General features: G+C 47.4%; 1 protein-coding gene across 1 annotated transcript; it reads left to right on the top strand.

The window, feature by feature from the left end:
• The first annotated feature begins 18,627 nt into the window (after positions 1–18,627).
• On the top strand, positions 18,628–44,354 carry LOC147737078 (uncharacterized). Its single transcript, XM_086963533.1, has 3 exons — positions 18,628–18,711; positions 23,450–23,644; positions 41,365–44,354. The coding sequence occupies exon 3, from the start codon at positions 42,720–42,722 to the stop codon at positions 44,352–44,354; it is 1,635 nt and encodes a 544-aa protein (XP_086819659.1). The 5' UTR covers positions 18,628–18,711; positions 23,450–23,644; positions 41,365–42,719.
• The last annotated feature ends 27,735 nt before the right edge of the window (positions 44,355–72,089 follow it).

Here is a 72,089-nt window from a genome sequence, read left to right as displayed (position 1 = left end):
AGAGATCTCAGTCAAAGACCGGCACCACCTGGACGGTCAGATCGGAAAGAAAGGAAAAAACGTTTTGGATGCCAAGACTCTGGTCTTTTCTGGCATGCGATCGCGTCCGCGGCGAGATTCCAATCCTTCGTCACAACCACTCCTTTGGGCATCCGAGTCGCCGATGAGCCCCACGTGTCGGGCGCCAATTGTCATAAGCAAGCCTCAGCAAGGCCTGCTAGTACAAGGGGTTCGCCCTTCTCTGCACAAGGTCCTCAGACCATAGGAAGAAGTTGGCACAGAAACTGGAAAATACAAAAGCAAAGTTTATTAAACCTTTAAAGGTGGTACTACAATCCACACAACACCCTTCAGTATTGTATTGAGTAGCACACCGAACTAAAGCACATGGCACCTTTTATACACAAACAGAGGGGTTCAAAAGAAGGCGGTACAAAAATGGAGCATGAAGTTGTTACCTTTCAGAGCACAATCTATACATGGGTGGAGTTATCAGTTCTTGAGACCCCCAAAAGCATATTCCTATCGCGCACTAATTACAAACAGATGTTGACTCTACTGGGCATTTCTGGACATGCTGAAAACAGCGAATGCAGTTAACAAAGAGGTAGGACAAACCTCGTGGCGAGCACATGGCCAAGATGGCCGTTCATTAATACAAAATGGAGTCGGCTCAATCGCTAAGATAACGGCTAATGTAACATGTCTTCCGCTAATGCTCAACCTAATCGGCGTTAATTTACAATACTTTTGGCCTTTGCTTTGCGCCCCGAGTGTTCACCAAAGTCTTGGCACCGGTAGCAGCACATCTTGGTCAAGCTAGTGTCCAAATATTTCCCTACCTCGACAACTGCCTTATAAAGGCGCAGTCGTTTGCAGTCGCAACCAGACACACTCAATCATACCTGTCTCTGTTCCAGTCTCTGGGTTTTTCCAGCAATCTAGAAAAGTCTCAGTTCACCCCCGCTCAAGTGAGGACCTTCTTGGGGGCCATCATAGACACACAGCAAACAAGGGCTTTTTTCTCAAACGAAAGACAACAGTGGATTTCCAAACTGACAACTCTCCTGCGCACAAAAAAGTCAGTTTCTGTTCAACAGTTCATATCGCTTCTGGGGATGCTGTCTTTCTTTATTCCCCTAATTCCTAACTTTTGCCTCAAAATGAGACCCTTAGAGGAGGCACTAGACAACCAGTGGCAACAAGTCTCATGGTCCTTCGACGATGTCATCAACATCACGTCTAGCATTGCTATAGTGGACTCGCATACCAAACATTTCTTACTTTTGATACTTTTAGATCGATCAGCGGCGTTCTATACTGTCAGCCATACCCTGCTCCTGGACAGACTGGCCATTTTTGGGATTAGGGATACGGCCTACCAGTGGCTTCAATCCTTCCTGTCGGGAAGGACACCGAGGATTCAGCTGGGGACAGTACTTCGGAGGTGGGCAGTCTGATGTGCGGAGTCCCGCAGGGCTCCGCACTATCCCCACTACTGTTCAACCTTTATTTACAACCGTTGATCAACTCCTTAGCAAACATGGGTTGCTGAATGTTTAATTACGCCGATGACACCCAGCTGCTACTCAGCATTGACAATACGGTTTCAGCGCAGAACCATGTACAGAATATTCTTAGATATACAGTCAGCTGGATGCCTACAAATCTGCTGAAAATTAATCCTGAAAAAACCGAGGTTTTAGTGGTCTCGACCGTTAGCTCACCCTGGAGTGATCTGTATTGACCCCAGGAACTAGGTCCTACTCCGAAGCCTTGCGACAAGGTAAAAAGTCTTGGCATTAATATTGACTGTGAACTGTCAATGGCCAGCCAGATTTCCTCCGGTGTGGGGACATGTACCGGTCTAATGAGACAGTTGCGCAAGTTAGTCCCTCTTCTCTCCCCGTCCATGCTTCGCACGGTAGTTTCTGCTACAATCATCTCGAGGCTGGATTATGGGAACGCTCTCTATTTAGGTTTGCCGAAATTCTTGACCAATAGACTGCAGGTTGTCCTGAATGACGCTGCACGATTAATTTTCAGGCTTCTGAGAAGATCCCATGCCTCCCCTTTGCTACATAGGCTACACTGGCTGCCCATAAGGCAAAGGGCAGAGTTTAAAAGCTTATGCACGGCCCATAAGGCAATTTATGGGCAAGCACCTGCTTACATTAAAGAACGTCTGGAGGTCTATAAACCTGAAAGAAGGCTGAGGTATTCTGATGCCCAGTTGCTGACCTGCCCCTGCTATAATTTAGCAACAAAGGTGGGAGATCCTTTTCTGTTCTGGTTCCACAAATCTGGAACAGACTACCTGAGTCTCTTCGCAAAGAAGCAAATCTTCTGCGCTTTAGTAAATCGTTAAAAACGTTTTTGTTCAGGGAGGCTTTGGGTCCTACTTAATTTGCACTGTGATACTGGCCTTTCCATCTGTTAATAGTTGTTGTGTCCTTCGGTCATGAGCGCCTTGAGACCTGCCAGTGAGTTGGCGCTATATAAACCGAAGTTAACAATAACAATTTCAGCCGGTTGTTCATTGGTAGTGGACGCTCCAAGTTGCATCCTCACGACAGACACCTCCCTCGAAGGGTGGATAGTGCATCTTCAAGCCATCACAGTCAAGGGGAATTGGGACCCCTACCAACGAACTTGGTACATAAACCTTTTGAAGTTACTGGCGATATTCCTGGCTTTTAAGTCCTTCCGCACCCTCATTCAAGGAGCTTAAGTGTTGAGCCTAACGGACAACACAACAAGCATGCATTATGTGAACAAACAAGGGGGCACGAGATCCACTTTGCTATCCCTAAACGCTCAGCAAATTTGGGATTGGGCGATTCAACATCATATCAAATGGTATAATATTGACTGTGGTTTGTGTCTTTATCGCTAGTGAGCGACGACGCATTCGCGCTCTGTTGGAGTTGTGATGTTTCGCATTTGCCCTTTGTTTCTCGTTTCCCCAGCCGTCTTTTTGTTATGTGTCTCCTGAATGCCATCAATCGTAGAATGGCGCGACGGTGGACCCTTTACCTCCCCCACCGCGATAAACTAAGGCAAAAGGCTTTGGACAGAGCCTTTTCAAGTAGGATTTGCTTCAAATGTCTTTCTCATGTGCTAGTTGTAGTCGAACTCCACCAGGACAAAAACTAGCAGGATTATACCAAATGCTCCAGCTGGACTAGTACCCAGCACACGCTATGGTAGAATTTAATTGGTGGCAGCCACCGTCCTGGCAAATAAGACTGGTCCCAACCTGCCTCTAAACACCCTCTTCTTCAATCTCCCTACAAGCATCAGACTTTTTCGATGCCAGAGGGCCCAGTGGTGACTGGAATCCGCCGGTGGGAAGCCCCCATTACCCAGCTGGAACCCCAGCACATCTTTGCCAGCCGTTGGGAGGCATGTGACTTGCACTGGGGCATTCTCACCATATGTGCTTGTACTACAATGGCAAAGTTTTCAAATGAATGTATCGTGTTGACCAATAACAACCGGGCGCAGGTGTGTATTGTCAATTTAAATAAATGTGGAAAAATACTAGCTGTAGCTTCGTCTTTTGCTTGTGGCAAAAATAAATGTGGATAAATACAGAAAAAATGCCCAAATAATAAATATGGATAAATACAGACGGAAATGGCAAAAAAATAGATACCATAAAACCGGGAGCCCTAATTATAATGCACTTAAGAGTATATGGTATGGCAATATCATAGAACAGCTATAAGGACATGGTTCCGAAAGCTGAAGACAAGCTCAGCTCATGCTAGAGCACCATCTCACACATAACCAAGCACTCTGCCTTCAGGATGGATTGTTAAGGCCTGCCATAGGAGTGACTTATAGGTTACTATGTGTCTATATATATAGGTGTAGGAATACTACACCTAAGCAAGGGGTGATTACACGACCTTGCCCCAGCTGAATGATCAGCCAGTTGTGTCTGTTTGAGTGGCCAGCCAGGGGTGGCAAAATACATGCTGCAGCCCCTGGTAGGCCTTGGTTACACCTATGCCCTGAGCACCTAGGGTACACTTATTACAGGGGCTAACAAGGTGAACCAATTCCCATTTGTGGTTGTACCTAGGGTACATGTTAAATTTAGAGAGAGTGCATCTGGGCTGTGGGTCTGATTAGCAGGCCCACAGCCACATCTAAGTCGAAAACCAGTCAAGCAAAAGCAAAAAGTGGGGGTGACCATAGGAAGCAGACTCTACTCTCCTACAAGCCACCACAATAATTCTTGATAACTGTCGGGGTTTATCGGCATCTGGAACTGCCTGCAAAGTATTAGACACTTGAAAGTTTACCGCATCCCCCTTGACATTAGCAAGTACATGATCGGAAACGACGTCAAAACTGCTGCATAGCCGCATACCCAATTCAACCGCTGCCTCAGGTCCGTGTTCATCTTGAACGGTGGTGATTGGTCTGCCCTGCGTTTTGGCTGGAAGGGGGTTGTGTTGGACTTGGCCCTTCTGGCAGGTTCACCCCTGACCTTTTTGCTTATTAAGGTGAGTTGGTGGTAGTGATTTTTGGTTTCTGCATTCTTTACCACTGTGTCCCAGGGTAAAGTGCGTGCGTGTAGTGAGGTTGGCCTGCCCTCCCATAGGAATGCATGGGGAGTGTATGTGTCCATGTTAGTTCCTTATGCATGGGGAGTGCAGGTGCAAGTTTGGTATGTGCGGACTCGTGTGATCAAATGCTGCGCAATGATGTATGCGGCGTGATTGTGTCTAGTGTGGAAGTGCCACTTCTAGAAGTTGGCATGTTTGTGTAATTTGTGTCTGGCGTGTGATTGGCTGGAGCTGGCTGGTGAGCCTGGCTCCAGGAGTCAGGATGGGTCTGCCCTGGTGGTGAGTGTTGAGATTAGCATGCTGATGTGAGGGAGGGGTGCACCTGGGACCTGAATAGGGCGGGGCTTTCCCCACACAATGCTGGCTCCGCCCCCTGTGGTGCGACTGATGACCCTAGCCTGGCCAGTGAATAGGAAGGGTGGCTGAGTAAATCACAGTGCTCCAAAACCAGCTGCGACTGGTTTTTCCCCCACCCTGCACACAGACAAAGAGATTTTACTGTATAAAAAGGGTCTGTGTCCCCTTACAAAATGTTCTCTTCCTAGATCCTTTCTGGAGGGGGGCCGCTGCTGCTTGGCGCCAGGAGGACCGCCACTGGGACTGCCTCCCTGCCTGGAGGGCCCTGTGAGCTGGCCCCTGGGCCCAGCCTTGCCCCCCTACCTGCCTAAACACTTTCCTGGACTTTTTGATTCCTGCCTACCAGCCCCTCGGAAGCGCTGGCCTCCCCCTGCCGAAAATAGCACATTTGCGCCGCTGGAGCGGTGTTGCCTGGCCTAAGGGATCCCCCAGCGTGTGGGGGATTCCCTCTCTGGTTGCTGATTTACGGCGCGTGTGCCCACCCCGCTTATCTGGCGTTTTTGTGCCCCCTAGCGCTTAGGAGCGTTTTCTTTTAAATTGGGCTTAGCCCCGTTTTAGCCCCGTTTTATTACTTAAAATACGGGTGCTCACCCCGTTCTGATCCCTCATCTACTGGGTGCCTACCCCGGATTGCTGCCAGAATCCACTTTTCTCCCTCCGGGCCGCTGCGCTGCCTGCGACGACCTGGAAGTAGTGGGCAGAGAAACCGGAAGCGGACAGGAGCCTACCCCGCGATCCGGTGCAGAGAAGTGAGGCAGGGAGCGAGCAGGTGAAGTCCGCGGGGCTCCCGTGTTATGGTAGAGCCCCGCCTGCGGCCTTGAGGAGAAGGTGAAGGACCCGAGAAGCCGCTGAGGAGATCGAGGAACCACTCCTGAGGAACAGCACCGGCAGAGGAGACTGCGGGTGGCTGTGGCTCAGCCTATGGTCTATGAGTGGCGCTGTTTTCTTTTTAGTTCTAATGGCTGACTTCTGTTCAGTGATTCGTGTCTTTATTTCCCTGGATGTTTCGCCACAGTCATAAAATAGAGAATCTCAAATGGTGTGGTATTGAAGTAATTCAACACAGCATCAGAGGTGGAAATGCGCATCTAAAAAGGAAAAAGAGAGAGCAATTTTATATGTCTCTCTTCAATACTTACAGAACAGGTTTAAATAACAAAGAGGAATGGGAAAGACTCATTATTTGACCATATTTAGATATGTGAGGGATACCATTATATACAAGGGTGGTTTATCCAGTAAGGTACATATAGTGAACCAAAGACTGTGATGAATGATTACGTACAAATAAACTGATTGTTTTTTTAGACTAATGATTCCGTACAAGAATTTTATTGTTTTTTACACAAAGGATTGTGCACCATGGGACAATGTAGAAAGATCGTGTTTGAAATCCAGGCAGATATAGCAAAATAAAGGTAGTCACGATTTACACAAATTATTTTGTGCAAGCTTCATATTGCCTTTTTCCAAATAGGACCTTGTATTATGGGAAAATGTAGAAAGATCATGTTTGAAATACAAACCTGTATGTGAAAAATCTGTAATTTATATGTATATGACTATGCACTATACTGGAAATGAATACAATGATTAGGTGACCATAAACGGAAAGCTCATCAAAGATGAAATTTTAATGTTTGTGACAACTGATTAATTCAGTCTATAAAAGCATGGGTGTTGGACAGGCCACATGAAGGGCTTGCTCCCTCCCCGCATGCCAGGGCCCAAGCCCCGGCCCTCCAGGTGTTACCCACAGAAGCAACCCGCACCCCGTCTCCTACGGGACTCCTGCCCCCGGACATCTCTGTATCATGGGGCCGAACCACTACCGACTCCCTCGGCCGGCCCGGCCGCCATCTTGGACACTGCACCACGAGGCCGCGTGGCCTCAGCTCAACCCTAACCCTGGGCCTGGCCAGGCCCCGACATCCCGGCACCACCATCCACCCAGGAGGTGAACGGACCACTTGGCAGGTCAATGGGAGAAAGAAGTGTCGATGGCTCTCCCCCGCCAGGTGCCGATCGCCCCCAGCCTCCCCGGGCGCTGGCTCCACCCACCTGCTGGGTGTCTGGACTCCCTCATCCCGGACCTCCCGACCTCCAAGTGCGAGGGCCCGGACATCAAAGGGCGCCAGACCTATAACTGGGGCAGCTCCAGAGCAGGAAGGCAGTTGTATCCTGGAGTCGAGAGACACCGTGAAGAACTCATCCTTGACGGACTACTGGCGCTGCCGTAGCCCTGCCTTGTGAACTATCGTCCTGCCTGCTGGCGCTGCCGCAACCTTCTGCATCCTTCATCCTCGTCGGGACCTGCTGGCGCTGCCGCGGACCGTTGTAACTACCACCTTCACCGGGACCTGCTGGCGCCGCCGCGGACCGTCGCTACCTACAATCATCCCGGGACCTGCTGGCGCTGCCGCAGTCCGTCCACCTAGAACGCCGAGCTCGAGGATTGTGAGCTATCCATCATATCATCGCACCTACCAGATTGGTAACAAGACTGTCCCGCTACCCCCTTTCCCAGCCAAGAGACTAGAATCGAGGGGACCCCTGAGTCCTGACCTCCTTGTACCATTCTATCGTACCTAAAGATTGCTTATAAAGAACGTTAAACCTTATCTTTGTGTGGTGTACATCTGTGGGGGGGAAGTTACTCGTCTGTACGATCGCTGGAGACGGCTCTCCCCGGAGACCTCTCCCCTTGTCCTCGGCCGACCCTCCCGGTCCGTCTAACATTGGTGGCCAGCGGCGCGATCCGAATCAACGCATAATCGTACAGAGAGTAGCTCACCCCACGACGAAACCACAATGACAACCAAAGAGAGCGGATCCACCGAGAAATTCCAGATGGAGAAATTGGAAGAGTACAGCCATCGTGAGTTGAAACAATTCTGCATTGAACTAGGCATTGCTACCACCGGTCTGAGCACTAAAGACGATTTCAAGCACGCCATTGAGTCATGGGCAGAAACCGGGGCCGCCAGACCCCCGGACCAAAACATTGCAGCATCAGAGAGGAACACCACGGCTCCCGAGGAGCGAAGAACGGGTCTCTCGCAGGAAGAGATCCAAGAGAGAGAAAAAAGCAGACTGCATGAGTTAGAAATGGCACGGCTCAAAATGGACGGTGAACTAAAATTAGCCGAACAAAAACTGAACCTAGAACACCTGCGGCTCCGAGAAGAACGGGAAGAAAAACAGAGGCAGAGAGAGCTCGAAGAAAAGAGATTAGCGTACGAACACGAGCGCAAACTGGCAGAAATAGACCTACGGAAGCAAAACAAAGAACTGTGGGTGCCCGAGCAACCGCGCACCCCGGGAGCGACAGAAAAAAAGGTCCACATCCCCAAGGATGTCGTCCGAGAGTATTTCCGAGATGACGACATACAACAGTGGTTCAAGGCCTACGAGATCGCCATGACCTCCCACCGGATCGACCGAAGTGACTGGGGAGCCGGTCTATGGGGGAGGTTCGTTAATGAAGGCCGCAATGCCCTGTTACAGCTCCCAGACCATCTGATGACATCCTATGACCACATGAAGGCTGCCCTCCTCACCCGATATGGGCTCACACCCGAAATGTACCGCCAGAGGTTCTGAGACTGCACCCGGATCCCGGGTACAACTTGGGTGGAATATGTAAACTATTTCAGCCGAGCCTTCGAGGGTTGGATCAAGGGAAGCCACGTAACGACCTACGAGCAACTTTTTAATCTCATGGTGTGGGAGCACCTCTCTAACAACTGCTTCGCCGAGCTCAGGCAGCACCTCCTCGACAGTAAATTGACTGACCCACGGCAGCTCGCCGCCGAGGCTGACCGGTGGGAGAGCACCCGAGTAGGCCGGAGTGGGCCGCACGAACAGAACCGGAACAACCAAGGTCAGCACCGTCCCCGAGGACGAGGAAGAGACACCGTCCCGGCCGCTCCCGCTGCCAGCACCCCGGCCCCGGCCAGCCGGGGCAACCCCCCGATGCGCCCGGGGTTCCGAGCCAATGTCACGTGTCACCGATGCCAGCGAGTCGGCCACTACGCCAATGACCCGAACTGTCCACAGAACCAAACTCCGAGGCCCCGCCAGGTAGCTGCCGCCGCCCTGGGGGGAGAACAAATCTCCGAAGAACAGGAAGAATGCGAACAAGAACAACAAGAGTGGGAACCTGCCGCCATGGTTCTAGCGTGCCTAGGGGGAAGAGACATGGTCCCGCGGGCTCCCCTACCCGCCAACACCAGAAAATATAGTCAGTGGGTGAACATTAATGGGCGCAAGGCCGAAGCACTACGTGACACGGGGGCCAGTGTGACGGCCGTCCGCTGTCACCTGGTGACCCCAGAACAGATCCTGCCGAACATTCTCTGCCCCGTCCGTTCAGCCGACAATTCGGAGAGTCTGTGTCGGATGGCCTGCGTCCCCTTCGAATGGGGAGGAGTCTCCGGCATGTTGAAGGTGACGGTCCGAGATGATGCCCCCGTGGACTGTCTCCTGGGGAATGATCTTGAGAGTTCCCCGTGGGCCGCCGTAGAAAGAAGAGAGCACCTGGGGATGTTGGGCCTCCCGGACTGGGCGTGCGTAACCACCCGGTCCAGGGCCGCCCGTGCCATCCCCCGACCAGAAGAACCAGAATGGCCAGCACCTCCTCCACCGATCGCTCCAGTAGAGGACACCGACCATACCGACCCCCCAGAGCAAACCCCCGAAGGGCTCGCTCAGCCCCAGGACCTTCCCGACCTGGCTCAGTGGCGTCAAGAAGGGGGGCACACCCAGGAACAGTTCCGTCAAGAGCAGAAGACCTGTCCCTCCCTCGAGGGACTCCGCCAGCAAGCCCTCGCCCAGAGCGCAGGGGACACCACCGGAGCCCATTGGATCTATTGGGAAAACGACCTGTTGTATAGTGAACAGAGAATTAATTAAATAATTAATTGTTGTGTCTTGTAAAGCGCACTGCTACCCGGAGGCCTCGTAGCGCTATAGACCGCTGGGGAACCCGTCCTGGCTTTCCCTGTGAGATAGTCCCTCCTGGGTGTCTCCAAGGTGAAACCAGGCATCCCCGGCGTTTGTGTGGGGCCGTTGTGGAGATGAGGCAAGCTAATGCCCAGAGTTGCCGAGTGTGATCCCTGGTCGGAGTAGGCACCGATGCGAGAATTATCAGTCCGCTGATCCTGGTCCAAGACCCTGCCGCGTCGGGAATCGAACCCTGGTCCCGGGCCGTTCTCTGCACTCGGGTCTGCCGCCTCTAACCAGTGAGCCACACCTCTCCGCGGAGTTAGGGGCCAGTCGAGTGTTGGTGGTGCCCCTCCGTTTTAGAGACTTCTTGTTAAATTTGGCCCACGATGTCCCTCTGGCTGGACACCTGGGTCAGGACAAAACCTACAGTCGCCCGGTGACCCACTTTTTCTGGCCAAAGATGAGAAACGACGTCCTCAACCACTGCCGGTCCTGCCCCACGTGCCAGGCCAGCGGGAAGAGCGGCCGCAAACTTAAAGCACCTCTGCAACCCTTCCCAGTTGTCACCACCCCGTTCGAGAGAGTGGGAATAGACATTCTGGGGCCCCTGGACCCCCAAACAGCACAAGGACATCGGTTCATCCTGGTACTGGTGGACCACGCCACCCGCTACCCCGAGGCTGTTCCCCTGCGAACTGTAACAGCCCCGGTGGTCGGCTGGGCCTTAATGGGGATCTTCTCACGGGTGGGCTTCCCCCGAGAAGTCGTCAGCGACAGAGGCACAAACTTTATTTCAAAATATATGAAATCCCTCTGGCAACAGTGCGGGGTCACCTACCGATTCACGACCCCCTATCACCCTCAAGGAAACAGACTAGTCGAGCGGTTCAACCGCACGCTCAAGGGAATGATCGGGGGGTTGGAAGAGCCCCTCCGTCGCCAGTGGGATGTGCTACTTCCGTGCCTCCTCTTCGCATATCGAGAAGTCCCCCAGAAGTCCCTCGGCTTCAGCCCTTTCGAACTCCTGTACGGACACCCTGTGCGAGGGCCCCTCAGCCTAGTCAAAGAAGGTTGGGAGATGGCCCCCCTGAAGACCCCTCCAGACGTCTTCAAGTACCTCCTGACCCTACGCAATCAGACCAGACGATTCAGAGAAATGGCAAAAGCGAATCTTGAGGCCAGTCAGGAGGACATGAAAAAATGGTACGATCAAAATGCCTCCTCCATCGAATTCGAACCTGGCCAACAAGTGTGGGTGATGTCCCCCACCGAACCGTGTGCCCTGCAGGACAAGTGGACAGGGCCCTTCAAAGTGGTCGAGAGCAAGAGCCCCGTCACCTATCTCATCGATATGGAATCTCCCCGGAACCCCCTCCGGGTCCTCCACGCCAACAGACTCAAACCCCACTTTGTGCGCTCGGAGCTCAGCCTCCTGATGGCTACAGACAGTGGAGCGGAAGAAGACTCCGAGCCTCTCCCTGATCTCCTAAAGACCCGTGAGAAAGATGGTTCCGTAGACGGGGTCCGACTCTCAGATGCCCTCACCCCGGAACAGCGCCAAGGCTGCCGGGACCTCCTGCTGCAGTTTGCGACCCTGTTTTCCCTCACCCCAGGGGTCACCCCCTGGTGCTTGCACGACGTGGACACTGGGGACAGTCCCCCTATCAGACATCGGGCGTACCGCGTACCAGATCGGGTATGGGCCTGCATCCAAGAAGAAGTGTCAAAGATGCTCACGCTCGTGGTCATCGAGCCCTCGGACAGCCCCTGGGCCAGCCCGGTCGTGCTGGTCCCCAAAGCTGCTGCCCCCGGCACCACTCCTGAGCTCCGATTCTGCGTCGACTATCGGGGCCTGAACGCTGTCACCAGAACCGACGCTCATCCCATCCCCCGAGCAGACGAACTGATCGACTGCATGGGGGCTGCCCGCTACCTCAGCATCTTCGACCTGACAGCGGGCTATTGGCAGATCGGTCTCACACCCCGGGCTCAAGAACGATCCGCCTTTTCCACCCCCGATGGCCACTACCACTTCAAGGTCATGCCATTCGGCATGAAGAACGCTCCAGCTACTTTTCAGCGACTGGTGAACCAGGTATTGGCGGGACTCGAGGAGTTCAGTGCCGCCTACCTGGACGATATCGCTGTGTACAGCCGCCACTGGTCCGACCACCTCCACCACCTCCGAGAGGTCCTGCAGGCCCTCCAACGGGCCGGCCTCACAATCAAGGCCAGCAAGTGCCAAATTGGTCAGGGGTCCGTGACCTATCTCGGACACCAAGTGGGAAGCGGTCTGGTGGCCCCTCTTCAACTCAAGATCGCTGCCATCCAGTCCTGGCAGCCTCCAGTCACACAGACCGAGGTCCGAGCCTTCTTGGGGCTCACCGGCTACTACCGGCAGTTCGTGAGGGACTATGGCAGCATTGTGGGGCCCCTCACGGAACTCACATCCAAAAACCACCCGAAGAAGGTCAACTGGACCCCAGACTGTCAAGCGGCCTTCGAGAAACTGAAGGCCGCCATGTGCACTGCCCCTGTGCTCCAGGCCCCCGACTACAGCCGGGAATTCATCGTACAAACGGATGCCTCCGACCATGGCATCGGGGCGGTCCTCTCCCAGTTGAACCCCGAAGGACTTGACCAACCAGTGGCCTTCATCAGCAGACGCCTCCTGGCCCGAGAACAGCGCTGGAGCACCATCGAGAGGGAGGCCTTCGCAGTGGTGTGGGCCCTCAAGAAGCTCCGGCCCTATCTCTTCGGTACCCACTTCCGGGTGCAAACAGATCATCGGCCCCTGCAGTGGCTAATGCAGATGCGGGGGGAAAATCCCAAACTATTGCGTTGGTCCATCTCCCTGCAGGGGATGGACTTCACTGTGGAACACCGACCTGGCCAAGACCACGCCAACGCGGATGGCCTGTCACGCTTTTTCCGCCTCGACGAGGAGAGTCCCCAAGAGGATGGGTGACTCTCCCCGCCTTCAGCTGGGGGGGACGCATGTTGGACAGGCCACATGAAGGGCTTGCTCCCTCCCCGCATGCCAGGGCCCAAGCCCCGGACCTCCAGGTGTTACCCACAGAAGCAATCCGCACCCCGTCTCCTACGGGACTCCTGCCCCCGGACATCTCTGTATCATGGGGCCGAACCACTACCGACTCCCTCGGCCGGCCCGGCCGCCATCTTGGACACTGCACCACGAGGCCGCGTGGCCTCAGCTCGACCCTAACCCTGGGCCTGGCCAGGCCCCGACATCCCGGCACCACCATCCACCCAGGAGGTGAACGGACCACTTGGCAGGTCAATGGGAGAAAGAAGTGTCGATGGCTCTCCCCCGCCAGGTGCTGATCGCCCCCAGCCTCCCCGGGCGCTGGCTCCACCCCCCTGCTGGGTGTCTGGACTCCCTCATCCCGGACCTCCCGACCTCCAAGTGCGAGGGCCCGGACATCAAAGGGCGCCAGACCTATAACTGGGGCAGCTCCAGAGCAGGAAGGCAGTTGTATCCTGGAGTCGAGAGACACCGTGAAGAACTCATCCTTGACGGACTACTGGCGCTGCCGTAGCCCTGCCTTGTGAACTATCGTCCTGCCTGCTGGCGCTGCCGCAACCTTCTGCATCCTTCATCCTCGTCGGGACCTGCTGGCGCTGCCGCAGACCGTTGTAACTACCACCTTCACCGGGACCTGCTGGCGCCGCCGCGGACCGTCGCTACCTACGATCATCCCGGGACCTGCCGGCGCTGCCGCAGTCCGTCCACCTAGAACGCCGAGCTCGAGGATTGTGAGCTATCCATCATATCATCGCACCTACCAGATTGGTAACAAGACTGTCCCGCTACCCCCTTTCCCAGCCAAGAGACAAGAATCGAGGGGACCCCTGAGTCCTGACCTCCTTGTACCATTCTATTGTACCTAAAGATTGCTTATAAAGAACGTTAAACCTTATCTTTGTGTGGTGTATGTAATGTTGAAGGTTGGGGGCCCTAGGGCCGCATGTTAGGCGCAGCAATGATCGACACAGACACCAGGATTGGGTAGTAGCAAAGGTCCCGAGCACGTGCGCTCGGCCTCTTTTATTGGCAGCGTCATGTGACACCATGACGTCTGTGGTGGGTGGGTGTAAAGTATGTTACATCACACCTGAACACTAGAGCGTGTCCATGCTAAGACACTACACCACTCCCCTTTTTTACCCATTGCAAAGACTCAACTTCAGAATTCACAGTAGGGGAAAATAACATGTCTCAGGATGCAGTGAAGTGTTCAGCTTCCGCCATGCCTTTCTATCCGCCGCTGCTTGGAATTGGCAGATGGAGTTCAATCTGTTTCGGGGAACCTTAGTCCGCATTGGCACCGGTAGGTGGTGCTCGATGGAAACAGTCTGTAGACGACTGGGTAGCCCCTTTGTCCTCACAGTCTTTCTGTTGTTGACTTCCGTGGCAACGGGTGCGGTTGGAGTTCCTGTTGTTCGCCGTGGAATGATGGTTATGTGCCAGTCTCGGCCTTGGATTCACTGTGGGGACATGCTTCGCACTGACTTCTCTTTCCACTCTTAACTGTGGCAACGGCCACGTGGATATACTTCCTTCCATTCTTAACTGTGGCAACGGCCACGTGGATATACTTCCTTCCATTCTTAACTGTGGCAACGGGCCACGTGGATATACTTCCTTCCCTTCTTGACTGTGGCACGGGCCACGTGGGTATACTTCCTTCTCTTTCTCGCAGTGGCAGACGTGCCACTCTGGTCTCTCCTTTTCTTCCTTTCATTTCACGGTGGCAGACGTGCCACTCATCTCTCTCCTTTTCTTCCTTTCTTTTCACAGTGGCAAACGTGCCACGCAGATCTCTCCTTTTCTTCATTTCCTTTTCACGGTGGTAAACGTGCCACGCAGATCTCTCCTTTTCTTCCTTTCTTTTCACAGTGGCAGAGGTGCCACACAGATCTCTCCTTTTCTTCCTCTCTTTTCACAGTGGCAAACGTGCCACGCAGATCTCTCCTTTTCTTCCTTTCTTTTCACGGTGGCAGAGGTGCCACACAGATCTCTCTTTTTCTTCCTTTCTTGTCACGGTGGCAGACGTGCCACTCAGATCTCTCCTCTTCTTCCTTTCTTTTCACAGTGGCATACGTGCCACTCGGATCCCTCCTTTTCTTCCTTACTGTTTCGCGGTGGCAGACGTGCCACTCGGATCTCTCCTTTTCTTCCTTCCTGTTTCGCGACATCACTTGGTCCGTTCTTGCATCTTCTCTCCTGACCTGGCTCCCCCATGCAGGGCGCGCCCGCTGCATGTGTACTCCTGGTTTTGTCCCCGACAGGGACACTTCCTCCTTCTTCCTCAGCTGCCAGAGTTGGTGTCGCGAACCCTCTTCTCTAGATTCTTGTTGGTGACGTTCGTGGGATGGTGTTCATAGACCTTGTCTAGGTTGAACGTCCTGGACCGTTTGGCGGTCCACTCCTGCCGAAGCTTGGCAGGTTTCTTCGGTCGTCCTGTCGGACTTGGTGCGTTAGCACTTTCCTTGTGTTTGGGGACCCGTCGCGGGTCAGACTTGGTACGCGATCATTCTGTGGATCGGCTTCTGGGAGGCGCCACGCTTAGTGGTCGTCCCCGGTAACTGTTCTGCACTGTGGCGTTACCTTTTGCCCTTCTTTCATCTTGTGGTGGCTGTGCGTTGCCACGTGGCGCGTTATCTGCGCACGTACTTTTCAGGGCTCTCGGACACTTGTTGCGTGTCGTTGGGTACTTGCAGCTTTGGCTGACGTCGATTACTTGCTGCTTTGGCTGACGTCCGGTACTTTGCTGCTTTGGACCGTTGGGTACTTGCTGCTTGAGCTGGCGTCAGGTACTTGCTGCTTCGGACCGTTGGCGGGAGTAGTTGATGCTGCGGTGAACACCTGTGGCCACTAGGAGTCACTGCTCTCTCCGTCTCCTTATCGCGGCAGTCTTTTCCTTGATCGTTCCTCCAGTGCTTGGCAGTCGTTTTCTCCAGACGTATTGTCGGTGCTAGGATGCTTGGTGAGGCGTTAGTGCCTCTTCCCACGTCACTCTGGAAGTGGCGTCTGCCGACTCCTTGCTGGTGCGTGTGGATGTTTTGTGCGTGATTGCACACTTACTTGCTGCGTGAGATTCGATTCTCCTTGAGGGCTTTACTCAGTCCGTTACCCCTTGCTCCTGCTGCATTGCCTGGTATTGTGCGATGCTTGTTTATTTCTTTTTGATGCAGGTGCGCTTTTCCTTCTTTGGCCACCAGATGGCGGTAGACTCCGGTTTGGCAGGTGCGTGCCTGGTGGCTCTTGTCTTCCTCGTGTTGTGTACTCTACTGTCTGTCTCTCTCAGTGCACAGGGGGCAGGGACTGCTGCCGGTAGCTGGTGAGTCTCTTGTGTTCATTATACTATTTGGGGGCAGACAAGTACAGGCGCCCCATGCAGTGTGTTGGACGAATGCTGCACAGTTCATTTGTGTCAGTGTTTGGGGCATTGCTGTGTTTGCTTCACAGGGCACATGTTCTGATTCTTACCGGGTGCACCTGCACTATCATTTGATGTCCGGGGGGGCACTTCCATTTATATTCAGTGTCCCGGTGGGGCTCCTTTGAACTTTTGCTTTTGGCGGTGCTGGCCGCATGCAGGCACTTTGTTCCTGCCCACGAGGTGGGGGCACCTTAGATCGCGGCCGCACTGGCCGCATGCAGGCGCTTCCTCATTCTCCCGCTTTCCCCTCCCAGCCCGCGGCAGCCTCGGCAGTCCTCACGCGGGCGGGGGGTTGTTGATGCTTTCCTCAGGCGGGGGAGAGAGTCGCTCCGGTCACTCCTCCCTGGGCGGGGGGCGCTCGAGGCAGGCCGCGGTTGGGCTCCGCCGGCTCTGCCTACTTGGCTGATGATTGTTCTCCGGCACGGCAGGCTTCACTTTTTTCCCGGTCTCCCGCCGCAGCAGCTTCACCTTGCCCACTCTGCGCGACGGAGACCTGCCATGCTTCTCACAGGCCGCGGGTAGGCTCCGCTGGCTCTGCAGTGTCTTTACACGCTGCGGTGCCGTCGGCAGGCCGCGGGTGGGCTCCGCTGGTGCTGCTGTACTTTTCTCGCTGGGGCGCTACCGGCGGGCCGCGGGTGGGCTCCGCTGGCGCTGCTGAGTCTTTTCTTCGCTGGGGCGCTACCGGCGGGCCGCGGGATGGACTCCGCTTGCTCGGACCACGTTGCGAGGGGGGTCGGGAGGCGGTTAGCTACTCCGCTCCCTCCCCCTCGTTGTTTCTGGTAGTTGCGGGTCCGGCCGCACTCTCCCTTGCGCCGTCGCTCGTCTCTGGGCCCCACCGCTTCCAGTAACACACGCGGTAGGGGCAGGGGATGACTCAGGCAGGCCGCGGGTAGGCTCCGCTGGTCCTGCTTATACTTGGGCATTAGGGTAATGTCTTTAGCGGGTAAGCTCCGCTTCGGGGCACCGTCTTCCGGGGGAGTCACCTCCCGCTCCCGGCTCACCTTCGGCCGTCGGGCCAGATCCTGGGCTGCGGTCTTCGCGGTTGTGCTCCGCTTGGCCAGTGCGCCTCTCGGGTGGGGATCTCTGCTTCGCGGCCGTCTCAGGTGGGCACTGGGCAGTCCGCTCTTTCCTGGTGGCGCTGAATGGTGGCGGCCGACGCGGGTGGCTCCGGTCGGCTCGACTTGCCAGGCTGGTGCGGTGGGCTTCGCAGTTGCTGCCTGCTGGGGAACTCGGACGTGCCCTCCGGTTCCTCGGTGATTGCGCCTAGCTGCAGGGGATGCCCTTCAGGCGGGCAGCTCTCTCCCCCTTTTCCTCAGTGTAGGGTAGCGGCACGCATGGGTTGCACTACCGACCTCGTCGCCATTGTAATGTTGAAGGTTGGGTGCCCTAGGTCCGCATGTTAGGCGCAGCAATGATCGACACAGACACCAGGATTGGGTAGTAGCAAAGGTCCTGAGCACGTGCGCTCGGCCTCTTTTATTGGCAGCGTCATGTGACACCATGACGTCTGTGGTGGGTGGGTGTAAAGTATGTTACATCACACCTGAACACTAGAGCGTGTCCATGCTAAGACACTACACCGTACATCTGTGGGGGGGAAGTTACTCGTCTGTACGATTGCTGGGGACGGCTCTCCCCGGAGACCTCTCCCCTTGTCCTCGGCCGACCCTCCCAGTCCGTCTAACAATGGGTTTTTCGAGAGACCAGCGTGATCTAAAAAAACATGATATATCTCCAAATTGTTGCATGTATGAATATAATCTCTATCCCTCCACACTGACAATAAAATACAAAAGCAAGGACCATCCTACATAACAAGTGTAGATCCCGAATAACAACAAGACTGGCCCAATATGGCCGCACTAAACTTCATTACATCTCTACTGTTCCAAGATGGCCGCCGTTATGTTGAGACCAGGAACGAATTCGGCAAAACCGGCAAATTAAAGATGCCGTGAATCTCAAGCACATTATGAATAAGACTTGTTTTACTCCGTTGACTGAGGTTCAAAAATAGAGGACCCAATATATAGGAATAATATGTCAAAACCGGCAAAATACAATGCCGCGATAACTACTTCCGGGGCATTAACAGCCACAGTAGCGAGATAACTAGATAACTAGTGAAGAAATTATGAAACAAAAGACGCTGCAATTTACAAAACGAACGGAATGACAAAATAAAGCATGGAAATAATTAAAATGGAGCATCGGAGTTTTTTTTTTAAACAAATCAAGTACGAGAATAGAACTAGGTCCGGGTCATATCCAGCAGGGACAGTATTGAAGGAAGTCAACATACAAATTGAGGAATCCGAAGCCGGTACGTTGGAGCAGGGAGGCCGAAACTGGATGATAAGGTATGTGCAGACCATCTGTTGCAGGGTGACGCGGTTAAATGGGAAGCCTTTAGTCTGTACCTAGAGACTAACACTGGAGTTTCCATCTAGCAAGCGGGAACTTTACTGCATGGTTTAGCGCTAATCCTCGATAGGAGGGGAGTAGCTTTGGTGTTTAGTTTCAACACCAATCCTCGAGAAGGGTGCACGTGTAATGTTGCACTGTATGACTTGAAAGGCTCCAGCATTACTATATGGCACGCTAAAGGGGAGTAACATCCTGTGCATGCTCAAGTAGGAGCGATTTGTAATAGCTATCCTCTACAAATTTGTAGATCCTCTCCGTATTAAAGGGCACGCTGAAAGGGAGCTAGATTGGGGCTCATGCTCAGGGAACCATGAGGGATTTTTGTATAGGTTGTAGCAAAATTCAAACCGATCTCAAAAAGAGGCTTTAGCTAAAAGCGTAAAAATAATAGAAGACATACTGTTATTTTAATAAAAAGGAGGCAGAATGTAATGCTGCAAGCAGATTCTGATTGCATCTATGCACTTTTATTACAGGAGATGCAACCGCACCATATAACTTATTACACTGGCAAAATATCAAGCAAATAACAAGGGGTGAGTAAAACTTTGCAAGAGGACTCGGCAGTGGAAACAACTGATAATCAATAATGACAAAATCAAATCTGACCATATTATCAACCTGTTTATGTATCCTACAAGTGACTCCTAATGATTGAAAGAGCACCCTAGACCTCTGCAAAACGCAACCCTCAAAATTCATTACGGTGGTTCCAACGTGCCGAAGTCTCAGTATAAATCTTGTATTAAGGTAATAAAGTTAAAATCATGAGAGGAGGATGTACCTGGTTTAAAAACAAAAATATTCTCTTACAGGTTTCATTCTTTAAGGCTCTACAATACATGAGTCTAAGAGAAATTAAAAAGGTGGAATTGAGAAATTGAAGAATCTAAATCCGGCCGGACTTTTAAAGGTATTTAAACCCATGGGGTATTATCCCTAAAATAAATGAGATACTAGAAATATATGGGATTGACCCAGTTCACAAACTTGTTTAATTACAAGTGATTTAATCAGAGAGAGTAAGTTAAAACCCACCAATAATCGGGGGGTAGAAAGGGTGAAATACCCCATACAAGTAGAAATTTGGCACTACTAGGGTGAAAGGAAAAGGAATCTATGTCCAACACTAGGTGGCGATCTATACACAGTGTGTAACTCTGCAGCTCTACATGCCAAGAACTGATGAATACTGGTAAGTAGCATTTTCCTTAACTTCTAAATGACACCTTCAACTAGGACCATTAGTAAATAGGTTCATGCAGATTTCAAAAGATCCTACTAGTAAGGATATCTGTGCAGTCATCTCCATGACAGGAAAGAAGAAATACAAATGAATGAATAAAATGCTTTAGGGGCTTAGCATTAAGGAATGAAAGAAAGATAAACCAGGAATAGAGAGAAACAGAAAAAGCAATAAGAAAGAGAAAAAAAAGTAAAATAAAGATAATAAAAACAAGGGAAATAGAAAGTACGAAAGAAAGAAACGAGGCTCCCTTATATTATATTCAGTAGTGCTTGTAATACGGCGGCCAGGATATCCATCACGTTTGTGTCTGAGTAACCCGGCCAGTAACCCGGCCAGCGAACTCTAAATCAGGCTCTTGACACTTTGCAATGTTGCTGCTGTTAACTGTGCTTCATTAAGTCCTCAGAAGTCACGGGCAAGAGACACCTGGTCGCCTGTAACATACCTTTTATAATTGCAAGGGTGTGACAACACCACATAACACCGCATAAACAACAAGTGCAGATTAAACCACAGGGTTCAAATAAACTCCCACACACACACCGTAAGAATAAACTTGTACTAAACACACAAGCCTCAATAACCTGTAGATAATACAAAGATTGATGGACATAATGAAGCAGACCTAGAGATACATGCATAGCACAGACAAGATAAAGGTCTTGATTTAGAGTTTGGTGAGCAGGGTACTCCTTCACAAGCAGTGGAGTATCCCATCCAACAAACGGATGGTCTGCCTGACCTAATGCAAGTCAGGTGGATTGTCATGTGTCCAGCCTTACTTGAGTGGCATTGATGTAAATACATGGGACGGCCCTTCCTCTCTAGATCAGGCAGTCTGATGTATTTTTCTCTTATTCAGGACCACCAGGGAATACCTGTCAGTCGTGATGAGAATTTCTTTTTCAATGAACCCCACTTCCTGGGAGAAAGTTAATCAGGGAGAAAGTTCTGAGGGTGTGAAGGTGATTAGTTATTGGTTTTTAAAAACAAACTCCAGCTTTGGAAGCTGACGGACATAAAGAAGCGGACCTAGAGATACATGCATAGCACAGACAAGATAAAGGTCATGATTTAGAGTTCGGTGAGCAGGGTACTCATTCACAAGCGTGGTGGAGTACCCTGTCCAACAAACGGATGGTCTGCTTGCACTAATGCAAGTCTGCTGGATTGTCATGTGTCCAGCCTTACTTGAGTGCCGTCGGTGTAAATACATCGTACCATGACTGCTGGTCCTCTGAAGGGACAGAGAGCCCCACAGGGCCAGCAGAGATCTCTAACAAGTCAGGTGACACTTTGGGTTTCAAATCAAACCCATAGTCTTGATAGAAATAGAGGAGTGGAGAAAAGAAGAGTTAATTAGAATGCTGCCTATATGTGATTTCTTGTGTGTGAATACGTAAATGACAAGACGCTGCTGTGTTCCTTACCTTAACTTAGCCTTTTTTTTTAAAAACTGCTAAATATGTTACATTGGTTTATCTCTGCAATGTCAGCTGAACAAGTTACTGGTTATGTTAAATTATGTCATACTGGATTGCGGTCTTGAAAACATACAAGGACCAAACGCTTCAGCTTGACAAAGCAAGGGACTTTCAGTCCCATCTCTATGTTAAGTCCAGTTCTGGGGCCATGGGATAGGCAGCGGCTACTGGGTTGAGGTCACTTTCCTTTGATGTTATGTGACCTGCCTAGTAAGGCTGCACAAACTGACCAAGTAAACCCTTTTTTGTACTTGACTCTCAAGTTAGCGAGGGCGAGCAGTCACAATATTTTCAGCTTTGTAATGTCGACCAGCTTGAACACAGTGCTCAACAATAGATCAACAGACTCGATTTAATAAATGACCAGCACACTGATTATCTTGCCAAGACACAGGTACTTTTAAAAACTCTTTTTATTGAACTAGTGCTCAATCGATGGTGTTGACAACGAAAATACGGTGCACATTAGTGAGCGTGATTGGAACTAAAAGGGGCAAAGTCTGCAAATATGGAGTGAGTAACATAGCTTGGCTTGTGCTGACACTTCCTGGCCAAATCCCACTACATAAAACTAGATCGCAAGGATGGTACATATTTAATTTCACTACTTCATGGCGCTTCACATGGCCCGGTAGCTCTACCATCCCTCCCATATATTTTACCATTTACAAGGGCAGCCCCTGCTGAGAACCACCCTGTGTCCACTCGTTAACACCAATCAAGACCTGCTTCCCAATCCTCCACCGTGGGGGGTGAGCTGGCTCCCCAACCCTGTGCAATATTACGCTGCCAACCGCCGAAGCCAGGGCCAGTCATATTCTGCTAAAACTATGCCATGTCACCTCACTCGTGATATTCAGGAGGTGCCATTTGGCCCCCATGGGGATCGCTAGTCCCATGACCTGGGACATTATTCTCATGATCTCTACCCAGTAGCATTGAATTACCGGACATTTCCACACCACATTAAAAAAAGCCCCCCCTCACATTCCCTTACGCGGAGAGGTGGCTGCCCACCCTATTCGGTGCAACAAAGTTCTGGAGTAGTAGGTCCTATGTGTCAAGCGTACCTCCACAAGGTTCCAGTTGTTTCCGTCTTGAGGATGCTCAATCCCAATTCCTTCAAGAACTGAATAGGGAGACAAGGAGAGGAACTCTTTGTAACACCTTGAAATATCCAGTTAGACAACAATTATAATCACGCTACTTTCAACCAAGACTCATATGAACTATTGTACATACATGTAGGTACATACCTAATTAAAGATCAGCCCATTCCTATACTTCTTTGTAAGGTCTTAAGCCAACCTTGATACAATACTGCTATTGTTCCTTAAAAAACAAATGTAAGGGTTAAAACTATAGCCTCCTCAGTTTGATTTCAACTGGTTACTTGGTTAGTATAACGTATTAATCAACGAGAACACAAATAACTCCCAGGTAACTTCCCTTAACTTGCTTTTGGCTTTTAGCGCTGTACAAGTGGGATCTGAAAAATAAGGTGAGACAAAAAACAACAAGGCAAACCTACAATTCCTTTAACAAGTCAATTTGGAATTGCTATACTTGAACATCAGCTTCTTATTATACTATGTCACCTCTAAGCTTTGCCAAAAGACATTCTGTCATGTATAACCCCTGTGCAGTTATTAATCACTGCTCAATATTGTCAGACACAGTTGTTACTTGGTAAACGTAATACAGTTGAAAAATCACTGCTGATACATTAATCACAAATACACCACTAAGGTTATAGGTTGTTGTCTCATAAAAGAGTCTCAGAACTTGTAAATATGACCTTTGCAAAATTAGTTCAAAAGCAAGCTACTAGTTCTCAATAACGATCGTTTTTTCCAATTGCTTTTATCAATGTTTGTTGGTTTTAGTCACTGCTGTCTATTTACGATTAAATCTTACTGTCACTTGAACTCCAAACAGGAAGTTCGTGGAGACCGGAATCGCATCAAAGGGAAGCCCTTGGGGACCGGAATCGCCGAGGGAAAAGGTCCGACGATGAAATCTTTCCCCGTCTCAGAACCGGAAATTTGGGTCTCGGAGCGCCGAAGAAATCTCTGCTGAAGCTCGCGGAGTCCTCCTCTGCTCTACGCGATGGGGAAGCACGATGTAGACCAGGTAAGAGGGAACAGGACTGGAAGCGGGGAAGGAAGGATTCTTGTGCTGGAACACTCGTGAAGGGACGCTGAAAACTCCAAGCGAAGCGTCTTCACGAGTGAGACAGGGCCTTTTATAGTCTTTGCTGTCTACGTGCTAACGTAAGCTGGCATTAGCACGTGTAAAGGAAAAGCGGTTTGGGCAAAGCTTCCATGTGTGCCCATTATACATATTCATTAGCGCTTGACATTACTGTTTAGCAACAAACCTTGGCAACAACAACAATGAATACCCAAAAGCAACAAGCATTGTCAAAGTCAAATAAAACAGCTATGAATACATGTAATGAGTTATGGAATCCCCCTAAAGACATGAAACTTGACCAAACCCTACTTACACCTAACACTATGTCGGATCTGTAGTTAAATTAGACCAAACCGAGTTCTAATTGCCACCTCCCTGGCACCCTGAATGGCCTTAACCCAATCGGTATTGCTAGATCCCTCTCCCACACATCCCTCCTTGTCCCCAAGCGATCCAGGGAATTGTAGATCAACTTCCTATAGATGGTTGAGATTGCTTTTTCGGTCAGGGGATTAGTTAGCAGATGGTCCTCCAGTGGGGATGCTTCAGGCAACTGCTCCCCTTCCTATATGTGACCTTGCAGAGCGTGACCCACCTGCAAACGTCAGAACTGTTTTTAGTCACCTAATTTATACTTTTGTTGTAGGTTTGTGAAGGACACAAGCGCCTGTCCCCTCCACACATCGCCTGGCCGCCCTAAGCTAACAATCCCCATTTTGTGAAGCCCTGCAATCCTCCCGCTGCACTTACGAGATCACCATCATACACTGGAGTAATTTCAGTCAGCTTACCTTCTCAGCCTAAATACTTGGTAGCCTCTCTCCACACCCTTACCAATGTTTGTGTATGAGTAGGTAGGGTGCACTCATACTTTCTTCGATATAGCACCAGGGTGGGGTAACCTCTCTTGCCCATGGCCAATCTATCTACCCGGTAAGCAGGTTCCTCACGGTCCGCAAAAATCCAGTTGTTGACTGCGACCAGCTGCGTGGCCCAGTAATACTTGAGAATGCTCCGGACAGCCGGTCCACCTTAAACTCCCCTCTGCAACTTACTCAGCGTGAAGTACCACCATCCCACAACAGGAGCCGAAGTTCTCAGACTACCTTTTGAAAGAAAATGCCTGGTGGGATCTTAAAGGACGTTTTTTGCACGATGTACAGCGTGCCAGTTTGGGGTATCCCTGCAACAGCGGTCTAATTTCGGGTTTATGTTCCTACCTGTGGCTCTCTTGTAATGAACACACCCAAATATTTTGTTTGAAATAAATTTTTATTTGGTAGGTAAAGAATAGAACACAGGTCCAGATATACACAGCGTTAAGCTCACAAACCTATTTAGGGCCGGCAGCGTACTGTGAGAGAGTCTCCAAGAGTATAGAGAAGCAGTAGCAAAGTAGCTTGAACACAGCATGTCGCCTACAACCTTCGTGCCACATTATTTATAGCAATATTGGTCTATTGTGGGAAGTCACAGGACCCTTTAAAAACAACAACACTAAGAACACGGACAAGAAGCCCATAAGAAGTGAGCAGTGATGAGTGGACAGAAAAGTGTCGGAAAGAGAAAAGGTAGTAGGAAAGATAGATTACGCCCAAATATTTAAAGCCATGTAGTGCCACCCGAACTGTGCACCTAGAGTGTAGCCGCAGGGTCCATTGCCTCCAGCAGGAATATTAAGGACTTCTTCCAATTGATCTTATATCTTGAATGATCCCCAAGTATGTGAAAAATGTGTAAGATTTGTTCACTCGAGAAGGCTGGTTGTGTGTCATATAGCAAAACATCAGTGTAGAGGGAGATTCTCTCATCCCACTCCTGATAAACTGGAGTACCCCATCAGAGAGGTCCTGGTGAACCCACGCACCTGAGAAAAGCATAGAAGACAAGGAACATCCCTGTCGGAGGGAAAAGACTCGGGAGACTGTATTATTGACGCTCATGCGCACTAGAGGGGCCACATTACAAGAGCTTGACAGCAACGCCACTGGTTTTAGCAAAGGAATCCCCTGTTGCATATGGTACTCCATTAAGGTGTTGGAGATTTAAGTGCGTTCCCTGGTGTGGCATAAAGCCAGATTGATCAGGATGAACCACTGTTGCAATTACTGTCCGGACGCAGATCGCCAGGGTGTACGCAAGGACCTTAGTCTCAATATTAAGCGGGGAGGTAGGTCTATAAGACCCACACTCAGTTGCTGGTTCGACCTTTTCTGGGATGAACACCACCTCAGACGTTCTTTGGTCCTCTGGGATATACCCTTATTTTCACGCAGTCTTAAACCTCTGCTTTTATATAATTCTAAGGGGAGCTCATCAGGCCCGGTCGCTTGCCCTGTTTGCAAGGTTCCTATTTTCTTATTTATTTAGTCTACTGGCAGGTCTTGCTCTAGTGCGTCTCGGTCCTCATTCGTTAGCATTGGTAGGGTCAGGTCTTTCAGGAAGTCTTTCCCAGTATTTCCGTCCCCTTGTCAGTGTCCTCAAGGATCCAGTTCGGTCCTTTGTCTTGTCTCTCTAACCATGTAAGCAACTCATTGGCTTTATCACCGACATCATAGAGACAATTCTGGGTAGCCAGCGCATGAGTGCCCGCTATTTTCCATTAGTGCTCTTAATGTGTGCTGCTTCAGTTGATGGTGTAATGGGAAAGAATCTGATTCCCCACTTGCCAAGCGTGCCTCCAGGAAAGCACATTCCCTGTCCTGAGCCTCGCACTTCAATTTACGTTCCTCCGGCATTCCCCCAATCAAGGTTTGTTGCTTGACTTGAATTACTGCCTTGAATTCATCCTATAGCACGGAAGATGATTCAACAGGCCGCCCGGTCTCCTTATAATAGAAGTCTGCTCCATCTCTCATACGAGCTTTGAACATCTTGTCTTATAAATATCACAGATCAACCCTTGGGGGTAGCATGAAGTCCACAACCGGACCACCAAGTTGCACCTCCACCAGCGAATGGTCTGAGATTCCCCCTGCTATGTGTGTAGCGGCACTAAAATCAACTTTATGGACAGTCTGGGTGAAAAAATAGTGCAGGCATGCCAGACTCCATGTGCTGCAGGAAGGTGCATCCGGTTCTGATCCCCTCTTCCCCTCTAGGGGCATTTAGGAGTATCATGAATATAGTATAGGTGCAGTTCTGTCACTCCAGTCACCCCAATGCGTATATGCTCCGTCGTAAACATCTTACCCTTTCACAAGATGAGTCAGTCTTGTCTGGGTCTCTTTCCTGTTTCCCGGCACTTGAATGGCATGCCCGAACACTCGAGAGAGCAGTGACCCACTAGCAGGCTTTTGTGGAGCGCTTTTGTCCTGGATGTAGGGCTGCATACAGTAGAGCACCCACTCTGTCTTTTCTTTGCAGTTGCCTGAAGATCAGCAGTCCCAAAGTAGCAGTCACACCTGGCCTGTCGGTAAGTGCAGCCCCTCTGGAGGCCTGACTGTCAGCAATTGAGCCCACACTGTGGCCGGCTCAGACAGGGTGTTCAACACTGGGGTAGTTGTAGTCCCTCATGGGCCTCTGACACAGAGTAGTCAGGAATTCAGCCGCTAAAAGCCCAACACAGGCTTTCCAGTAAACCAATAGATTCAGACCCAGTTGTGTTAGGAGTTTGGCAAATGCAACCTTGAACACAGCAGCAGCACACAATCGTCCAACTGGGCCTCAACAATCACGTTGTCGTAGAGTATTAGATTCTGCCTTGAACTGTTGTGAGAGTCTTGGGGGTGGGGGGTGTCCCTCAGACTAGCGGTTTACTCTGTCGCACTCTCACATTGCATTTATCCTACGCACACCAACATTCTAAACACGCACTTGATGGTAGCGCACAGTCTGGGCACAGGCATAGAAATGGAGCATTACATGGGTGTGTCAGTAGGACGCCACTCCAATGACCATAATGCAAAGATCTCATCAGGCTATTGATCCTTACAACAGGGTACATTGCCACCACCTCTCTAGTTGGTAAACCCATGACAGTCCTCTGCCTTAAATAAGGGCACACTTTGTGTGACCCTCCAGGTCACAGGACCCGTCCTAGACCTCTCATAGCCCCTTGTTAGAAGTTGCACAGTACTGGAGTGGCAGAAAGATCTCATGTAATTTTTTTTTTTTAACTTTGTGGTAGATTTACCCCAGTAACGTCCAGTTACAAGTTTGACACAATGGACTGAAGAGTTGCCACGAGGAACAGATTCTTCTGCCTGTCAAACCACATGCCATTCACTATTTCATAGTGTTTTTCTGCTTTTATTTGCCACTTATTTTAAGCAGGTGGTAGATATATGCATGTGGTTGGTTGGGGAGATAGGTGAAGCAGGGGAGGGAAGGGGAAAGCATTTTCTAACAGAGGGAGTAAGGAAAATTGTTTTTACATGATTAACAAAATCTTACAATTACTACATTCTTAAAGAAAACACACCACTTTAAAATACAGACCAATAATTTTAACATTTCAAAAAATCCAAATAAGTTTGATTAACATAAACACAATTTATAGACATTACATCAGACCGTCATCTTTCCAGGACTTAATATAAATAGTGTCAATTAATATTTCTGTAATTTATGTGTGATATCATAAAAATTGTCCTAAATGTTGTTCTTAATTATCTTAGACTTCCAGATTTCCTGTGGGCACCTCACAAGTATCCATCTTCTTTTTCACAAGTATTAAAAATGTTGTAAAATTGGCGTTCATTTTAATACCCGACGGTCTAAAACAAACTACCATGGCATGTCTGCAGGTACGAACACCTCTGTCAATGAAGCAGTTTTTCAAATATCGTTTTCCTTCCTCCATCATTACTGCACATATACAAACAAAATGCAAAATACTTTCGTCCCATAGGTTGCATACTCTGCACATAGTCGGCTTAGATGGTCTCAACCAGGGCACTACATGTTTTAAGCTAGGTAAGTTGCCGAATCGTGCTTTCATAAAGGTGTTTTTGGTTTGTAGAGACCATGGTATTTATAAATATGGTTGGACCTTAAGACTTGTACATTCCTGGACCAACATGCATGCGTGGGATCTCTTAATAAACAGTTCGTTGTCTTTTAAAAGTGACAAATATTTAACTGATTTGTTAATTATTTTCTTAAACTATGTACTGTTAAAGACATTTCCCAGATCTCAGCAATTGACAATTCTTCAAGAGCTTTTTGCAGATATTTACAGAAGGACAATTTTATCATTTTGTTGCATTTCTTTCCACAAAAATGTGCATATTGGGTTATTGATATTAGTTTTGATTTGTCTCCAGGTCTTAACATACTGACCCATTCTTGCATATTGTTGATTACAAAAGCCAAATTCCAGCCTTATCTGAGCAGGTGATACATTAAGTGGAAGCCGAAACAGATGTTCAAATGTATTTGTAATAGCATCATTTAATAATGCAGAATCCAAAACACGGAGTATTTCACTTCCATATAAGGCTCGGAAGCAATTTCGCTTTTATTACTTTTATTAATGGGGTATAAGTTGGGCCTCCAGAGGAGCTATAAAGTAGGCGAAAAACCCCTTGTAGACTTTTGGCTCTTTTCTTCATCTCCATTTTATGGTATGAAAAAGATTTTTTCTCTTCAAACAGTATCCCTAGATATTTAGAACATTTAACTTTTTCTAGCTACCTCTTTTGGTGGTACCATTTGTATTGACTGCCCTTCCGTTTCTTGGTACTGACTTTCATTACTTTTGTTTTTGTTTCGTTTATTGTCATTTTGTTCTCAATTGAACACATTGATGTTTTGTTTATTAATTGCTGCAGTCCTATCCTTGTTTGGCTTAGCAGGATGACATCATCAACGTATAATAAGTTCGATATTTGTTTCTCAGCCTGCTTTGGTGAGTCTGCTAACTCATTGTTCATTGCAAGGGTAAAGTCTGATAAAAATAAATTAAATAAATATGGAGCTAAAACACACCCTTGCTTTAGGCCTAAAGTTTTTTTAATTTTCCTTGAAAGTTTTGAGCCATTCCCTAGCCGGACTCTTGTCCAGGTATCAGTATATAACAATTTTATTGCATTTACAAGGCTGAAGCTAATGCCATAACAATCCTGTTTCCTCCATAAAATCTGCCTATTTACACAGTCAAAGGCAGCTTTATAATCAACAAAACATAAATATAATGGCTATTTTTTTGTTTGATATTTTTCCATTAAAATTCCCAGTGTTAACACATTTGTTGTTGTACCTTGACTGTGTACAAACCCGATTGGTTTGGTGGAATTAAATGGTTTTCATTAGCCCAATCAATTAACTCCTTAAGTAGAACCGATGCAACTAATTTAGCTTCAGTATCTTGGAGCGTATTGGAGAGCATGATTAAATACTGGTGTTAGATAGCTCGACTAATATGATGCTTTCTCCTTATACAACACAGCGAGAATCCCACTTGGGCCTGGGGCACCATTGGATCTCTGATTCTTTGTTAATTTACATACTTGGTTTTGAGTTATCTTTCTTTTCTCCTCCAATTCATAGCCCAATCAGTAGAATTCACAGCCATTTTAGGAGCAGGATTCAAATGCATATCTATGAATGATACCCATTCAGATTCAGTTACTGTTGATGAAGTAGATTTCCTACTAGATCTACTCAGTTTGTTTACTAGAATCCAGAAGGCTCTTGAATTACTCCTTTTGCAAGCATATAGAGCTTTTGCCCACAACAATTGCTTTTCTTGCATTTTGTCCTTCCAGACCATTTTCCTTACTACTGTATTTATCATTTTAAGTTTTACTCTGGTAAAAAAGTTCCCAGTTAATTTAATTTACAATCTCAGGATTCTGTTACATATTTTTTTTAATTGATGGCTTTCAAACTAAATTTTCACCAATGAACATGCTGTTTTTTTCCTCCACTAACCTTTATTACCATATTATTGAGATTGACTGGTAATTAATTGCTGTGTGAAGAAAGACCATTTTTCGACAGCATTCGAATAATCTCCTTCGAAGTGAAAATCAACAATTGCCTGCGCAGTGTTTGTAATAGAATCTTTGGTGTTATCTGACCAATAAAGTTTCTTATAATTTACTGTCGTTATTTCTCCCGGAAGTGTCATATAGTTTTCAAATCTTAGGCCATTTAGGTTTAACTCCATTATTTGTTGATCGTGGTCGCTTATATCTATTCCCACTATCTGATAAGACAGAAATGTATGAAATAGATGCAACAATGCTATGGTATAATCTATTCTAGACCTATGATACCCTTCTTGAAAAGTCCATGCAGATGGCGAATCTTGGGGAAATTGCTCATTTAGCACCCTTAGACCTATGATGTATAATTCTTTTACAAGAGTCTTGCCGATTTTTTTCATTCTTTTGTTCCCTCATACCCATTGTTGATGATAATCTTGGAATTGACCATAAGTAATTTTGCCATTGTATTTCAACATCTCTATCGTAAGACCATAGCATGTTCATGGTATATTTCCCGGTAATAATAATCTCAGTTTGGGTGTCATTGTCCAGTTGCTGCCTTCTCATAATTATCAAATTGGTCGCCATTGTTCTTCGTGATTATATACGTTGATTACTACAAGAGATTTAATTATATTTTGCTTCTTGTATCGTATTTTGACAATTAGATCATCCTTTTGACTTGGGAGGTCCATTTCACTTACCATTTTTAGCTCAGTTGATATAAAAAATAGCCAAACCCCCACAAGGTCTGCCATAGTTACTTGTTCTCTTAGCTAATGAGTAATAAACCTATACCCTTCTAATCTAAAAGGAGCTTTGCTTGAACGCCATTTATATTCCACGAACATAATCGGACCCTTTCATTCATAATTGTTGGCCCCCTTAAAGAAACTTCAGATTGTAGATGCCAATCCTGCCTGACATTATGGAGGGCTGCTGTTAGCCAACCTAATTTGACAGTGTCAAATAATAATTCTCCTATTTTTTCCCTCTAATTATTTTAAAAGATGCCTGTTGGTCATACCTATGGGGTTTTTTAATATGGAGTATTTCTTATTATTCTCGGTTCTCATTTGGTTATGATTTTGTAATTTTGTTGAAACAAAAGGGCTAGGATAGGAAGATTGCAGGGGAGTTATTTTTAATCCCCAGTTCTGAAAGAGATTATGTTCTTGCATAATACGGCTGGGGCCAGTAGAAGATGTCCAAATTACTAATGTTGATTCGCGATTATTATTCTTGATGTGTCTAATTCAATTGATTCTATGCAGGTACATTTAATTTTCTTTAATGAGGGTACTGCATTACACAATTTTAATATGTTCCCACGAGTCAAGATATCATTATTACCCCTAGATTGATATTCTGGCGTAAAAATTACCTGCACCACTCCTTCTTTTTTATCTGGGTTATTTTATTTAATTTGTTGCAGACTATTTTCACCTTGAGTATGTTCAATTAACGTTCCATTATGATTACTAACAGTCTGAGACCATGATTGTCGATGTTTATGTAACTGCTTCGTTTTGGTTCCCAGATCTTGTGGTAATTTAATATCCTTCCAGGTTTTTAACAAATCTCTATTTGTTTCATCTTCTCTAATACTCTCACTCTTTGCTCTATTCCAATTGTGATGGCTTATTTTCCACCTGTTTATTACTTTCCTCCACTTGCAGCATTTCTAAGGACTGAATTTTCGCATTCTCTATCATTTCCATACTATCAGCTTGCTTGTTTAAGCATTTATTTTGGAAAGGGAAGACCACTCGGTCCCCCCGAACGTATGGATGGGTGCCCCGCTCCCCCCGGGAAACCGTTTTGGGCGGGGGGCGTGGTTCGGCTGGTATGCCCAAAGCGGCGTAGCCGGAGCACGCCCTTCCCGCCCAGAAGGGGTTGTCCTAGACACCCGCCCGGAAGACCGCGCCCAGATGGGCGTACCCGAGGAGGGCCCCCGCCTTTCCGCAGACAGATAAATAGAGCGGGAATCCAAGGAAGCGGCCTCTTGTTCCAGTGCTCTGAAGGCTGCACCACTCGTTGCTCGTGAGCCCTCGACGGAACAAGCAGCAATTTTGAGAACTTGTAATCTTTGTTGTTTCTTTTTCAGTATCAGGCGTGTGAAGGATCTAGGACCTCGTCGATCAAGTCGAACGGAGTGAACAAAGTCATGTCAGGCAAAAAAGCGGGAAAGAGCTCAGAGTTGGAGAAGATACTGCGCACTTTGTCGAACCGAATGGCGGTCATGGACCGAAAACTGGGTAAAGTAGATTCAATCGGTCGGGGTTTAGCAGAGGTTAAAAAGCAGATAGCAGCCCAGAACAACCTTTCGGGGCGGCCTGAGAAGGTGATAGGTCCGGCCTTGCCGGAGTCGCCCCTGAGGGTAGGGGGAGACGTAGTAAGAAGAGGGCGGGTTCCGGGGAAGGCCCGGTCCCGGAGGTACCCCCAGCAGACCCCGTCACAGCGGTGGACAGCCCGGTACCGAGTCCAGATGTGGGTTTACCAATCCCTGTTGTAATAACTCCGGTCGAGGATGATCAGATGCCCCCAGAACTGGCCCTTCAGTTAGCGGCAGTATTACCCTGGCTTAAGTAGAAAACAGGGGGGGCAGTGGCCGCGGGGGGTCCGGCCGAGGAAGCCAGATTAATAATCGAGCAGTTACGGCAGTCAAGAGAAGCCGGGACGCCGAATGTTCCTTCTATTCCCCCACAGGTGGCACCGGGAGTGACGACGGTTGGCCGAGAAAAGACAGCAGACACGGCGGTTGAACCCGGTAAGAACCCATTGCCAATGGTAGGGGAGAGTTCAGTGCCTTCGAGGCGCGAAAGGGTAGCCCAGCACATCCCGGCGGCCACGAAGGAAATGATATGGGGGGACAAATATGTAAATATGTTTTCACTATTGACCGACCATCGTGAGATAGAGAACGCAAAGACCCAGAAAGATTTATGGCACCCCCGCGTATGGCGGGCCAAGATGGCGGAATTTAGGGTCGACGAGACCGTAGCGAACTGGGTGAAGGCCTTCTCTATATTTATGGCAGTAATGGGGGGAACGTAAACCTGAAGTGTTGCCCGATCTATCCTGTTACCAGAACAGGATCATGGATTTTTATAACATGTACGGGGGGAATGAGTGGAAAGGTTATGATGTTCACTTTCGAAAGTCTAAAGAGTTTGATGCAACTTTAACATGGGATTGCCTCGACGCGGTATCATGGCACAAACAGCTCTTGCCTGGATCGGCGGGTACGTCCTCGCCGGGCGGGAGCGGGTCTGGGACATTTCAACAAAGGCCGGCGCAGCCCTTTCGAGCAAGCGCTGGTGGGGAATCACAGCCCAAGACCGGCGGAAATGGGGGCAAGCGCGGGGTTTGTTGGGGTTTCAACAGAGGTAACTGTAACAGGCCCCAGGGAACATGTAGGTTCCGGCATGCATGTGCGGGCTGTGGGAACTCCTCACACCCGGAAAGTAGCTGTAGGTCCAAAAGCCGTAGTTCGGGAGGAAAGGGGGGATCCAAGCAGGATTGAAGTGATGCTTGGGAAGCAATCGTCTTCACCCATCGACATCATAGCTTTGACTCCCTGGCTGAACAAATACCCTGATCATGTATCCGCCGGGATTTTGAGGAATGGTTTCCTATATGGCTTCAACATCTCGGCGGGGAATTTTCGGGGGAGCCCCTTTTGTAAAAATCAGCGATCCGTTCAACACAACCCTGCAGTGGCAGCCAAGAAAATTACCAAAGAGGTCAGCTTGGGACGGGTAGCAGGACCTTTTCCATGCCCGCCATTGGCGGATTTTGTGTGTTCACCTTTAGGAGTGGTTCCGAAGAAAGACCCAGGGGAGTATAGACTCATTCACAATCTGTCGGCCCTGAGGGGGGCTTCGGTGAATGAAGCCATTGACCCGGATGTCTGTTCAGTTCGGTACGCATCGCTCGATGCCGTTGACCTACTGAATCACCTGGGCCCCGGTGCTCTGCTGGCGAAATCAGACATCGAATCAGCATTTAGGTTGCTCCCGGTACACCCGCGCTTGTTAGGATTTACGTTCCAGGGGAAGTATTACATGGATAAATGCATGCCCATGGGCTGCTCAATTTCTTGTGCTTATTTTGAAATGTTCAGCTGTTTTTTAGAATGGGCTTTCGCCGAGGCCACAGGGCATAGACAGGTGATGCACTATTTAGACGACTTCCTGTTCTTAGGGCCGGCAGGCACTACGAAATGTGCACAGGCACTGCAGGACTTCTGCATTCTCATGCAGGAGTTCGGGGTCCCATTGGCACCAGGTAAGACAGTGGGGCCATCTACTTCACTGAAGTTTCTGGGAATTGTGCTCGATTCAGTGGAAGGATGCTTCCGTCTGCCAATGGAGAAGGTGGCCAAGTTCAGGGCTTCCTTAATACAATGCCTGGGTAAAGAAAAAGTGACCCTGCACCAGTTACAACAAACGGTGGGCCAGCTTAACTTTGCCTTGAGAGTAATACCGATGGCTCGCCCATTCTCACGTTCCATTGCACAGGCTATGGCCGGCCTCAAGAAGGGACGCCACCGCACAAGCCTGTCGGCAGAGGTGCGCCAGGATATGCGCATTTGGTTGGCATTCCTGGCGGACTTCAACGGTCGAGTGGCGTGGAACAAACCCCCAGCATCGTCTGACGAACTGGGTTTGTGGACCGACTTAGCTGGGAGCGTGTGATTTGGCGCCATCTTTGGTAACCGATGGTCGGCACAAGTATGGCCGACGTGGTGGCACTCCAGTGGCCTAACAGGTAACATTGGGTTCTTGGAGCTGTTTCCCATTTGGGTGGCTCTGTTGGCATGGCCAGATGATTTTAGGGACCGCTCAGTAGTGTTTTGGTCGGACAATATCACAGTGGTCAAGTGCATTAATCAGCAGGCAGCACGCTGCAAGTGGATCTTGAGGCTGTTGAAAGAAATTGTATTACGTTGCATGAGATTGAATGTACAGTTCAGGGCAAAACATGTGCCGGGTGTACTGAATAATGCAGCTGATGCACTCTCTCGTTCACATATGCAGGCTTTCAGGGGCTATCTACCTACAGCGGATCTAGTGGCGGCACCGTTCCCCGAAGCACTATGGCTGATCGGTGCCCCGGATTACAGGACCTCGTGGCAGCCAGCTAGCGCCCAGGACGAGGAAAGCCTATGAGGGAGCGTTTCATTCTTACTGCGCCTTTTTAGGCCCGGCAGGGAGACATAGCTTCGGGCAGGAGGAATCCTTCCTGGGGTTCTTAGTGGCGCTTCATAGAGAAGGCCGATCAGCGGCAACTGCCAACAGACATAGGGCGGCCATATCATTCATGGCACAGCTCCACGGCATACGGGACCCGACTGGTTCCTTTTTAGTCAGGAAGGCGCTCCGCGGTTGGCAACGCCTTGAGGGTCGCAGACAAGATACGAGGCACCCGATTGGTTTAGAGAGATTGTCTCTGCTTTTGGCAAAGCTGGATGAGACATGCTCCTCCCCTTCCGAAGCAGTTCTGTTCCGGGCAGCTTTCGCTTTGGCATTCCATGGGGCCATGCGGGTAAGCGAACTCGTGGCGAGGAACAAGAAAGATATGGAGGGAGGCTTATGCAGGGATCACGTTCAAATACGGGGTGATTCGATGTTGATCTCGATAGCCAGGTCCAAGACAGACCAGGAAGCTATAGGGAGTAGTGTTGTTGTGCAGCGCGCTCGAGGGAGCCCCACAGAGGCCCCAGAGGCCGGCAACACAGGGGAGGGAGCCTGCTTAGACACAAGGATGGCACCCCTCTGACGAAATTTCAGTTTCAGAGGGTGCTGGCACTTACAATCGCTGCGGCGGGCATGGACCCGTGCGATTTTGGGACCCACTCATTCAGAATAGGGGCCGCTACTGAGGCTACGGCTCGGGGTCTGGGTGCGGAAGAAGTAAAACAGTTAGGCCGTTGGTCCTCGAACTGTTTCAAGAGGTATGTGCGACTGCACATGTTGTAAAAGACTGATGAAATGCACTCACGCTTGTTGTCTTTTGCTTGAATTACAGTTTCGCAAGCCTGTGACGCGGGGCGGAATCTGGGATCAACCCAACACCAGAGGACCAGCGGTCGAGGATCACCGACTGGAGATCAAGTGGTATGGGTTGTGGGCCACTCATACGGGAGGCGCGCCGGGGAAGTATTCATGGCAGGTGACGCGACTCACGCATCTGGGGAATACGGGTTTAGAGTAACCTTCCATGGGAAGGGAGGCCTCTGTTTTGACCAATTTCAATCGTTTGTGGAGGGTCTCTTAGGGCGGCAAAGGTCACCGCCATCTGTGATCATAGTGCACCTGGGGGGCAATGACTTGGTAAGACTGGGAAGACAAGTGTTAGTGGAACACATATTGTCGGCAGACAGCTGGTTGGCTAGGAAACTCCCGGGGTGCACAATTGCTTGGTCCCACATGATCCCCAGGAGAGTTTGGCGGGGGGGGTTTCTCTGTGACGGCGTTGAACCACTCGGTAAAGAGGGTCAACAATAAAATTGGGAAATTGTTTCGCTCCGCCCATTTGCAAAGCATTCCCCATGGGTGTATTCGGGGTGATCACTATTACTTGAATGATGGGGTTCACCTGTCTAGGGCGGGGAATGATTTACTCATAGGAGACTTCATAGCATGGCTAAGGGGATTGAGGAGGCATGACCTTTAGGAGGTGTGGGGCGGCCGGATAGTCGGTCAACTATCCGGCCTGTGGCGGTAAGGTCATGATCGGTGAGCAGTAATTTCAAGGTCCCTAGGGGGGGCGCCACCCAGTATGGATGGGGGCGCCCTTCGGGAGGCGGCCATTGGCCCCTCCCACGGGGAGGCGGTACCCACGACGGATGGGTCACCTAGGGGGAGACGGCCATAGGCTCCTCCCAAGGGTGGAGACGGATATATGCCCCTCCTACGAATTTCCCGGGGGCCGGATATCCGCTCCGGCGGAAGAGTGTGTGGGGAAGGGGGGGGAGTCCACGCTGTCCTTCTTACAGATACCTCACACGGGAACTCGGATGACCTTTAAAATGGCGTCGAGTGAAAGGGGGCCCCCACGACAAGGGAAGTTACAGTTGGCAACGAGGGTAAAGTCCTCTGCGCATGCGCCACTCACACCGTGAGGGCGGGAGTTTGGTAGTAGGGATCTGACACCGGTTAAGACCTTGCCGTTGGCTCTTAATGCTAGGATGTACAATTTTTATTTTAGAATGTATGCATTTTCGGGATGCTAGACTCGGCTAGGAAACCTTTGTATTAGAGATCTGTTAAGGTTAGCCAAAGAATATGTCTTCATCAAAATGTAATAAAAGTAAAATGTACATAATGTATGAAACGTTTTTAGTAAAAGTTTTAAATTTTGTTTCATATTTTAATAAATACGGCCGGGGGGGTAACTCCCCCCCGCCTTCCAAAAGCTCAAACTTGTGTCTGTCTCCTCCCATGGGGAATTGGTGTTGGGAGGGGGTGGTGGGCATCCCGGCCATATGGAAAGGGAAGACCACTTGGTCCCCCCGAACGTATGGATGGGTGCCCCGCTCCCCCCGGGAAACCGTTTTGGACGGGGGGCGTGGTTCGGCTGGTATGCCCAAAGCGGCGTAGTCGGAGCACGCCCTTCCCGCCCAGAAGGGGTTGTCCTAGACACCCGCCCGGAAGACCGTGCCCAGATGGGCGTACCCGAGGAGGGCCCCCGCCCTTCCGCAGACAGATAAATAGAGCGGGAATCCAAGGAGGCGGCCTCTTGTTCCAGTGCTCTGAAGGCTGCACCACTCGTTGCTCGTGAGCCCTCGACGGAACAAGCAGCAATTTTGACCCACCCACCAGCCCCATCTTGCAATGTTTGTTTAAATAAAGTACATGTTGGTGATATTCGAATGTATTAAAGAGATGCAGTCACATTTTACAGCATTGATGTATGCCTTGGATTGAATTGATGTGCATAGGCCTTTTTTCCTTTGTAGAAAAAGTGAAGGAGTGTATCACATGATAAAATTGTCTTGTGCTTTAGGACTTTTTTCCTTTGTAGAAATGAAAAGATTGATGAATCGCCAAGCTGTTGCAGATTAGGCGTATTTTCTTTCCTTAGTAGGTAAAACAACTGTCGTATTTATTTTGGTCGGGCGGTAAGGTCATGATCGGTGAGCAGTAATTTCAAGGTCCCTAGTGGGGGCGCCACCCAGTATGGATGGGGGCGCCCGGGGGGAGGCGGCCATTGGCCTCTCCCATGGGGAGGCGGCACCCACGACGGATGGGTCGCCTAGGGGGAGACGGCCATAGGCCCCTCTCAAGGGTGGAGACGGATATATGCCCCTCCTACGAATTTCCCGGGGGCCGGATATCCGCTCCGGCGGAAGAGTGTGTGGGGAAGGGGGGAGTCCACGCTGTCCTTCTTACAGATACCTCACACGGGAACTCGGACGACCTTTAAAATGGCGTCGAGTGAAAGGGGGCCCCCACGACAAGGGAAGTTACAGTTGGCAACGAGGGTAAAGTCCTCTGCCCATGCGCCACTCACACCGTGAGGGCGGGAGTTTGGTAGTAGGGATCTGACACCGGTTAAGACCTTGCCGTTGGCCCTTAATGCTAGGATGTACAATTTTATTTTAGAATGTATGCATTTTCAGGATGCTAGACTCGGCTAGGAAACCTTTGTATTAGAGATCTGTTAAGGTTAGCCAAAGAACATGTCTTCATCAAAATTTAATGAAAGTAAAATTGTACATAATGTATGAAACGTTTTTATTTAAAGTTTTAAATTTTGTTTCATATTTTAATAAATACGGCCGGGGGGGTAACTCCCCCCAGCCTTCCAAAAGCTCAAACTTGTGTCTGTCTCCTCCCATGGGGAATTGGTGTTGGGAGGGGGTGGCGGGCATCCCGGCCATATTCATAACTGCTTTTACCTCCGATATATCCTTATTAAATAGAGGGTAAAAGGGTGTTGTTGGTAACATTTGTTTACCCTCACCTTCACAATATGATATTTGGTCATGGTTGTTTCCAGTGTTCAATCTCACTATATCTGATGAAGTTGTATTTTTTATACTTTTAGAAGCTTTATTTCTTGCTTTCTGTTGTTTTTTCCTCTGTCTTTTTGATAGATGAACTTCTGGAGCTGCGTTTGTCAATGTTGATTGTGTCCAGCATAGGTGTATCACTTCTTGATCTTTTGTTTTATCATCTATTTTTTCTTTAACAACAACAGTATTGTCTTTACATTTTATTGCATCTTTAGAGGGGCAGTCGGTCTTGATGGGTTGAATTCCCACATTAGGAAAATTCCCATTACATTGTCAATTATCGTTTTTAAAATATCCGGAATGATAGCAAGTTTGTTAATTAGCGGGGCACAACTACACTCTGCATACGTAGATATTGGCTGAGATTGTGCCCTTACTATTAGATTATTTTGCGTTGTTATCTTCTGCTCAATTCCGGCAACAGAGGATGCCATAGCCCTCAAGAGATCTATTTGGACCTCCATTTTGTTGGACTGATATGTTAAAGCTTCCAGATTTAATTGCGAGGTTTTGAAGAATAAATCCCAAATTGCTCCGGCGTTCCCACTTCCAGGTACCTGAATACCTGGGCTATGTTGTTGCCCATTTATGAATGATAGGTTCTTATACTCCTCTTTTTGTGGTCCTTGAAAATCATGTCCCTCGTCACAGCCGCCGCTCCAGCAGCACCGCAGGCCAAGGCTCCTTCGACCCCTGCAGCGTCCGCCGCACGAGCAGCACCAGCAGTGCCTTAGCACTGCGGTGCCGGCAGTGGCCGTTCCTGCCCCCAAAACAGATCCGTCGAACTTAAAGCGCCCGTATAACAGGACGCGGGTGAAGCGGGAGATACCTTCGGGAGCGGGAACTGGTCACAAAACAAACCCGGGCAGTCGTCCCAGGCTCCACTCCTCTTGCTTGTTAACTCCTCCTCGGCTCTACTCGATACGCTCTGCACTCAATGCCGAATCATAGGCCGACAACGACTGTGAACACCAACAGAGGGAAGAATTGTGGTTTTCCCCCAGTTAGTAAAGAAAACGGCATAAGTCTTGGCTGCTTCTGATGCACACCCAGAGTCTTATGCGTCTTTAAAGTCTAATTTTTCTGTCTGGAAAATAATTGTGTCCTGATTTTCTGCACCCAGTAATTCCAGGTGCAGAAAAACCTAACAACTGATAATCAGGTGGAATAAAATGAACACATGAAAGTACGCCTTCATTTTATTGCCCTTGATTCATACTCTGGACCATAGTCGAGGGATTGGTCTAGGCATAGTCCTCGCAGCACATAATAGATTTGTTTGAGGCAGAGGCCAAAACTCAAAAGTCAAGATACCAGATACAAGTAGGCGGTAACTCAGGGCAGGGGAGAATGCCTGTTGTCCGTGGCGGAGTCCTTCCCGTCCCAGAAATCTGCATTACAATTTAATTAATAGTGTATATTATTTTAATATCAGTTTGGTGCCAGTCCATATGACTTTAATATCTGCATTTGGGATTCTATGTTACAACTCTATAGGGTATCCTTTGTGAGCTTAATAAAATGCTAAAAATTCTACAAATCCTCACTCCTACATCCAAGTACTCTCAGGCTACCATTCTACACTCTGCTCTGTCTGAAAAACAGCTCAACATTTTAAAAATCCTGCATTGATTTGGCTTGTGAATTATTATTTTTGGAAATGTACATGTATTAACTATTTAATTTTAATACTATAGGTGATTGAAATTACGGACGAAGAAAGCAAGATTTAGCTCTAAGCCACTAAATGTCAGTGCCATAAGAAGGATTATTTTGAAAAACTGAAGGACATCCAGCATTCTACATTTAAATCATTTCCAAAAATCTAAGTGTGGCGAGGAAAGTACTCTACCTGTAAGTGAAGTCTCTAATTTTGCATTTCATTAACCCAGAGCAAAGCCATATCTGTGCACACAGCATCAGAAATAATGTAGAAAGACCACTTCAGCATCCTCATCTGAAATATTATCAGAAAGACAAATTGCCTCAGCATGACAGAATAACGTTCATCTAAAGCATCATGTAATTCTAGAGAGGAAGCACACACTGCATAAAAGAAAGTTACAACAAAAGGTTTCTTCTGCATACCATCAAAGAAAAGACGCTCCAAGAAGACTCCGAAGCTGACACGTTAACAACCATAAGATTGGAAAATCACCTTTGTTCAACAACCGTTTTTAACCAGTTACACAAGTTTGAGACTATCTGCCTCTGAATATAACACCTCGACCCACTCTGCTCACTCTGGCGAAAACCTTAAAAATTCATAACTTTATTGTTTTCATGACCATCTCAGATTGTTTCCTTTTTAATGTGTACTGTTCTGTAATTCTATGTAAATCGCCTCAACATTCTGTTGTGCAGGAGTGATATGTAAAACTGTTAAATATAAAAATGGATTAAATGAGCACTGTTGCGCTATAGCTAATGTAAATAAATCCTCGTCTTCAGAGCTACACCTTACACCAAACATAGAAAGGGTAAAATTAACTGATGTTCTGCGACTGGTGAGCCTCAATAGTACTGTGCATGTTCTAATGTTCTCAGTTACTGCCATTACGTCAGTGCAAAAAGGTACTTCTCAGTTTAATCATTAAATATCAGACTAACACCTTATCACTGCATTGCTAAGAACCTATACAAATAGATTTGAGAAAAACTTAAGTCACAAAATAAGTTGCTGCCGGAGAGGCTATAACCAAAAGACTTTTATCTGCTAGAAACATTTCAACAGGTTTTACAGGGCTGCTTCGAGACATATTTTGCTAAATTCAAATGTTAAGCAGATTACACACAATTTCTTTTAGAGATAAATACTGAACATTATCTAAACAAGTCAGACTCTAAAATCTAGTTCAATCTTACGGTGGCATATAAGCAAGAGAAAACTAAATGTAACTCTAGAAATACACCTTATAAAAACACAGGCTGTGAGAACAAATTCAGTGTTCAAACCTGCCTCAATCAAAGCAAAATAACCCAAGTTGGGGAAATAAGTTACCTGTACCAAAACAAATTCAGCCATCAATCTCATCTCACTGAATTTGAGAGAATGCACACTGGGAAAAACCTCTCTCAGTGCTCAGTGTGCCAAAAAAGTTTCATCAGTAAATATCTCATTGAGCATATGAGAATCCACACTGGGGAAAAACCTTATCAGTGCTCTGAATGCCAGAAAAGGTTTAGTGTCAAAGCGAGTCTATATCGACATGCATTAACCCACTCTTTGGAAAAACCTTACCAGTGTGCTGAATGCCAAAAAAGTTTCAGCCGTAAATTTTATCTCACTGAACATATGAGAATCCACTCTGGGGAAAAACCTTACCAGTGCCCTGAATGCCAGAAATGTCTCAGTGACCAAAACAGTCTCACTCGGCATATAAGAACCCACACTGGGGATAAACCTTATCAGTGCACGGATTGCCAGAAATGTTTCATTGAGAAAAGAAGTCTCACTCTTCATATAAGAACCCACACTGGGGAGAAACCTTTTCAGTGCTCTGAATGCCAGAAATGTTTCATTGACAACAACAGTCTCACTCTTCATGTAAGAACCCACACTGGGGAGAAACCTTTTCAGTGCTCTGAATGCCAGAAATGTTTCAGTTTAAAACGTACTCTCACACGGCATACAAAGATCCACTCTGGGGTAAAGATCCACGCTGGGGTAAAACGTTATCAGTGCTCTGAATGCCAGAAATGTTTCATTGACAAAAACAGTCTCACTCTTCATGTAAGAACCCACACTGAGGAGAAACCTTTTCAGTGCTCTGAATGCCCAAAACATTTCAAACTTAAATCACTTCTAACTGCACATGTGAGATTCCACACTGGGGAAAAACCTTATCAGTGCTCTGAATGCCAGAAATGTTTCAGTTTAAAACGTACTCTCACACGGCATACAAAGATCCACACTGGGGAAAAACCTTATCAGTGCTCTGAATGCCAGAAATCTTTCATTGACAAAAGAAGTCTTTCTCAACATGCAATAACCCACACTGGGGAAAAACCTTATCAGTGCTCTGAATGTCAGAAATGTTTCAGAGATAAACTCAGTCTCACTCAGCATATAAGAACCCACACTGGGGAAAAACCTTATCAGTGCTCTGAATGTCAGAAATGTTTCAGAGGCAAATTCAGTCTCACTCAGCATATAAGAACCCACACTCGGGAAAAACCTTATCAGTGCTCTGAATGCGACAAATGTTTCATTGAAAAAAGCCATCTCACTCAGCATATAAGAACCCACACTGGGGAAAAACCTTATCAGTGCTCTGAATGCCAAAAATGTTTCATATACAAACTCAGTCTCACTCAGCATATAAGAACCCACACTGGGGAAAAACCTTATCAGTGCTCTGAATGCGACAAATGTTTCATTGAAAAAAGCCATCTCACTCAGCATATAAGAACCCACACTGGGGAAAAACCTTATCAGTGCTCTGAATGCCAAAAATGTTTCTGCCAAAAAAACAGTCTTGATAATCACATAAGAACCCACACTGGGGAAAAACCTTATCGGTGCTCTGAATGCCACAAATGTTTCAGTGAAAAAATCTGTCTCACTCACCATATAAGAACCCACACTGGGGAAAAACCTTATAGGTGCTCTGAATGCCAGATATGTTTCAGTGTAAAAGGCAGGCTCACTCAGCATATAAGAACCCACACTGGGGAAAAACCTTAACAGTGCTCCGAATGCCAAATATTTTTCAGCCTTAAATGTAATCTCACTAAACATATGAGAATCCACACTGGGGAAGAAAATTATCAGTGCTCTAAATGTCAGAAAAGATTCAGAGGAAGAGATCATTTCAAGCGCCATAAGAAAACACACCAAAATATTTTAGTGCTCTGAATGGCAGAAAAGCATCAATTTAAAACACAATCTCACTCTACATGAGCAGACGCACACAGGGAAAAAACATTACCAATGCTGTGAATACCAGAAATTCCTATTTGATAAGCACAGCCTCACTAACCATAAGCGATTCTCCATACTGATGAAAAACCTTATGAGTGTTCTGAATGCCAGAAAAGCTGCAGAGAAAAACGCTATCTCACCATGAGAAACTCCACACTGGAGATAATCTTTAGGCCAAAAAAGCTTGTATCTGAAAGACATAATCTGAAAGAAACACGTTAGTGTTAGATTCCTTACCTTAGAATTACCCCCAGGTGTCAGACTGGATCCGGAAAGTTTTTCGTCAGCAGTACCCCTGCACGTCGGTAGGCCTCGTCTGCGGCTCCGTGTCCGTCGTCGGCGTCGTGATCGCCGGAATGATGTCGCTGGAGTACTTAGACGCCACCCTCGCGTATTGACGTCAGTTCTTCTTTTTTCCGCGCCAGCTAGCGCAGATCCGGGAAGAGCACGTACCTTTAGTCATTTTTTTACTAACATTTTGGACATTTTTGTCTATCTTTTTCGAGTCGAGTCGACTCCTGGTGCCAGTAGGCAGCCCTTCTGTCCCTAAAATTAATAATTATACAGCCTCCGTCGATAGACTTTTTCCGTGGCCCAATCCAATCCACGCGCCTTGCAAACAAAATTTCAGTAGATACCATAGGGGGAAGAGGCCTGTTGTAATTAAGGCAATGGATACATTTGTTCTTAAGCTCCATATACTCCTCCCTTCTACCCTGGCTCAATGGTGGGACCCCCGCAAGAACCACACATAACGGTGTGGATACCAGGGGAAGATCTATACGCGGTAACCCATTTGTTGATGGAACATGAGAAATATTATTGTTCGTTTGGCGTTGTTCAATTATAGCCCTGCTCCCATCTTCTATCAATGCCCTTCCACTCAACACAATGTGGTTAGTCACTGCAATATCATTAGATGAGATGAAGTAGGATTAGAACAGGGGCACTGATATCAGCTTATTACTCGTAGGCATAGGGGTAGAGGGAATTTCAGATTCATTAGTTTGCTTAGATAATCTCTTTTGTTTTTCTGTTATCGCTTTATCCTGGTTCCCACCCGTGCCTGAGCCGAACTAAACGACTTGCAAGCCTGTTTTCTATCAAGTTAAGTCTGTCATAAATGGGGAGACATGTCTTTTAAAAAATGTGTTCAAGTTTGGTCCAAAAGTCCAATCCCAACTCAGCGGGGAAAACAACACCAGGACTCAATATCGATGTGGGCTCTTCCGTGATGGGCTAGCATGTAGCAGGACTATGCGGAGTTGGTGGTAGGCAGTATATGATGGTCTCAACATCGTGGCCACGAATTCCAACACTGGCCCTAACACCCTCGCAATCCCAACCCAGCCCCTGATCACGAACACTAGGGAAGGACCCTCACTCACCCTCCCTGCCTACTCCAGCTTTCCCGCCCTAAAGGAGCCGCAGGTCGCTGATCTTCTCCCACAGATGAAGTCAGGATCTCCTCTATATCCATGTCCCCCTCACATATTAGACTCAATCCCAAAAGTGATAACTGGAGTTCTGACCTCCTTATTAAATAAGGCTATCAGCCTGGGCAAATTTCCTTCAACTTGGAAAAAAGCCTGCATCCGCCCGATTCTCAAGAAAGAAACGCTTAATCCCACAGAATCCAAACACTATCGGCCCATATCCTGCCTACCTCTACCAGCTAAAATCCTCGAGAAAGCTATGAATCTAGAATTAATAACTTTTTTAACGCATAACAACCTTCGAGATTCTACACAACATGGCTTTCGAGCGTGCCATTCAACTGAGTCAGCACTCATTATGGCAACGGAGGACATTAGGAAGACGATGGATGACGGTGGAAGAACGGCCCTTATACTACTCGACTTAACCACGGCGTTCGACACCGTCAACCATTCGGTCTTATTGAGTCGATTGGAAAAACTGGGCATTTCAGATGCCGCTTAGGCCCTACTAGCATAATTTCTAACTGGCAGAATCCAACAAGTACATTGGGATGGACTCATCTGAGGAATTTACTCTCCCTGGGGGTGTCCCGCAAGGGTCGGCATTATCACCAACTCTATTTAATCTGTATGTAACACCGTTGGCCGACCTAATAAAATCCCATGGTTTAAAATTAGTGTCTTACGCCGACGACACGCAAATTATTGTGTCTGTCTCTGAATCTATTGAAGCTACTGCAGGGCGTTTCAGAGACTGCCTTCTCACGTGAAAAATTGGATGAGTCAAAATTTTCTCAAACTAAATACAGAGAAGACCGAAGTTATAGAATTCGGTCAGAAGCCTTCGATCTGGAGTCACTTATGGTGGCCCTCGGAAGCTGGCTCTTGCCCGACTCCAGCTGAGAAGGTCAGAAACCTCGGGTTTCTGCTGGACAAAAACCTCTCCTGCACGGCACAAGTTAATCAAGTCACCTCAGCATGCTTCCACTCTATGAAGGTACTCAAGAAAATCTTACCTTACATTCCCTCCACCTTAAAGAAGACCGTCGTAGCTGCCCTAGTAATGTCTCAGATCGACTATTGTAATTCTCTCTACCTGGGTACGGGAGAAAAACAAATGACCAAACTGCAGGCTATCCAGAATGAGGCTGCTAGAGCTCTGCTGAACCTGCCAAGGCGCCACCCCACCTTTAAAGCCATACGAGAGTTACACTGGCTCCCAATCAGACGCAGAGTACAGTTCAAAGCCCTCTGCCTGGTCCACAAGTCCATTCATGGCAAAGGTTCAGATGACCTGGCCAAACTCCTCCCACGCTATGTGCCTAACCGAACCCTAAGATCTGCCAACCAAGACCTGATCTGTGTGCCTAGAATTTGGAGAGCGCGCTGGGGTAGAAAATCCTTTTCCAATCAGGCCTCCAAACTTTGGAATACACTACCCTCTGTGCTCCGGTCACAACCTTCTAATTTAAGTTTCAGAAAATCATTGAAAACGTGGCTGTTCTCTCTGCCCTGATCTGTCTCATTCTTGTCTTCTTTTCTACAGCGCCAAGACGCTGCGGCATTCGAGCGCTTAAAAAAACTTTTAATCAGTTCAGTCAGTCAGTGTTATTGTACTTACCCCTACTTTATCAGATTTCTGAATTTTAGCTTTTCTTTTGACACTTAATGTTGGAGGTCCAGGATGCACAGTGTGAAGGTTAGGGGCATTTCTAGTATTTAGCATGGCGGCTTCACATACTGGTTTGCAAGGCAAGCCTCCAGCAATTTGCAATTGTTGGTTGCCCTTTCGCACGTCATTGCCTTCTGGCCTTGTAAGATCAATATTTTGTAGGGAGTTTGGCGAAGATGCCTGGGCCAAACTTCCCAGTGATGCCCGTTTGTTGAAAGCAGGGTCAAGTGACAATCTTCTTTCTGTCAGCTCTATTTCGTGGGCCAGAACGGAAGATGCCCTCGCGAGAAACAGGTCCAGGGTACCCACTATTGACCCACCATTAGTTTCCTGCCTCTCCCAGCCTTAGGAGTGGTAATTTCCGACGAGGTTTAGAACAACTACATTGTGTAAATGATAGCTAGTAATTAGATCATCTACAACAAATGGCAGGGTACAAATCATGCACCGACCTTGTAGTGGAGATATTATTACTATTATTATTATTATTATTAGCGGGTTTGTAACGCGCTTGAATAAACTCCCGAAGGAGTATCTCCGCTCTCCAGAGATGACAGTAGCCAACCAAAGGGCGATAGTCCAGCACAAAGAATCATATATGACTAAATCATGACCAAGCTAATTCAAACCTGAAATAAAAAAGTTTTCAATTTTTTCCTAAAAACCAAGTGATCCGAACAATGCCTAATTTGGAGTGAAAGACTATTCCACAGAATTGGGCCCACTACTGACAGAGCCTTGCCACCCTGTCTGGCCCTTTTAATCTTAGGCACCCTCAGAAGCGGCTGATCACTTGACCTAAGGGCTCGTGTGGGAACGTAAGGAACAAACTTCTTTGCCAGATAAGAGGGTCCTAGGTCATGCAGTTCCTTGTGTACTATACAGCATGTCTTAAATTTCACTCTTTGGCGAATAGATAGCCAATGAAGTTTTTCTAGCAGAGGTTTTGATGGAGATCTGGAGGGAGCGTTGAGGACCAACCTGGCCGCGGTATTCTGTATCACTTGAAGTCGGTCCTGTTCTAAGCAGACCCCAAGGTTCTTAATTACTTGCTTTGGTTCAGGAACTGGCCCCAGATCTGATGGCCACCAATCAGGGGCCCATAATATCTTGGCCTCACCGAAAAGCATAACCTCAGTCTTACCAACGTTACACTGAAGAAAGTTGTAAGACATCCACTGGGATACTGCTTTCATCCCCTCGGAGAAAGATTGTTTAACCTCCGGGGTTAAAGATTTAAATGGAAAAAGCAGCTGGGTATCGTCAGCATAGGACACTGGACAAAAACCAAAGGCTCTCATAATGTTTGCCAGGGGGCCACGTAGATGTTGAAAAGAGAAGGGCTCAAACAAGAGCCGTGTGGCACCCCCTTGGTGATCTTAACCTCATCCGACCAAAACTCACCCTTGGTGACACATTGAGTCCGGTCGGAGAGAAAGCTCTTTAGCCAGGCCAGTGCCATGCCCTCCAGTCCACTCTCAGCCAGTCGTTCGATCAGGATCTTATGGGAAATAGTATCGAACGCAGCCGATAAATCCAGCAGTACCAGGACAGCTGAAATACCTTTGTCCTGGTACATGCGGAGGTCATCAGTTATCGACAGCAAGGCCGTTTCAGTACTATATTTCGGCCTAACACCGGACTAAGAGGGATCTAGGCTGGCTGATTGTTCCAGGAAGTTAGACAAATGCTTATTAACATGCTTTTCGATGATTTTGCCCATGAATGGCAGCAGGGAGATAGGTCTAAGGTTGAACATACCGGTCCATGGAACAGAGGTATTCTTCCAAATAGGTCTTACAAGAGCCTTTTTCCACTCTTGTGGAACACAACCCGTATTAAGCGAGAGGTTCACAAGGTTCTGGATTTCGGGAGCAAGTACCCTGCCCACAACTCCCATTGTTCTCGCAGGTAACTGATCTGAAGGACTCCCACTTTTTATGTTGTCGATCAGCCCCTCTACTTCTAACAGGGTGATATTAGAAAATTTGAGTAATGGGTCAGGATTGACATCCACTCTCGCCTGTATAAAAGTTATGTGATCACTTGTGGATAAGATAGATGCCCTGATTTTTCGGTAGATAATGTCAATCTTATCAGTGAAAAAAACAGAAATGTCGTTGCATAATTGCTGAGACGACATTTCCGTACTTTCACACGCCACTGGTTTCAGGAAGGTGTTTAAAATTTGATATAGCATTGCCTGCCGCCTCCAGTTGTGAGGTAACATGACTCTTACGTGCAACTCGGATGGCTTTATGGTAGGTGCTTAGTGCCATATAATAGCTGGATTCATAGACCTCCAAGTGCGACTTTCTTCAAGCTTTTTCTAGTTTCCTAGCGGTTCGTTTAAGGACCCGCAGTTCTTCAGAAAACCAGACTTCCTGTTTTTTGGCAGGACGGTTTTTGAAAGTTTTAAGTGGGGCAATCTGTTCCACTGCTGTGAGTATCGCAAGTTCATATTTAAGTAAAGCGGAATCAATATTTTCTGTGGGCGGAAATTTTGGCGCAATATATATCTCCTTAAAAGTTTTGTGAGATATTTTATGCCATTGTCTTCGCTGTACCGGAATCTGTAAAGAGCGGCTGAGAGGTACATCAATTTTAGGCATTGAAAACTCCAAAATAAAATGATCTATCCAGTTAGTCTGTTTTGGTGCAAAACACTCAATGTCAGGAAAATTGGAAAAGATCAAGTCTAAAGTATGCCCCGCCCGATGGGTAGCCCCACTATTGCACTGCTTTAGCCCTAACAGAGAAACATCATTCAGGAATGACTGGGCATCCATATTATCTTTTAGCTCACTGTGGATATTAAAGTCTCCAAGCAGTAAGAAGTCTTTATCCGTGTTAACATAGGGAGCCAGTGCTTCCACCAAAGAGCTGGAGACTTTTTTCATAGGGCGCGGAGGGCGATAGACTAAAGCTCCCTTCCTGTAATATTTAGCAGACGTACCAATTTTAAAAATCATCATTTCAAAAGCAGAGGTACAACATTGATCTAGAATAGAGACAGATATGCTGAATTTATGAACAATCGCTATGCCCCCTCCTGCGTTAATAGGCCGATCCAATCTAATAATCTTATACCCTTCTGGGATCCCATAGGTGATAACAGGGACCGAATGGGGTTTGAGACATGTCTCAGTAAGGAAACACAGATCAGGTTTTTGCGTAGAAATAAGATCCCACACCTCAGTGTAATGTTTGGGCATAGACCTTATGTTACATAACAGGTTTCTCCCTCCCTGAGTTGTTTCGATGACTGTACATGTGGTGTAATTTTGGGAGTAATCCATATTCCTGTAAGAGGGATCGCTTACTGTCTGGAAATGACAGCGCCTACATGAGGACGGCCCCTCGGGAGGGGGTCGCTCTTCTGTCCCACAAGTAATCTGTGGTATTACCCTTAAATGCATCAATGCCTGGGAAGAATAACTCACCCTAACCTTAGAGGGCATACTTCCTCCTGTGGATGTTGGCGCCATGGCCCCTGGCCTCGTCCGGTCGCGGACGGGCGCAGATGGGCTTCTCTCTGGCTTGTCTCAGGCGCGTCCTCAGGCGCTCCCCTGCGCGCGACCGCTGCGCGCTTCGAGCGACGAGAGGGCTAAATAGCTAAATAGCCCCTCCTGTGTAACACTAGACCGCCACCCGCTTCGTGTTAGCGGAAGTGGAGTCAATGCCTGTCTCTTTCCTGTCAAGCTACACCATCGAGAACAGACTTCCTAGTGTGTGAGTGTAATTTAATACCACAATAGTCCCAGCAACGTGAGGAATAGCTTATTAAAACGGCGATACTAACTGTGTTTAAAAATATTCAGTGCGCAATATAAAAACCATCTATATACGAATGGACAATATTTAAATATCAATATGCAGGAATTTTCACAGTTTAAATGCTCGGTCCGTTTTTAAGAGGTGCTGTGCGAGCTAGCTGGCGTCAAGCGGCTCGGGGAGACACTGCCACTGCCTTCCCTAACCACGGTCAGCCGGCAGCTCCTCGCTGCCTAAATAGCCCCTCCTTGTGTAACACTAGACCGACTGCCACTGCCTTCCCTAACTACTGCCTTCCCTATTAGGGGGGAACCCCGTCCCGTCCTCGGTCGTTCTTGTACGGGCTCAAACAGGCCCTCCCTTGGCCCGGGCTTCGCCCGGCGCGCACCTGCACGCGTCCCGCGAAGCGGGGGCCTCGAGCCGTAAAGTAGTGCGGTGGGTGGGATTGCGCTTCAGCCCAGGTGAGTGCAGTTAAGGGGATTCTGGTGTCTGTAGTTTCCCAAGCTTCCTTGTAGCAGAGAACACCCAGCAGCAACAAAGTCCGGCTGCAAGCGGCTCCCGCGAAGCGGGGGCCGCGAGCCGTAAAGTAGTGCGGTGAGTGGGATTGCGCTTCAGCCCAGGTGAGTGCAGTTAAGGGGATTCTGGTGTCTGTAGTTCCCCAAGCTTCCTTGTAGCTTAGAACACCCAGCAGCAACAAAGTCCGGCTGCGAGCAAGCATTTGTTGTACACACTCAGTCAGCAAAAGGTTTCATACACTCAAGGACTGAACTCCAGGCCAATTGTTTTATATCCACAGTTATAGTTGTTTTATTTTTAGAACCAACAGTTATAAAAATATACTTTTCTTGTGAGTACTCTCATGTAATTACTTTGCAAAGGAGCAATAAAGGTTGTGCACACAATGGATACAGTATTGGAAGTAAGCAACACAAACCTAAAACACACTATAGCATTGACTTCAATGGGTTTTCCACATATAAGTACAGTTGATTACTTTATAGATTACTTTGGTAGTTCCAGGACTAGATCCTAGATTCAGTTCTGGGGTCTAAGCTGAAACCAGATTAGCAAAAAACGTTTAAGTTACTGTAGTGAATTTTCATGAATATAAAGCTGTTTTAAAAGTTAACACTTAGAAACTTTTCAATGAAAATCTGACTGTTATTCAATGGGAGAAAATTCAGGTTGCAAGTAAATTACGATTGCGTTACTTTTATAATCCAGCACTGGTCTCCTAGGGCCAGCACTGGGGTCTTGACTTAAAACAGGTAGGTAATTGCATTTCAATATTTCGTGTGATTTTTAAAGAGTATTTCAAGTTTTCAAAAGTAGACACTTAAAAGAAATTTCATAGAAAAGCAGACAATGGGTTCCTATGGAGATAATACTGATTAATAGTAAACCCGGAAAGGATTAATTTTGCGGTTCACTACTGGGCTGAAAGGTACAGCACTGACTTCTCCCCTGGTCACTGTTGAGTACTTTGGAATTCGGACTTTGGCTGATTTTATGTGAATATTTTCAGTTTTCAAAACTTCAAAATTGGTCAATGTTATCCAATGGCAGGTAAGTGAGCTACCGGTTCCCAGGTGATTACGTGGTTGGTGAAGTTAAGGTTCTGGGCATAGACTCAGGGGTCCCCCAGGGTGAGGTAAGTACTGTTAGTTCAATCCCAGCAGCACAGGGGCGGCCGGGTGCAGAGGTAGGTAGGCCTAATGATATCCAATGAGGGAAAGGGAGCCTTCGGTTGGTGGCTGCTGGCTAGCAGGCCACGCGGCTGTGGGAGCTGGGCTCCTGGTCACTTGCTCAGGGCAAGGGGGAAGTAGGCTAGGACAAAGGTGGCACAGCCAGTGGCCCTCGGTCGGCTGGGTACAGGGTGCTTTTGTGCCGTCGGCGCTCAATGTTATTCAATGGGAAAGGTCCAAAAGGAAAAAAGGCTGCAGGCTCGGGGACGGAGACTCTCCAGGGGCGACAAGCACTTCGAGAGGTAAGTTGGGGTCTTGGAGCCCAGGTAGGTATCCCAAAGGGGGGCACAGGGAGCCGCAGGGTGCCGGGTGCAGGGGTGTCTTTGGGTGTCGGAAAAGCTTACCCTCGTGGTGGCCCCTGGTTCTGAGTCTGCAGGCGTCGTCTGGGTCGTCGAGGAGGGTCTTTTGGCACTGGACTTCGGGTCCCAGTCGTGGGGGGGGCGTTCTCGTGGTCTTGGTTCGGTTGGGCACAGCCTGGGCTCGGCGGGTGCAGAGTGGGCTGGTCCGGAGCTTCCTGGTTGGCACCAGGGTGGTTGTTGCAGCAGAGCCTCTGCTGGAGGGAGTCACAAACTTCAAGAGGGTCAAGGCAGGCAGGTCCTCTGGATGTCCCAAGGTTGCTGTCCACAGGAGTCGCCAGGGTTAGGCAGGATCAGGTTCCAGGATCAACAGGCCGGTAGGACTGGGGCCAAGTCAGTTGTTGTTGTCCTGTTGTTAGCAGCTGCACGGCGGGTCTTCTTCTTCTTGATCTTCTTTCTTCTTTGGTTATCGAAATCTGTTCAGGGTGCCCCTACTAAATTTAGGGGTGTTACAGGTAGGACAAAGACAGGGACCAATGCGTCCCTGTCCTGGGGTGAGTACACCCCGTAGCCTGCTCCTCTCCTGGGGGAGGGGAGCAGGAGCCTAGCTGGGATTTTGCAGGGCCCCCCATCTACAAGATGGCCGGAGCCCGGGGTCGGGCTTCACCTCCCCTCCTCCACCTGAGGGGTGGAGTTGGCAAGGCAGACACACCCCCCTCTTCCTGACGTAGTTTTTCCCGCCAGTCTTGTTATGTTATGTTATGTTAATCTTTATTTGAGAGCGGACGTACACCAGGTTGGTTTCTTGGCGCTGATCTAGAGGTGATAAACTGGGGTGTTAATAGTATGCCTGCTTGAATAACCACATTTCTGATAGATACATCTGCCAGTGGATTCTCAACTTGTGAATATCCCCTTGCGTCAGCAACATCCGGAAATTCTTTTTGTAGCTTTGCGCCGACGACGTCACCGAGGCAAGGCATCGCGCGAGACTCCGCTGACGTCACCGACACCATAATAGGCCCACGCCGGCATGATGACATCAGTTCCCTTTTTTCTGCGTCGTCGACGCTAACGGTTTCTGGGAATCTCTGTAGGTGTAGTAACTTTGTTACTGTTTTCTCTGTTTTCTTGCTTCTTTGTCTCGCTGAAAGATGTCGACTAAGAAGACCAGGTTCAAGCCATGTGGGGAGTGCGCAAAAAGATGTCGATCACGGACCCGCACGATGACTGTATCTGGTGTCTGAGTTCGGACCACGATGTCGAAAGCGGTTCTTCGTGCAAGAAGATGAACCCGAAGGCACTCCGAGAGAGAGAAGCTAAACTTCTGGTGGCGAAGTTGAAAGGTAGAAAGGAAAAGAAGACTTCGAGATCGCATTTGAGAAAGTCGAGGTCGAAGTCAAAGGCTCTGTCGAAGTCCAGGTCGAGATCCCGTACGGCGTCGCCTTCGAGGTCTTCTTCCGATCATGCTTCGAAGTCAAGAAAGAAGTATAGGAAGCGGAGGCATGGATCTCGCCATCATTCCGGTAAGGAGTCGGACTCGAGGCCGAAGTCGCCTAAGAAGAGACATGGAGAGGATGTAGTGTCTCTGTTGCCCGAGGTCTTGGATCCAGAAGGTGAGGCTCCGGTTTCGAATCCATCTCAGGCGCCGTCTCCGGCTCGAGAGGATGAGGAGGTTCCATTGGCAGAGGGCTCGATGACTCCGACCCACCCACCTGTGAAAGAAGAGGTGAATCTGGTACCTCCCGAGGTTCAGCCAGTGGGTTCTTACCCACCCTTCCCAGCTCCTGGACAAGACCCTACTGCCTTTTTAAACGCTATGTATGGAGTCTATTCGAGAGCTTGGTACCCCTCTGGTGCGCCTTCAGGTCCCATGGGTCCTATGGCATATAATTTAGGAGTTCCCCATTCCTATGCTCCAGCTCCTTTCATGCCATTTATGCCGGCGTCGAATCCGCCTTGGCCTTTTTCTGCGCTGCCGAGGTCGTCGACGCTGATGCCGTCGTCGCCGGCTCCGATTCGACCTCGAGAGCAGCGCATTGTTCCTCCGGATTCGATCTCAACTCCGATACCGGCTCCGTCGGAGTCGTTCACGGATCCGACGGCGAGGCTTGTTCAGGAGAGATCCAGAAGGGATGCTCAGCACCTTGTTGAGGAGCAAATATATAGGGAAGCTGAGGCTGATATGGAAGAAGGTGAGCTTCAGGAGGACTATTTTGATGATTTGAGAGAAGCAAGTGGGCTAGAGCTTTCTCCGGAATGGGAACTGCCATCTGTGTCTGACGCCTCTTCAAAAGACAATGTGCCATACCATGTGGTTATTAAGAAGGCTGCGGAACTTTTAAATTTAACCTTGCCTACAGTGGAATATAAATCCAATCTCTTGACTGAGGTCCTTCATTCTCCGAGTTCTGTTGTCGAATCGTTGCTCCATTTTAATGATGCATTAACTCAGCCTATATTGGAGGTTTGGGGCAAGCCTCTTACAGCTCCTGCAGTGCCAAAGGTGTTGCAAGGAGGTATAGAGTTGCACCTGGGGATCCCTAATTTTTATCCTCGCATCCTTTGCCTAAAAGTCTGGTTATTCAGACAGCCTGTTCAAAAAAGACTGTGGGTGCATTTCCTCAGGTGCCTGGGGATAAGGAATCCAAGAAACAGGATCAGACTGCTAAGAAGGTTTTCTCTTCAGCAAGCATGGCATTGAAATCGACCAATGCCACTTGTCTTTTGGGGAGGTATGCACATGCACTGATGGACTCAGTACGCCAGTTGGCTCCTAGAATTCCTGAGGACAGCAGGAATGATTTTAATGAGGTATTGGCCGATACGCAAGCGGCTGCACGCCAAGTGATTCAGAGTGGGCTTGACACTGCTGATTCAGTTGCTCGTATTATGGGTGCTTCTGTTGCCTCTAGAAGGGCTGCCTGGCTGAAGTCATCTGACTTTTCTGCGGATGTTCAGGCTGCGTTGTTGGATTTGCCCTTTGATGGTGTTGGGTTATTTAGTAAAAAGGCTGATGCGGATTTGGAAAGATTTAAGGACTGTAGGGCTACTACCAGATCTTTAGGGCTGCAGACCAGAGGTTCAACGACTAAAAGGGATAGAGGTTTTGGATGTGCTTCCTTTCGTCCCTACCGTCAAGTTCAACAGCAGCAGCAGCAACAGCAAAATACGCTGTATAAGTCATACAGGGGCAGTCAAAGAGCTCGTCCTCGAGGGCGTCAAGCATCCTCCTCCCCCTCTTCCTCTTCTAACCCCCCTCCAACCACAGCAAAGCAGCCCTAGATCTGCCATTCCGGATCATGCGGGTCCTGTGGGGGGTTGGCTTACCAATTTTCTACAAGATTGGGAATCAGTTACATCAGATCTTTGGGTTCTCAATCTTGTAGAAAATTGGTATGCTCTTCCTTTTCAGGAGTTTCCACCGAATTACCCTCCTTGCCAAGGTTTTTGCACGGAGGAACACCTGTTGCTCCTGCCGTAAGAAGTCCTGGCACTGTTAAGAAAGGGTGCGATAGAGGTGGTTCGGAGCAGGAAAGGGGTCAGGGATGCTACTCCCAGTATTTCCTGATTCCCAAGAAGTATGGCAGACTTCGTCCAATCCTGGATCTCAGGATCTTGAACCTTTACGTGAAGCAGGAAAAGTTCAAGATGCTCACCCTTGTGCAGGTTCTACAACGCTAAGGATGCCTGGCCTCCACCTTGGGGGTGCCCAGGAGTGGACACCTCACAGGGAAAGCCAGGATGGGTTCCACAGCGGTATTCGTACAAGCGCCTTGAGACCCTTGCGGGTGAGTAGTGCGCTATACAAGTATCAATTTACAAGGAGACTGGATGGTGTCAATAGATTTGCAGGATGCATATTTTCACATCCCTATCCTGCAGTCTCACAGGAAGTATCTCCGTTTTACGGGAAGTATCTCCGTTTTACGGTGGGATCTCAGCATTACCAGTTTATGGTCCATCTGTTTGGTCTTACTACTGCGCCTCGAGTCTTCACCAAGGTGATGGCTGTGGTGGCAGCACATCTCAGAAGGTCGGGGATTCCGGCATTCCCTTATCTGGATGACTGGCTGATCAAAGCAGAGTCGCCAGAGATAGTGCTCCATCATCTGCAAGAGACAACTCAATTGTTGCACAGATTGGGTTTTTCGATAAATGTACCCAAATCTCACCTGGTGCCCTCCCAGCGCAACCTGTTCATAGGTGCGGTACCGGACACAACTGTTTGTCATGCATTCCCTCCACCTCAAAGGATTCAGGAAATGATTCCTTTATTTTACAATGGAGCGGTTGTTCCAGTCCTGAAGGTCCTTCGTCTGCTCGGTCTGATGGCTTCTTGCATTCGGTTGGTCAACCATGCACGCTGGCACATGAGGGCGCTCCAGTGGTGCCTCCGCAGGCAGTGGTATCAACATCAAGGGGATCTCAGGGAGTCTGTGAGGATCTCCAGAGAAGCTGCAGCGGATCTGTCTTGGTGAGGCGTGGAAGGCAATCTGTCACAAGGAAAGCCTTTTCAACTGCCTCCATCGGTGGCCACAGTAATAGCAGATGCATCCACTCTAGGGTGGGGTGCTCATCTGGGGGATCTGGAGGTCAAAGGTGTTTGGTCTCCGGAGGAAAGGTTGCTTCACATTAACCTTCTAGAGTTGCGGGCAATACATCTAGCACTCAAGGCCTTCCTCCCTTCCCTTTGCGGTCGGTTCAAGTCCTGACGGACAACACCACCGCGATGTGGTATATCAACAAACAGGGAGGTGTGGGGTCGCAGTGTCTCTGCAGAGAGACACTGCGTCTCTGGTCCTGGGTTAAGAACCATTAGATTTGTCTGATGGCAAATCACCTGGCCGGAGTACTGAACGTGCCTGCAGACAGTCTCAGTCGGCAGTTCTCGGCCGACCACGAGTGGAGGCTTCACCCAGAGGTGGTTCGTTACATTTTTCGGATGTGGGGGACTCCTCAGGTGGACCTGTTCGCTACTCTCGAGAATGCTCACTGCCCATCATTCTGCAGTCTCCAGTTTCTGATACAGGGAGCCTTGGGGGACGCGTTTCATTTGAGTTGGGACTCAAAACTACTTTACGCGTTTCCTCCCATACCCTTGATTCCTCGGGTTCTGAGGAAGATTCGCCAAGACCGGGCCCAAGTCATATTGGTCGCCCCGGATTGGCCAAGAAGGGTGTGGTACACAAATCTTCTCCGCCTCTCCTCTTGCTCGCCGCTCCGTCTCCCTCTCAGGGCAGATCTACTCTCTCAGATGGAGGGGCAGGTTCTGCACCCCCACCTCCAGACCTTACACCTTCATGCCTGGAGATTGAATGGGGCAACCTAAATTCCTTTTCTCTCCCACCTAATGTGGTGGATGTCATCTTATCAGCCAGGCGTGACTCCACCAAGTCTATCTACTCTTATAGGTGGTCCAAATTTGTTTCCTGGTGTGGAGAGAGATCTATTGACCCCTTGAGGGCTCGTTTTGTCCAACATACTTCAGGTTGCTCTTTATTTGGCCCAGCAGGGCTTTGCTGTTTCAACTGTAAAAAATGTATTTATCGGCCTTGTCGGCATTCCTTTGTTTGCCGGACCAGCCGTCTTTATTTAAATCACCTATTGTGTTACGTTTTATAAAAGTTCTGACTAACAAATTCCCTCCTACTCCATTTATTGTGCCTCAATGGGACTTGAATCTTGTTTTGACCTATTTGATAGGTTCACCTTTTGAACCATTACACAGGTGTCCCATGAGGCTTCTGTCTTTTAAGACTGTTTTTCTTGTAGCAATCACCTCGGCAAGAAGGGTAAGCGAGCTTCAAGCTCTTAGTTCTAAGCCCCCATTCTTGACTATTCACGCTGAACGAATGGTACTCTGGACCAGGGCTGCTTTTCTGCCTAAGGTGGTAACTCCCTTCCATCTAGGACAGTCCATTACCCTTCCTACCTTCTATCCTCCCCCTCACCCTTCCAAGGAGGAGGAGAGACTACACCGTCTGGACCCTAAGAGGGCGGTGAGCTTTTATCTCCATAGGACTAAAGACTATCGTGTGGATGACCAGCTCTTTGTTGATTTTGCTGGCTGCAAGAAAGGAAGGGCACGCTATCAAGATGGATTATCCTGTGCATTAAGATATGCTACGCTCTTGCTGGTAAGGAACCTCCAGAAGGCATAAGAGCTCACTCTACTAGAGCAAAGTCATCAACATCTGCTTTGTCTAGAGGTGTACCTGTTGAGGACATTAGTAGGGCGGCAACTTGGACCTCCCTCCACACTTTTACGAAGCATTACTGCTTGGATGCTGAGGTGAGGAGGGACGGCCACTTTGCTCGCTCTGTCCTGCAGGATTTTCTGGTATAAGAGAGTGGACACCCTCCTCCGGGAGTGGGGACTGGTGTGGGACAAGGTGAGGAATCCACTGGCAGATGTATCTATCAGAAGAAAAAGTTACTTACCTACGGTAACGCTTTTTCTGGTAGATACAGTTTCTGCCTGTGGATTCCTCACTGACCCACCCGCCTCCCCGTTGTCCACTCTTCTATACCTGAGTTACTGTAATGTAAATATTTTTTATTGTCAAAGAAAATGTTTTGTTTCAATTGCTTTCCTGCATTGGCTTCACACTGTTTGTGTTATCTTGACATTTGTGTACTGTGTATTCTGTGTATATATCTACTGTCATCGCTCTGTCCGTGTGCCTCGAAAGCACGGAAAAAGGGCGGAACTGATGTCATCACGCCGGCGTGGGCCTGTTATGGTGTCGGTGACGTCAGCGGAGTCACGCGCGATGCCGTGCCTCTGGGACGTCGTCCACGTCGGCGCGAAGCTACAAAAAGAATTTCCGGATGTTGCTGACGCAAGGGGATATTCACAAGGTGAGGAATCCACAGGCAGATACTGTATCTACCAGAAAAAGTGTTACCGAAGGTAAGTAACTCGTTCTTTTAGTAGTTTCCGGAATCTCATGAGGTCTGTGCACGCTCTAGCTTCCAGAGTTATGGACTTCCACAATTTTGGGCCTAGGGTGGCGAATCTTGACCCTCCAGCGCGTTTTAGCCTGAAGGGGGGTATAGCCAGAAGGTGCAGATGGGCAGATCGCAGGTTGCGAGTGGGAATGTATCTGTTGATCAAATTATCGATGAATTTAGGATTTTTATTATTCAAGGATTTGAAAATGATACATCCCACTTTGAAGGCGCATCTCTGGGTTATAGGGAGACAGTGTAGCTTCTTTAGCAGTGGGGTGGTGTGTTGGCTCCTATTTGCTTGAAGGACCAGCCTGGCAGCCTGATTTTGAACCATTTGAAGGCGGTTGATGAGGTAGGTCGGGATGCCGAAATAAAGGGAGTTGGCGTAGTCGATGTGGGATATTACCATCGCAAGGACTGCCTGAATCTATGCTTCCTGGCTAAGGAATCTACAATTTTTTCTTATTTTTCTTAGCTGGAAACAGCAAGTAGAGACCACAGCTCCAATTTGTTTGTTCATGGTAAGATCGCAGTTGATTATTACCCCCAGGGTTTTAGCAGAGGTAGAGGGGGTGGGGGATTGTCCCTGATCTGTAGGCCAAAAAAGGGGGCTCTAGGGGTTCGTTAGGCCACCTGTGAGGATGACTTCCGTTTTGTCCGGATTCAAGCTTAAGGTGATTGCTGTTCATCCAGTCACGGATGAACAGCATTGTTGTCTGGAATTCGTGGACAGTAGTGGGGGAGTTATTGGATTCAAGCTTAAGGTGATTGCTGTTCATCCAGTCACGGATGAACAGCATTGTTGTCTGGAATTCGTGGACAGTAGTGGGGGAGTTATTGGATTCAAGCTTAAGGTGATTGCTGTTCATCCAGTCACGGATGAACAGCATTGTTGTCTGGAATTCGTGGACAGTAGTGGGGGAGTTATTGATTGGGAAGATTAACTGAAAATCATCCGCGTAGTTAAAGGTTTGAATTTTTCCTTCCTTAAGTGCATGGATGAGTGGGAGAAGGTATAGATTGAATAAGTGGGGTGATAGGGAGGAGCCCTGGGGGACATTGCATGTATTTTTAATCTTGGAGGTTGTGAAGTTTCCCAGACGGACCGCTTGGTAGCGGTTGTATAGGAAGGAGCTTATCCATTTGAGGGCTAGTCCTTGGATTCCAGCCCATGACCCGATCGACCAGGGTGTGGTGGTCGACCGTGTCAAACGCGGCGGAGAGATCCAGAAGCACAAGTGCTTGGGGCGATCCTCCATCCGCTTTTGCTCGTAATTGGTCCAAGACTGATAATATAACTGCTTCTGTAGAGTGTGCAGGGCGGAACCCTGCTTGGTGAGTGTCCAGGTAGTCTGACTGCTCCAAAAAGGCCGACAAGTTTTTGGCTACATGAGCTTCAAGTAGTTTGGCCATGTAAGGGATCAAAGAGATGGGACGGTAATTTGTGAGAGACCCGGGGTCTGCTCCTGGTTTTTTCAGGAGAGGGATGACTGACGCCTCTTCTAAAGTGTTGGGAACATAGTCTTGAGATAGTGAGAGGTTTAATAAGGCCATGGGTGGATCTGGGCAAGCCGTAAAGGCTTCCTTTAGGATCCTCGGGGGCAGCAATCTTCAGGGGAGCCAGATTTGACCTTCATCATAAGGTCCCTGAAAGCTTCTTGGTCAAAATCAAAGATTTCCACCGGTAAAGAAAACAGAGGCGCCATCAGTGGAAACATGACGATTAGCCCAACTTTAAGCATAGCACTGAACTCCAAAGTGGTGGATTTCCCTGCCTGCAAAGTACGTAATTTCTGAATATTCATTGCGAGCAAGCCCATGAACACCCCTATATGACAGGTGGCTTTATTTAAAATAATAACTGGTTCTTTAATATAGCACTTGATATCAAAGTTTTCCTTAATGTTAACCAACTTAAAAGTATCTAGTATATCAACCTCGTAAGGATGAAAATCTAAATTGACCTATTCAGCATTTAAACACATGACCTGCAGGTGACACAGATTCATTTTCATGGCTTTAAAGTCCACTTTTCCTCATGTGCTAATTAAACTCACTCCCAGACTGGCCTGTTAAACGTGAAGTGTAACACAAATATAGGGGCGGACCTGTTCACACTTTACTCTTCTAATAAACGGGCAGAATTAAAGCTTGTGCCTCGCCTATGCTGTCTATATACGTTACTAGGCGTCTGCTCAGGAACTGAAGTGAGGAGTGAATGTTACGACAAATTGTCACTTTGCTCAGGGCAGCAAAATCTTACCGTCACTCCCAGTTCTTGTCAAAACGTTTTTGCACAAAGTATCGGAGAGAAGCTGACTGGGAAAATAAATGTGCACAGTTGACCAGGATTCCGGTCCATTTTACTGCCAAAAAGGCCTGGATGGCCAGTAAGGAACGTCCGGCGAGTTAGCGGTAAAGAAAGGTCGTCTGGGGTTTACAAATGTGATTCAGCACCACCATCTGCTGGTCGTTTGTTTTTCCTCCGGTTCCTACTTCAAAATGCATCAGAGAGCTTTTAAACAGTCTTTCTATTGAGAAATGTGTTGATTCTTACGGGCACAAAGGCTAGGCTACGGAGCTATTCTCATACTAATCCTGTCCAATTAAAAGGTCTCGTCAGATAAGTGTTACTCAAAATAACGCGAATAGAGTGAGGACTCCATGAGACTCCCACAGATAGCGTAACTGCTTGACAGTAAACCATCCTCCTCTGACTAAAAAAGAATCGAGCATTGGTTAAAATAATAAATCGGTCCTTGGAAAGCTAGTGCGATATTTATTTATTTTATATTTTGAAAGCATATTCCACTGAATAAAAAAGAAGAAAAGAAAACGCAGTGCCTGCTAAAGTGTCAGCCTTATGTTTGCAATAATAGAAAAATTTAAAACAAGCTCTTGGCATTGCTGAGGGGGGAGGAGAAATGTGAGACGCGGCCTGGCCGCCGTGAAAGTGAAAATACCGCTGGCCGGCCGTGGGCAGTGAATAATTAGGGGAGGAGAAATGCCTGAGGCCGAGCGCACGCTGGGGGAAGCTTCAGATGCCTTTGATGTGGACGCGCTTTCTGCTTGACTGCTCCACAGGCACTGTACGAAATCCACCGATGGTTTAGCCCTGGTTTAGCCCCTATATCTCTCGCCAGCAATGCGCAAGCGCATTGGCAGGCGAGACCTAAAAAGGAGTTGTTATATACTAAACCTCCAGAAACGATTGATTAACCAGTTATAAAGTCTTCTTTTTTTTTAATAGAAATTATTTCACATTGTTACTGGATCTGCATTGCTAAACACTTATAAGGTCCCAAAGGCAAGACCTATTGGCTCTGCCAATGCTTGTTATTGATTGAGTACAATGAGCAGCAGCACTTTTGATTAGGTCCTGAAGAAAGCCGCAAACACTTCTTTGAAGGGTTAATAGGCTGAAACATGTTGACCTCCTATTAACACTAACAGTGCATATATTTTTCTACCACAGTGCCCTGTTTTTAATCGTGGCCCAAGGGAGTACAAATAATGGAATCCATATACCCTTTACCAAGTTTTAACTTTCATTCTGCTGCCTCCACTACCCTGAGCTCCTTATTGTGGTATTTAGTATACCTTTCTCTATAACAAAACATGCCTGAACTCCTCCCTCTCAGTGAGGGGGTTGTACCCTGTACCGTGACTAGGTGTAACTGAGCGAGGAGCTTCCGAATGAGGAAGCATGCCAACTATGGTGGGTGAGGGAAATCTTCCTTTTAAAGGGATATTTCATTTTAGCTAGGTCTTAATTTGCAACAGTAATCCTCATAGATCCAAGGGTTTCTTGATTGTTGTAGAAATACATTTTTACCCCTTCATTGTACGTTTAAGCACATACCATTGCTTGAAATGTTGTGATCAATGTAGGAAAAATACTCTGTGCACTGAGAAAATTAAAATAACGGAAAGTTGATAATCGCAGTTAATACCTTCTCATACGTGGCTTTATCTAGAAGAGACGTCTGTTAATTCTAGCAGATTTTTGATACCACAAGGTATAAGAAATTACGGGATCTTTATCTGATATCTTTATCAGTAAATTATCTGAAATTATTTAACAAATGTTTGCAAGTATTATTTCTAAAGATAAAGGAAGGCCTATATTTGTCTTTTTAAAATGAACCCCAGTGCATATGACTACAATAACCACCGCTCTCAAATCAATATTGTGCTTGGTTTAGTGAGAAAGCTAAGTGATCCAGGAGAAACTAGGACTGCGCGTCAGTATTTTTCATAGGAAGCTTTAAGTTAGAATGAAAACATTTTTTAGAATGCCCCAAAAATTGTGATAAAGATATTTCAATATGTTTGACAAAAAAAAATAGGTACATTTCATGACAATATTGAAATGGTAAATAAAATAACACAAACAAATATTTACACCACATGACAAAAATATTAGAGACTACATTTTAGCAATATATAGGAAATACTGAGGTTCACGTATTAATAATCCATTTGGTAAAAGTGGTTGTTTGTGGAGTCAGCACCCCATTTTACTTTCAGATTCACAAATGTCCCCTTGGGTTACTACCTCCTGTTACTCTTTTTCAGCCCACATACGGTTTCAAAGCTTAATACATACTTTAAGGATGTATAACATATTCAGAAAGGACACTATTAACATTCCCCTTCCAAATTATGGATTGTTAAATGGGCTTAGTACATTTCAAAAAGGGGTTTAGCATTTGCAAACTTTGTGAATTACTGAACCAGTGGATTTTTGAACAATAAAACCCTTGGTACATGAGGCAATTCTTCTCAATTCCCTCCAAATTAAGTTTGCTAATAATGTTAGTTGAATGATAACCTGTGCACATACCTATTTAGTGATAGTGTTGCTTCAGATCAAATAATAATCATCACACAAAACTCTTACACAATACTTAAAGACAGAATTTCTGACATCCAGCTTTAATGTTTTGTTAAGTATATTTGCAAATGTTGTTACTTAAACAGGAAAGCATGTAAAGCGGTCTCTGGACATAAATTGGATGTAATCATAATCTTTAGATACATTTTCTGAGTTTTAGGACCAAAGTGTGTCTTCTGGGTTTACTCTAAACCACTATAATAAACATATTCAATCATTTTAGATTTGATCTGTTTATACTGGTTTCTATTGCCGACAATAATCTAGATTTAGACCAGGGATCAATTCTATCCATGGCTTTTAAAATCTATTTATTATTGATCTCTTTTAGTGTTATCGCAAATAAAACTGTAATAGAACTGATCTGAGAGATGGACTTTCAAGTATTATGCCTAGTCAATTTATTGAACAAACTATGGAGTTAAAATCTGAATAGATTAGATCCACAAGCATTGCCTGACCACTGCATTTTACATCAATAGATTACTAATCAGCACATTTTCTCTAAGTACAATTCACTCATCTTCAGTTTTTCGTGGAGCTCGTGCTGGGTCTGTTTGAGCTCTTTTAAAATGACATTTAAATGTCCAAAAGTTCATGAACTCTAGTTTCAAGCCTGGTCAAACCTTAATGAATGATATACCTAAAGACGCCCTTCTGTTTCTACATTTTATTGTGCACCATGATTTAGAAATGGCATGTTTTTCCTTTCGGAGGTAAAATTCTAAACATATTTATTGTTGTTGACATCTGAAACATTATCACTAATTGGGAAGATAACAACAAGTGGTCCTGTGATGGTTGCTGGAATGGGAACTGTTTAATCAAAAGGTGGATTGAATTCAAGTTTAGGTGACAATTTTACAAAAGTGTATGGATTTTGTATATATTTAAAATTGCTGATCTCCAAAAAGGCCTAAATCAATTAATTGAATTGAAATTCAAGTTTATCATTGTAATCCTATGGTTGGAAAAGATGTGCTTTTGAACCCCATGAGGCGGTTCCTTTCCAGAAAGCATTCAGGTTGTAATCATGAGTCAAATAATGCTGAGGAGGTTAAAATATTCAAATTGAATTCAAATTACACAATAATTAATTTTGTTTTTCTATATGTAAAAGCATTACATTAATGACATTTCTGTATCCTACCACCTTTCTTTCCTGTTCTTTATGAACGTTTCTATAGTTGAACTTTAAAGATTGCCCGAAATTAGGAATTGTGCTCTACATAACTTTGCAGTGTTACAGTATGTTGATTTTTATGTACAATTATTGTCTCTTATGTGTATGGCAACTGATGTTCTGTTTTGCTTTAATAATCAGATTATGTTTATTAGGTTTTATTATTCAATAAAATGTTTCAAACACAACAAATGGTAGTTGATATGTATTTACAACTGCAGCATTTTTATTGTATGGGCAGTTTCAAAGGGGCCAAACATATGGTCTGTGGGTTGTCGTAGGACCACATTGGCATCATCAGGGGGAGGTTTGGGCAGGTGATTAGGGGTATATGTAAGGTTGGAAGTAGGGGGAACAAAGCATGTACATTGTGTGAACTGTGACTCCTGAAGTTATTGTGAGGGATACTATGCTACCCTGTAAATGAATCCCTAGTGATTATTATCTACAAACTTTATTCGGTTTTATAAAGGAAAACCTTAAAAGTCATGTATAAAATGATAAAACATCTTCCAAGTTGCAGATTGACAAATATAATATGTCCAAGTTAATCAAAACATAAAATACAAATTCATGAATTACAGTACAGAAGTTAATCGCAGCTTGACCTGAGTCTAACAGCGACCTGTAAAAAGTATAGCATATGCAAAACAGTGTCATAAGAGAGGAGTTGTAAAAAGATAAGAGCTGGTCTCACATGCCTAAAACCCGCTTTTTAGGGCTCGGCCTAGCGTACACTGCGCAGCAGTGTCGCACAGCCGAGATCTTGTTTCCCTAGTACTGGGGCTTGAATCCGTCTTCTCTTCATAAATGAAGGCTAGCCATTGGAAGAGATGTGTTTCACTTAGTTCTGTCCCCGGCTTGAGCAGATTCGTGGGCGTTTCTTGCTTTTTTTAAGCTCGCCCCTTTTTTTCGTCATTCAGAGGTGGGCGTTTACTTGTTGTTTTTTTTTGGCGGCGCTTTTATCTTGCCATTTCCCCCGACCGCCGCCGGAAGAAATCGTCCTCAGGTGAGTGCTTGCTGTCCTGCCCCCCCCCCCTCGTTGTTCGTGCTTGCTGTCCTGCCCCCCCCCGCGCGTTCGTCGTGCTTGTTTTATTTTGTGAGGAACAGCTCCGATGTTCAGGTTCGGTCCTGTTATTCCTCCTCTCCGACTTTTTACTTGTGGATTTATTGGGACCGCTTCATTCCGTCTGAAGACACCCAGCCCGGCGCTGCTCCTCTGCCCTTTTACCTCAGCGCTCTTACCACTGCCCCATCATCTGACCTGGCCCTTTGAACTGTCCGTTTGTTCCAGCACACGCGCTAAACCAGAATCTGCCATTTTACCCCAGGACCTGCCTTCTCGCCCCCCGGATCTGCACCCTGAGCGCTGCCGGGATCGCCCCGTGTGCTGCCGGTGGTGTCTCTGCCTGGGCCCCCTCACCGCTGGATTTTGGATTTGACCCGCAGCTGTCCGTCTCCTGCTGCTGCCCCCCAGCATTGCGTGCGGCACCCACCCTGCACCTGCCCCCGGTGAGTCCAGACTGCCCCCTTGTTTCTTTTGCCTCCAGTTTTTCTTAAATGTCCGCTCAAAAAAGGAGCCACAAAAGAGGAGCTCTTTTTAGTGGAGCTTTCATTTTGCCACATTCTTTCTTTGCAGTAATGCCTCCTTGCTAAATGAATACATTGACTCAGAGTTTGTCTAATTAGTTTCATTCATGGACTTTCCTTTCCTTCTCCTGTTTTCTTCAAACATAATGTTATCTCAGTGAGCATACTGTGGCACCTGGCAGTTAGGTGAGGCATGTTGAAGTAAAAGATGCAAATGCAGGAAAAGCACACAGTTGAGGAAATTGCACCTTTTTATGGAATTAAAAGATAAAGAGTGGCGGAAGAAGATGAATCTTAAATTTGTTTCTTTTCTGTTTTCCCTGTGGTCTTCATTCCTTTCAGCTTGAATTCATTGCTTTGGGTTTTATCATTCAACTTTACCTATTGCCACTTCACTCCTTTTGGGTGAGAGCTTTTCTGTGGAGGTTTCCGAGTCCCCTCTGAGCTTTCTCATTAGTCAATTTCACTCTTACGTCTCTATGAATTTTCTGATTTAGCTGGAAGCCAAGTTAAAAGTGCTGGCTTTTTCAGTATTGTTACTGTAGACATGTGACGAACCCTTTAGGAAGTGATGGGGAAGATATTTCAGGGAAGTGGTTTGGCGACAGGGAATGAGAGCCCGCTTTTTGATGACTTTGTAGCCTTTTGTGATTCTAATGTGAGATGATGAGGATAACCTTAAGCTTGCTATGGCTGGCTCAGGGTCTTCATTATTAAGGCAGTGTGATTACTTGCCATTTGTGCACTTCTACTTTCTTATTTGATCATTTTCACTATTTTTTTCATTTATATCTCCTTCTTTTAAATCCTTAACAAGTATAGGTGTCTGTACTCTTTTTGTAGAGCATGATTGATGTACTGCAATGATTATTCGGAAGAGATTATCATTAATGTACGAGTGACCATGTATTTAACACACCACAGAAAAGAAGAAAAGTAGTGCTGTTTACTGAATGAAAAAATAAATTAATGTTGATGAGGGTGTGAAGTGAAACTCATTTTTGAGGCTGTTCCTCACATCTGCCCCCCTGATTGTGCCGTTTTTTTCTTGCCTTCTGCCCCCTGATTGTGCCGCTTTTCTTGCCTTCCGCCCCCTGATTGTGCCGCTTTTCTTGCCTTCTGCCCCCTGATTGTGCTGCTTTTCTTGCCTTCTGCCCCCTGATTGTGCCGCTTTTCTTGCCTTCTGCCCCCTGATTGTGCTGCTTTTCTTGCCTTCTGCCCCCTGATTGTGCCGTTTTTCTTGACTCTGTTCCCCTGATTGTGCCGTTTTTCTTGCCTTCTGCCCCCTGATTGTGCCGCTTTTCTTGCCTATGTTCCCCTGATTGTGCCGTTTTTCTTGCCTTCTGCCCCTGATTGTGCCGTGTTTCTTGCCTTGTGTGTGTGGCTCTGTGTGTATGTGGCTCTGTCTGTGTGTGTGGGGCTCTGTCTGTGTGTGTGTGGCTCTGTCTGTGTTGGGCTCTGTCTGTGTGGCTAGCTTTTTTTGTAGGTGGCTCTATGTGTGGGTGGCTCTTTGTGTGTGGGTGGTTCTGTGTGTGTGTGGGTGGCTCTGTGTGTGTGGGTGGCTCTGTGTGTGTGTGTGGGTGGCTCTATGTGAATGACTGTGTGGGTGGCTCTGTATGTGTGTGTGGGTGGCTTTTTTGTGTGTGGGTGCAAAAGCAATAGGTCTTGCATTTGCGCGCGATTAAGCTATTGGCATTGTAAATGACAATGCCATTTATTTATGTTTTAAAAACAAAAACATAAATACAACTAATGTCACGAGCAATGTCAATAGCTCTAACTTTAACAATGCCGAGACCATTGCATTGTAAATGCTTGTTTGAGAATGGGAATAATAAATAACTTTCTAGGGACAGCATAAAAACTATAAAAACATTATAAAGTGCATCATGTCCTGAGGAGACTCGCTGTTGCAGCCACAGGGCAGGAGGCACTGGCCTCTGTGGAAGCCGCGAGGGTGTGCCATTAGGTAATGGATGAGGTTGAGCCGAAACCTGGTCAATAGAAAATGACTGGCTGCTTTTAAGCCCTAGAAGATAAGGTTTGCTGGTTGGTACAGTTTTTAACACGGTGTACTTACGCACACTAGGCTTACACCGCTCATTTCCCTCTATCACAGTGGCTCATTCTTAAAAAACACTCTTTGACCAGAGAAAGGTCCCTCTTACATCTGCACTCAGGGTTAGCGAATAGTTCCTACTTACCCTGGAGAGGCCAACTCTTATATACTGGAGCCATCGGATGCGTAAGACACGGTCAAGTGAAAGGCATTCCCGTAGGATGTCTTTGCTGAGTGTATTTTCTTGCTTAGCCCAAATATTAAGCCACAAAGCCAGGGGACGGAAAGCTAGTACATCTGAGAGGAAAGGCATTCCGAACTCTTCGTGCATGACATAAAACAAAATACTTTGTGGGACAGAAAGAGCCCTTCGGAGGAAAGAGTTTTCAGCACTTTGCACTGCTCCTACCCCAATGTGGCCCAACATCTCACGCCCATAACTAACCTTTGAGGTATATTTGTCTTCATATGTCTTCAAAAGAGACCCTATTGGCTTCCCTCCCACTCTGCTGGCAAAGTTAAAAACAGCTGCAAAAGCTTTCACTAGATCCCCTTTCTTCCAAGTAAGCAAAGGGCACCAACTCAAGGAATCGTCAAAAACAACTCCCAAATAGTAGAAAACATTGGTCTTCGGTATTGATGAAAGTCAGAGTTTAAAAGTGAACTGCTTAACTTTACGGGGTCCCACCTGCATAATGAACGACTTGGCATAATGAAACAAAAGGTCCAAGTCCTCCATAAAAAGGGCAAAATAATTCAGAGGAAGTTGTAGGCCCCTAGCTGTCTTCGCCAAGAGGACTGCGTTGTCTGTGTATAGGAGGACTGGCAGGCTAAGCTTGCCTACCTGGGGACAATCCGCATTTGTGGCCAAAAGGGCCTTCTCTAAGGAATTAATATATAGGTTCAAAAGAAATGGTGCTAAAATGCACCCCTCTCTTGATGTCAAGCTGACTGGACACTTTCAGGTCCTTTGAATAGCGGACAACCGCAGTTGAATCACGGTGAAGATCCCTCAGAAATAAAATGATGTTACTGTCAATGCCAATGGAGGACATCAACTGCCACAGCTTGGACCTATTAACACAGTTTTTAATTTATTTTATTTATTGCCATTTCCAACAAAACAATTCTGTTACATTCCAACAAGCCAGTACGAAATGGATTGAAAAGGAGCGTCTACAGTCTGACATTTCAGTACAAAATGCTAGTATTAGCTCACATCGTACCCACCTACAACAAATCTCAGGCATGATAATAATCAAGCTAGGAATATTGCACACATTTCAACAATTATTAACACAAATGTAATGATGTTACATATATCTTCCCAGATACGGCCTTTGCTAGAGTTGTACATTGTGACCTCTGGCCGGAGCTATCTCTTCATGTGCTCTAGCATTGAAATTGGGTGTGGATATATCACGTCTGGGGAGCAGTTTGCGTGCCCTCCGCGTCTGTCACTTCAGTCGTTATTTGTAAGCCAGCATTCCACGTTAAGAACGGCTCCCATATATTGCGGGGTCTGGATGAGGGTGGCATAAATTCCCAAAATGTGCTCAATTGTACTTGCCCATATGTGACGTTTCTAACCCAATCTTTAAGGGAAGGCACTCGCTGTCTGTCCCAATTAACTACAACCTGTCTCTTAGTAAACAGTAGGAGGAGTGCGTGCAGTTAACGCAACTTTGGCGGAGTGTCCTTTATGTACCCTAATAGGCTAAGGATGGGAGACGGGCCAGCGACACCCCCAATATGCTGTTCACCGACTCAAAAATCTGCACCCAGAAGTCGGCTATCTTGGAACATTGCCATGCAACATGTAAGAACGTAGCTGAAGCACAGCCACATCTCCAACAGGTATCCTCATCGCGAATGCCCATCTGGTG

Source organism: Lissotriton vulgaris, chromosome 1_1 (assembly GCF_964263255.1).
Source record: "Lissotriton vulgaris chromosome 1_1, aLisVul1.2, whole genome shotgun sequence".
Lineage (NCBI taxonomy): Eukaryota > Metazoa > Chordata > Amphibia > Caudata > Salamandridae > Lissotriton > Lissotriton vulgaris.
The sequence above is the reverse complement of the archived record's forward strand: the minus strand, read 5'-3'. Positions and strand labels throughout refer to the sequence as shown.

Coding starts and splice junctions, on each gene's coding strand:
- LOC147737078 (XM_086963533.1), top strand. CDS start 42,720: ATGCACACTGGGAAAAACCTCTCTCAGTGCTCAGTGTGCCAAAAAAGT.